The sequence below is a fragment of the Neovison vison genome, chromosome 1 (genome assembly GCF_020171115.1).
Source record: "Neovison vison isolate M4711 chromosome 1, ASM_NN_V1, whole genome shotgun sequence".
Taxonomy (NCBI): Eukaryota; Metazoa; Chordata; class Mammalia; order Carnivora; family Mustelidae; genus Neogale; species Neogale vison.
Genome location: NC_058091.1, coordinates 204,800,317 through 204,872,405, shown reverse-complemented (window position 1 = coordinate 204,872,405; position 72,089 = coordinate 204,800,317). Strand labels below are relative to the sequence as shown.

Below are 72,089 nucleotides of genomic sequence, written 5' to 3'. Positions count from 1 at the left end.
ATACTCGCTAATAGGATCCAAAAGTACATTAAAAGGATTATTTATCAAGGGGCGCCTGGGTGGCTCAGTGGGTTAAGCTGCTGCCTTCGGCTCAGGTCATGATCTCAGGGTCCTGGGATCGAGTCCCATATCGGGCTCTCTGCCCGGCAGGGAGCCTGCTTCCTCCTCTCTCTCTCTGCCTGCCTCTCTGCCTACTTGTAATCTTTCAAAAAAAAAAAAAAGGATTATTTATCAAGATGAGATGGGATTTATTCCTGGGCTGCAAGGGTAGTTCCGTGTCTGTATATCAATCAATGTGATACTCTGCATTAATAAAAAAAGGATAAGAGCCATGTGATCCTCCCAATAGCTGCAGAAATAGCATTTGGCAAAATGCAGCATCCTTTCTTGATAAAAACATTCTTCGGTGTAGGATAAAGGGAACATACTTCAGTATCACAGAAGCCATTTATGAAACAGCCAGAGTTAATATCATCCTCAATGGAGAGAAACTGAGACCTTTTCCCCTAAGGTCAGGAACATGGCAGGGATGTCTACTCTCACCACTGTTGTTCAACATAATCCTGGAAGTCCAAGCCTCAGAAATCAGAAAATAAAAAGAAATAAAAGGGATCCAGTGGTGCCTGGATGGCTCAGTCAGTTAAGTGTCTGCCTTCAGCTCAGGTCATGCTGCTGGGGTCCTAGGATGGAGCCCGAGTTGGGCTCCTCGCTCAGCAGGGAGTCTGCTTGGCCCTCTCCCTCTGCCTCTACCCCACACGTTCATGCCCTTGCTCACTCTCTCTCAAATAAATAAATAAAATCTCTAAAATAAAAAATAAATAAAAGGAATCCAAACTGGGAAACAAGAAGCCAAACTTTCACTCTTTACTATTGATGTGATACTCTATGTTAACAATCCAAAAGACCTCACCCCAAAATTCCTGATAGAGGAATTCAGCAAGATTGGAGGAGATAAAATCAATGGTCAGGGACAGTTCTATACACTGAAAAATGAGGCAGAAGAAAGAGAAATCAAGGAAACAATCCCATTTGCCATTGCACCAAAACCAAAAGATACTTAGGAATAAACCTAAACAAAGAGGTAAAGCACCTGCTCTGAAAACTACAGAACACTCAGGAAAGAGGAGCGCGTGGGGGCTCAGTTGGTTAAGCATCTGTCTTCGGCTCAAGTCATGATGCCAGTGTCCTAGGATAGAGCCCCACATCAGGATCCCTCCTCAGCTGGGGAGTCTGCTTCACCCTCTATCTCCCTCCATGCTCCCTGTTCATATGCTCTCTCTCTCACTTTCTCCCTCACTTTCTCTCTCAAATAAATAAAATCTTAAAAAAATAAACTCATAAAAGAAATCAAAGAAGACACAAAGGACTGGAAAAATATTCCATGCTTATGGCTTAGAACAAATATTGTTAAAATGTGTTTTGTACCCAAAGCAATCTATTTGTGCAATGCAATCCCTATTAAAGTACTATCAACATTTTTCACAGAGCTGGAACATTCCTAAAATTGGTATGGAACCAGAAAAGATCCCAAATAGCCAGAGTAATGTTGAAAAAGAAAACCAAAGCTGGAGGCATCACAACTCCAGACCTCAAGATGATTACACAGCGGTAATCATCAAGGCAGTGTCGTACTGCCACAAAAACAAATACATAGATCAATGGAACAGAATAGAGACCCCAGAAGGGAGCCTGTGTGGCTCAATTGTTAAGCATCTGCCTTCATTCGGCTCAGGTCACGAACCTGAGTTCCTGGTATTGAGATCCACATCGTGCTCCCTGCTCAGCGGGGAGACTGCTTTCGTTCTCCCTCTGCCTCTCTCTCTGTCAAATAAATAAATAAAATCTTAAAAAAAAAAAAAAAAAGGATAGAGATCCCAGAAATGGACTCTTAATTCTATGGTCAACTAATCTTTGACAAAGCAGGAAAGAATATCCAGTGGGTAAAAGATGTTCTCTTCACAAGATAGGATTGGGAGGGAGACAAACCGTAAGAGACTCTTAATCTCAATGAAACAAACTGAGGGTTGCTGGGGATGGGGGGGGTTGTTAGGGATAGGGTGGCTGGGTTATGGACACTGGGGAGGGTATGTGCTATAGTGAGTTCGGTAAAATGTGTAAGCCTGATGATTCATAGACCTGTACCCTAGGGCCAATAATACATTATATGTTAATAATAAAAGAAAAACAGTATCATTGAATAAACATCAGAGTATTTCCTCTTGGGGAAAAAAACAAAAGACATTCTCTTCAATAAATGGTGCTGGGAATATTGGACAGCCACATGCAGAAGAATGAAACCAGGCCATTTTCTTACACCATACACAAAGATAAAGTCAAAATGGATGAAAGACCTAAATGTGAGAGAGGAATCCATCAAAATCCCAAGGCAGAACATAGGCAGCAACCTCTTCCACCTTGGCGGCAGCAACTTTTTGCTATACATGTTTCTACAGACAAGGGAAACAAAAGCAAAAATGAACTATTGAGACTTCATCAAAATAAAATGCTTTTGCACAACAAAGGAAAGAGTCAATAAAACTAAAAGGCAGCCTACCCAAGAGGAGAAGATATTTGCAAATACCTTACTAGATAAAGGGCTAGTATCCAAAAATCTATAAATAATCCAATCAAGAGATGGGCAGAAGACATGGCTTCCAAAGAAGCCATACAGGTGGCCAACAGATACATGAAAAGATCCTCAACATCACTTACCAGGGAAATGAAAATCAAAACCACAACAAGATATCTCCTTACACCTGTCAGAATGACTAAAATCAAAAACCTAAGAAAAAACAGGTGTTGGTGACAATGTGGAGAAAATAAACTCTCATGCACTGTGGGTAGGAATGCAAACTGGTTCAACCACTGGGGAAGACAGTAGGGAGGTTCCTCAAAAATTAAAAATAGAACTACTTTATGATCCAGTATTTTCACTACAGTTATTTACTTAAAGAACACAAAAACACGAATTTAAAAGATATATGCACTCCTCTGCTTATTACAGTGTTATTTACAATAGTCAAATTATGGAAGGAGCCCAAATGTCCATTGATAGATGAATGGAGATATATATATGAATGAATATGTATGTGTGTATACATATATATATGTATACACACACACATGTATATGGCGGGATATTACTCAGCCATAAAAAAGAATGAAATCTTGCCATTTGCAACAATATGGATGGAACTAGAGAGTATTATGCTAAGCAAAATATGTCAGAAGACAAATAGCATGTGATTTCACTCATGTAGAATTTAAGAAAGAAAACAACTGAACAAAGAAAGGGAAGACAAACCAAAAAGCAGACTTAATTATAGAGAACAAACAGATGGCTACCAGAGGGAAGGTGCGTTGGGGGATGAGTGAATTAGATGAAGGGGATTAAGAGTACATTTACTGTGATGAGCACTGACTAATGTGGAGAATTATTGAGACACTATATTACCCCTGAAACTAATTAAACACTACATGAATTATACTGGCATTTAAAAAAAATTTTTTTAAGTGAAAACATAATGCTTGAAGGGGGAGAATATCTTCAGCACATACAACAGTCAAAGAGCCTGTATCTCAAACATGTAAAAACTTTTTCAAGCCATTAAGAAAAAGATAGATAATCCAACAGAAAAATAAGAAATATATTTGAGCAGGAGCTTTGTAATATAGGATATGTAAGTGACAAATAACACATGAAAAATACTCAATATCATCACAAAGAAAAATGCAAGTTAAAACTACACCTCATACCACCAAAATGGCTAGGCTTAAGGAAAAAGACTGATGTTACTAAATACTGGTGAGTCACTAAGTAAATGGAGCAACAGAAACTCTCACCCAGCTGGAAGAGTGCAAACTGCTTTAAACACATTGGGTTATCATTTAGATTTACCCCTGAAGTTGAATCTACAATATAGTCTTGCAATTTCACTCTTGGGTATATGAAAATGCATGCACATTTGCACCCCCCCCCCAAAAAAAGGTGCACATCAATGTTACTGACAACATTCTTCTTAATTCCTAAGAATTGGAAACAATCCAGACAGCGCAGTAAGGTAGACTGCACAAATAAGTTGTGGGCATCTATAGAACTGACCACCAAAAAGGCAACGAAAGTTAAGGAATTATATCTGTATTCACCCATAAGCAAATTTCACAAACATAATGTGGGATAAAAGAAACCAGAAATAAAATATATTCTAAGATTTTATCTGTATAAAACTTCCAAAAATATGCAATATTAAACAGTGTTTGGAGACAGGTGTCATAATTTTAAAGGGGCATGAAGATAGTCCTGAATGCTGACCGTCTCCTCTCACTGGATCTAGCTCAGTATTCTAAACTGCATGTTCACTTTGTGTTATTTCACTGAGAAGTACACATATACTTTCTGTATGTGTTAGATAGTACTACAGAATACTTTTTCAATATACACGTTACTTTTCTTTCTAAATCAGGAACTTTCAACACTGGAAATCGTCTTGTATGTTCCTACCAGGGAGATACACCAGGACTAACTGCTGGTGAACTTTGAGAACAAATGATCTTTAGAAGGACAGTATTATTTATCCCTTGGTTTAACTTCCTCTAAATAGAGGGGCTTTTGGCTTTTTCCCCATAAAAGTAGGCTACAATGTCAAGACATGCAATATATTTTGAATCTATGCAAAACCTTTCTTCCTGCTGTGCTTAATTTCTGAATCCAATGCTGTCACAAAAACAGATGCAGTGTGATGCTGCAAGTAAAGAAGGAAGGTTTTCATCAGCACTACATGGCCCCTCCTGTAAATTGGTCTCACATATTCTGCTCAGGCAGATGGACTACATGATTTTAAAGGGTTTTATTTTAAAGATAGGATAAGAAAAAACAAAGTTCCCTTTAAAATCAAGAGAAGAGGGGCACCTGGGTGGCTCAGTAGGTTAAGCCTCTGCCTTCGGCTCAGGTCATGGTCTCAGGGTCCTGGGATCTAGCCCTCCATCAGGCTCTCTGCTCAGCAGGGAGCCTGCATCCCCCCACCTCCTCTCTGCCTGCCTCTCTGCCTATTTGTGATCTCTGTCTGTCAAATAAATAAATAAAATCTTTTAAAAAATGAAATAAAATAAAATCAAGAGAAGGATATTTCCCCCACAAAAACAAAGAGTGGGTTTCTTGTTTGTTTCCATTATTTATCTATTATGTCTATTTATTCCCATTATTTAACAGAAAGAATATTTATGGAATTATTGGAAACTATTTACTAACTTTGGCCATGTTACAAGATCATCCTATGTCTGTTAACCTATTTTTAGTCTGATTTGAAACTAACTTGACAACTGGATCCGTGATTTAATGGAAAATACCAAATTAAATAAAAAAATTTCTAGTAATTATAAATGAATGAAAACGAGTACCCCTTGTACATCTCAAAATGCTAATTTAAGTACAGACAAGATAAATATCCTTCCCCTTTTCATTGATCATGCAATCATCTCAACTCTTAATTCAGACCCATCTTTACAACAAGCAAACATCACGGAAGGAATTATTAAGTAGACAGGATTAGTCAAGCGGTCATTTTTAAACATGGGGATTCAATTGGCCTTTGCCTTATAAAACCTGCTGTTAAAGTACCAAGTGATTGTTTAGGCCGTGAGATTACCAGACAAAAGTTTCATATTCCTGGGTTGCCTGGGTAGCACAGTCAGTGAAGCCCGATCCTTGGTTTCAGCTCAGGTCAGGATCTCAGGGTTGTGAGATCCAGCGCCCCACCCCCTCAGGACTTGCACTCAGCGCGGAGACTGCTCAAGACTCTCCCTCCTTCTCTTTTTGTCCCTCAGAAGTGCCCTCACTCTCTCTAAAATAAGTAAATAAATCTTTATAAAATATATTTTTAAAAAGCTTCCTATTCCTATATATACTCACATTTCATGTTATTGAAGGAAAAAATAATATTTTTCATTTACATTATGACTTGGGGGATATACCTGTGCTAAACATAAAGAAGACTTCTCCATTTCACCAGTTTTAGGATTAGAAAATAAACTCTTGTCAGGGGATTATTCAAATTAAATGTTTCAAACGCCATTTGGCATTTCCAAGCTTATTCTTTTCTATCATAGTTCCCTCTCTACTGCCATTTTGACCAATATCATCCACTACCTTATTCCTGTTACAAATGGCTTTGCAAAGAGGAGATGTGAACTCAGATTTCTTCCCTGGCGACTGGTGATCCCCCTCATGGTATCTTTTTCTCATGAAGAATCAGTGTGAAGACACTTGTGATGGTGCCAATTCTTACCCACTGTGTGACTGGTTAAGGGAGAGAGGGGGGCACCTGGGTGGCTCAGTGGGTTAAGCCTCTGCCTTCCGCTCAGGTCATGATCCCAGGGTCCTGGGATGGAGCCTCACATTGGGCTCCCTGCTCAGCGGGGAGCCTGCTCCCCCCCCCACCCCCCGCCCCTCTCTCTGCCTGCCTCTCTGCCTACTTGTGATCTCTGTCAAATAAATAAATAAAATATTAAGAAAAAAAAAAAAACAGGGAGAGAGAAAGGGCAGGGCAGGAGACCCCCTCTCTTCAGCGCTAACCTCTGACTCCTACTAAAATGTCTTGTAGTTAAGCAGAATCACCTCCCAAACATGCAAACCCAGCAGCCTACAACAGGCTGCGGATGTCTGCGGAGTTCCTGGAGCCAAGTTACTTAACACTAGGACTTCCTCTATCAATTGCAGAACCTACTGAGACTCCAGCTGGCACCTGTTGAAGACCTAAAGGAACAATATTCCTAGCTCAACCCGCATTTACATCTATCAACTAGCCCTAAAGAGTCTATTTCAGGCACACATTTTTTAAGACCATCCCTTCCTCCTCTCATCCTCTACATCTTTTCCTCTCAGCCCAAGATCCTCATTGTGTTTTCCTTCTCTTTACAAAAGCCTACTCAATTTTCAGTTCCTATGATGAATAACACCCTTTTCAGAGGGGGGAAATGGCAACATTCTATTCTTTTTGATGACTGGGTAATACAGCATGTGCTGTGCGTTCTTTATCCATTCATGGCTCCATGGACGTTTGGGCTTTTTCCATAACTTAGCTGTTGTTGACAATGTTGCTGTAAACACTGATGCAAGTGTCCCTTTGAATCAGTATTTTTGTATCCTTTGGGTAAATACCTAGTAGTTCAATTGCTGAGCGGCAGGGCGGTTCTATTTTTAACTTGTGTGATAAGGGGTCTTACTGGAGCTAGGAGGATCTGATCCTTGGAAAGATACCATATGTTAATCAGTGTGTTCTTTGAAGTCTGCTAAACATAACCTAGGGGACAATGCACGCAGCGCTTAGATCACAGGGCACCTGTTTGGGCTAAGAAGGAAGGCAACTCCCCATGGCATGCCTAGGGCAGAGTGGTTCTGCCGGCCTGGGCATTCCAAAGACCTACGCCCTTCTCTGAAGCCTTCCCTGAGGGTTGTTGGTCTACACCCTGCTCTGACAACCTCTTCTCACCAGCAGCAGCCTCTGTGTTACATTTTAGCAAGCAAGGTATTCGTGATTTCATGCTCTACATCAACCCCAACACAGTGTAATATTAGTTTCAGAGGTACAGTACAGTGATTCCACACTTTCACAAAACACTCAGTGCTCATCACAAGTGCCCTCCTTAATCCCCCCACCCACTGCCCCCCTGTTACCTATCCGTTTGTTCCCTGTAATTAAGAGTCTGTTTAGGGCGCCTGGGTGGCTTAGTTGTTCAGCCTCTGCCTTTGGCTCAGGTCATGCTCCCAGGGTCCTGGGATCGAGCCCCACATCAGGCTCTCTTCTCTGCTCAGTGGGAAGCCTGCATCTCCCTCTCCCACTCCCCCTGCTTGTGTTCCCTCTCTCACTGTATCTCTTTGTCAAATAATTGACTAAAATCTTTTAAAAATTTAAGAAGTGTTTCTTGGGTTGCCTCCCTCTTTTTTTCCCCCTTGCTCATTTTGTTTCCTAAATTTCCTATATGAGTGAAATTATATGTTTCTGTTTCTCTGACTGACTTATTTCATCTAGCATACTTTCTAGCTCTATCCATGTCATTGCAAATAGCAAGAGTTCATTCTTTTTTTGTGGCTGAGTATGATGCATGTGCATGCGTGTGCACACGCGTGTGTGTGTGTACGGTGTACATCTTTCTCATGCATTCACCAGGCAATGAGCACTTGGGCTGCTTTCATAACTTGGCTATTATAGGTAATGCTGCTGTCAACATCAAGGTGCACGTATCCCTTGGAATTAGAATTTTTGTATTCTTTGGTTAATAACGAGTAGCATTTGATATTTACAAATTGCTCAGTCATAGGATAGTTCTATTTTTAATTTTTGAGGAACCTCCATACGCTGCACCAGTCTGCATTCCCCCCAACAGTGCACAAAGGTTCCTATCCACACATCCTCACCAGCATCTGTTGTTTCTTATACTGGCTGATTTTAGCCATTCAGACAGGTGGGAGGTGGTATCTCATTGTAATTTTGATTTCTTTTTCCCTGATGATCGGTTATGTTGAGCATCTTCTCATGTGTCTGCTGGCCATCTGGGTGTATGTCTTCTTTAGAAAAATGTCTATTTATGTCTCTTGCCCATTTTTCAATTGTATTATTTGGGGATTTGGGGGTGTTGAGCCATACTACCCTAAACACACCTGATCTCATCTCTTGACTTTAAATCACCCCCTTCGATCCATTCTCTAGGCAGAGTGGTCCTCGATCCCATCCTTGTTAAAACTTCCCATTTATCCTAGCATACATCCAAAATAACTCAATGTGGCCTGCAGCCCCTGCATGATCTGAGCTAGTGTCTGCTTCCATTTCTAGTCTCACCTCTGATTGGTCTTTTTCCTAAAATCTATAACCAGCCATATTCACTTTATCCAGAATACCCCCCTGTTCCATGGTCCTGGGCCTTCTCACACGTCAGTCCTCTGATAGAAACTCTCTGTTCTTATCACACTCTCTTTGAATGGCTCTTTCATTCAAATTTTTCAGTCTGACCTAAGGTATCACCTCCTGGGCGAAGTTCTCTTATCTCCTCTCCTTGTTTAGATCCTTCCCACATCCTTCTGGGCTAGGGCCTTCTTGAATCCTTCTTCAGAACCTTCAGTGTTCCCTATCATAAGAATAACATACTGTACTGTATAGATTTACCTGTCACTATTCTCAATTAGTTGATACACTGCAAAATAATGTTTATTTTCCAGCCAACAGTCTGAAATGGTACCATCTCTCATTACATCTCATCCTAAGCCCCTTTTGAGTCTCAAGATTAAATTTCTTTTTTAAAAAGATTTTATTTATTTATTTGACACAGAGAGAGGTCACAAGTAGGCAGAGAGGCAGGCAGAGAGAGAGAGGGGGAAGCAGGATCCTTACTGAGCAGAGAGCCCGATGCAGCGCTCGATCCCAGGACCCTGAGGTCATGGCCTGAGCCAAAGGCTTCTCAGCTTAACCCACTGAGCCACCCCAGCGCCCTTCAGGATTTAATTTCTTGATCCTAGGGCTTACACTCTTATTTTATCATCTTTGGTTCCAACAGCTTCCCAAGAAAGAATGTGTGATAAACATTTTTATTTATTCTTTGCCCCTGAATTGTCTTTATTCACCACCCACAATTGTGTTGCTGTACCTAAAAATCTAGTTTAAAAACCATTTTATTTCAGAATTTTGAAGGTATTACTCCATTTTTTAAACACAAAATTTATTTAAACACATTACCGTTATAACTAAAGCAAATTCAGTCTTCTATGTTGGGGGAAAACAGAGTTTTAGGTAACTGTAATTGTTAGATTTTATGCAAAAATCTTAACAGTTCATAACGTGAGAGTGACATTAAACAGCAACAACCAAAATACAATTCTCACATTACCTAGAAATAAAATACTTACTCATAAAATTTACTTTAGTTCTAACAAGACTTTTATTTCAACGGTAACTGTGTTTTTCAGTTTTTCAGCTTGTAAATAATCTCCAAGTTTTTAGGTAATTTAAAATCTTGGGTTAATGGTAAAATAATCACCTATGGTTAAATTCCCTGTATGTGTGCATGTGTCCATGTGTCTCATCGTTCTAAAAATCTCCCTCATGTTATTTCTATGTGGCCAAACCCTCCACAACTCCTAAAACCTGGCAACTACTGATCTGTTCTCTACCCCTATATGCTCAGTTTTCCCAGAAGGTCATATAAAGGGAGTTATACAATACATATATAACTGAATGTCTTTCACTTAGCATAATGCCTTTCAGATTCATCCATGCTCTGTGCCTACCAAGAGTTCGTTCCTTTTTTTCCAGGAGTATTCATTTGTAGAGCTTTACCAGTAGTCATTTACCCATTCACCCATTGGTAGACATTTGAGCTGGTTCTAGAGTTAGGCAATAATGGGTAGACCTGCTATAAAGTATGTGTGTGTGTGTGTGTGTGTCTGTGTGTGTGTGTGTGTACATGTACATCAGTTTTTATTTCTCTAGAGTAAATCCTCAAAGTACGGGTATGCAACTTGTGACAAGCAGACGTTTAACTTTGTAAGAAACTTCTAAATTCTTCTTAAGAGTATTTAAAAAAAAAAAAAAAAAAAAAGAGTAGCTATACAATCCTGAACTCTCACAGCAATTTGGGAAGGCTCCACTGGATCTACATCCTTGTCAACACTTGGTATTGTTAGTTTTTTATCTTAACCATTTAAATTTGTGTCATATGGTATCTCTACATGATTTTAATTTGCATTTCCCTATAGGACAGCAAATCTGAAGCATCTTTTCTTGTGATAATCTGTCATCCAGAGATAGTCTTTTGTGAAATATATGTTCAAATATTTTGTCCTTTTTATTGGGTTTAAGAATGGAGTTTTAAGAAGTCTTTGGATACAAGTTCTTTATAATGCTTTCAAACGTTTTTTCAGTTTCCAGTTTTTCTTTCTATTCTCTTAAAGTCTTTCACAAAACAAAGGTTTTTTTAATGAAAAAGTTCAATTTATCTTTTCTTTCTTTTATGAATTGGGCTTTTAAGGTCAGATCTGAGATTTCTTTCCTAATGCTAGATCATTAGGATTTTATTCCACATTCTAATGTTTTGGAGCTTATATCTCTCATTTAGATCACTGATCTATTAAGTTTACTTTGTACAAGATGACAAGTTTAGGATAAGATTTTATGTTATTTTTTTTGGCCAATGGATGTCTAATTGTTCACACCATTTGAAGACACTATCTTTTATCCATTGAATTACCTTTGCACATTTATCAAAAATCACCTTGGTCATATTGGTATGGGTTTATTTCTAGATTAAGCTGCTTCATTGATTCATGCATCTACCCTCTTTACCAAAACCAGTGTCTTAATTACAATGGAGTCATATTAAGTCTTAAAATTAAGATCTCTGACTTTAAAAAAAAGGGGGGGGGTTTATTTATTTATTTGACAGAGATCACAAGTAGGCACAGAGGTAGGCAGAGAGAGAGAGGGAAGCAGTCTCCCTGCTGAGCAGAGAGCCGGATACGGAACTAATCCCAGGACACTGGGATCACGACCTGAGCCGAAGGCAGAGGCTTTAACCCACTGAGCCACCCAGGCACCCCTCTCTGACTCTTTCAAATTTATTTTTCAAAATTGTTTCAGTTATCCCAACTCCCTTTCTTTTTCATTTTTATTTTAGAAATAGCTTATCTATATCTACAATAACGTCTACTCAGTTTCCCCTTAAAACTGAATTATATCCATAGATGAATTTGGGAAGAATTTACATCTTCACTACATTATGCCTTTCAATTTATGAACTTTTTAAAAAGGATTTCTTACAGTTTTTCATCAGCATTTAAACTTTTTCAACATACAGATTCTCTCCTGGTTTTGTCAGATTTATACTCGTTTGTTTTCTATTGCTGCTCCAAGAAATTATTATAAACTTAGTGGCATAAAACAAAACAAATTTATTACCTTATAATTCTGTAGATTAGAAATCTAACAGGTCTTACTGAGTTAAAAATCAAGCAGTTTACAAGGCTACATTCTTTTCTGGAGGCACTAAAGGAGAACCTGTTTCTTTGCCTTTTCCACTCAATGAAAACTGCTTACATTTCTTGACTTTTGGTACTGTTGTTATCCATCTCTCTGAATCTCTTCTGCCTTCCTCTTCCATTTTGATTACATTAGGCCTGAACAAACCATCTAGGGTAATTTCTCTTTTTAAAACTAGGATCCACACCCAGTGCAGAGCCCGGCATGAGGCCCAAACTCACAACCCTAAGATTAAGACCCAAGCCAAGATCAAGAGTCAGATACCCAACCAAGTGAGACACCCAGGTGCCCCCAGAATAATCTATTTTAAGATCAGTTCATTACAACCTTAATTCCCCTTTGCATTGTAACATAATATATTCAGTTTCTGGGGATTACAATGTGGTAGACATCTTTTGGTGGCCATTATTTTGCCTACCACACTGAGTATTTCTTTCTTTCTTTCTTTTAAATTGAAATGGAATTGATTTTTTAAGTTTCCAATATTCATTGTTAACATGTAGAAACAGGATTAGTTTTTTTCCATGTTGGCTCGTGATCCAGTTATCTTGCTAAACTCTTTTATTTTCTAGCTTTTTCTGGTAGATTCCTTAAGATTTTCAAAACAGGCATTCATGTCAGTGATGAGGAACAGTTATTTCTTCTTTTCCAATATGTATACCTTTTATTTTTTTCTTATTGCCGTTGATAATACTTGTTATTAAATGCCGAAGTCTGAGGACATGGATATCATTGTTTTGGTCCTAATCTCAGGAGGATATGTTCAGTCTTTTACCACTAAGTATGATATTCGCTGTTAATTTATTTGTAGAGTCTCTTGTCAGACTAGGGAATTTACCTTCTGTTCCTGGGTTTCTGTGTCTTAAGAATAGATGTTGAATTTTTATCAAATGCATTATGCATCAGTTGAATGTGATCATGTAATTTTTGTTCTTAGTCTGTTAGTCTGATAGACAATCAACTTTTAAATATCAAACCAACTTTGCATTACCAGGATAAATCTTATGTAGTCATGCTGTATCTTTTTGCATATTATTGAATTCCATTTACAAATATTTTGAGAAATTTTGTGTCTCTATTTGTGAGGATTATTAGTCTGTAGTTAGGCTGTCTTGTACTATTTTTGTCTGGTTTTGGCATCAGAGTAGTGCTGACTTCTCCAAATAAGTTGGGAAATTCTCATACTTCTTTTATTTTTGGAAAGTAATTATATAGAATTTGTGTTATTTTGTGTTCTTTTTCTTCTTTAAGTACAACTGGGGATGGGAGAGATTTTTCTCCCCCTGAAATTTCTCTAAATAAGACAATTCTGGCAATTTATTTCTTTATGCACAAGTGTTTATTGTTGGTTGTTTTTGAGGGACTGGTTCATGTCATTTAAGTTGTCAAATTTGTGTGCACAGAGGTATTCATAATATTCCCCTAAAATTCTTTCAATGTTTTTATAGTATGTATTGATATCCCTCTTTCTTTCCTGATTTCAGTAATTTGTGTTCTCTCTGCCTTTATTAGTCTAGGTAGAGGCTTATCAATTTTATTAATCTTCTCAAAGAATCAGTTCTTGTTTTTATTAAGTTTTTTTCTCAATTTCACTAATTTCTGCTTGAATCCATATGATTTCCTTCTTTTAGATATTCTTTTTAGTTTACTTATTTTTTTAGTTTCTTAAAATGAGAGCTTAGACTGTAATTTGAGTCCTTTTTCTAAAATAAAACATATAAGGCTATAAATTTCATCTCATCACTGATTTAGTTGCATTCCACTAACTTTAATGTATTGTACCTTCATATTTTTATAAGTTTAGTAGGTTTTCTAGTTTTTCTGAAGACTTCTTTGACCTTTGAAATAAATAAAAATGTGTTTAAGTTATAAGTACTTTCTTTTTCCCCCCATTTTATTTCCTTGCAGTGTTCCAAAATTCATTGTTTATGCATCATACCCAGTGCTCAGTTTTTTTTAATTCTTTGTCCTTGCAACAAGTTCTCTAAAGTTTTTGAGGAGTTTTGTGTTTTTGTTTTTAAATCTCAGAAGGTATTCACTTGACTTTCATTCCTGAATGGTATATTCACTGGGTATAGAATTCAGAGTTTGTAGTTCTCTTTTGGCCCTTTAAAATATTACTCTTTCTGGTGTCCATGGTTATGATTGAAAATATGTAATCTTAGTAATAGGTCATTTTTATATGGCTGCTTTCAAGATTATTGGTCCTTAGTTTTCATTAGTTTGTTTATAATGTATATTCAACACATCTCTTTGGCAGTATCATCTTTGGTATTTGCTGATCATTTTGAAACCCTAAGTTTACATTTTTCACCAAATTTGGGAAGTTTTCACTGATTATGTTTTTGTTGTTACATAAATTAACCCATTTATTATAGACTAGCAATGTTTCAAATGATGACCCTTCAACTGCTCTTTCATTTCCTTCAGTCTTCTTTCCTTCACTTTTCTGCCATGATAAAAGTGGTGTTGTATGTCCAGGTACCACCTGCTACCATTTTCATGCAGGAACCACAACTCCAGATCCCCACAGCTCATCTGTTCATCTTGGTTTTGACACAGAAGGAGCAAGCATACTTAGTGTGCTGGTTTACTTCAATCTTCTTCACCCTTTTCCTGAAGAAAGCACAATAGGTCCTATATTTACCAATGATTCTGACCTTCTTTGGACTGCAAACTAGGTCTGAATCCAGAGAGGATCAGCCATCATGTTTAAATATTTTCTACACACTCTTTCTCTACATCTGGAAATACAATATTACAAGTTTTTAAAATATTGCACCAGTGAGTCCTTTATTTTTCAATCTTTTTCTCTTTCATTCTTTTATTTTTCAATCTTTTTCTCTTTCATTCAGATGGGATCATTTCTATTGATCTATATTCAAGTTCACTGATGTACTGATGTTTCTTCTCCTTTCTTCATTGTGCTATTGAGCCCATCCAAGGAAATCATCTTGGCTATGTTATTTTCAGTCCTATAATTTCCATTTTTTATTTACTCTTTCTGTTAACACTATTTCTCCATAGGTTGCACAAGTATTTACACTTACTTTCAGGAACATGGCTTTAATAGCTGCTTTAATGTTTTTTATTCCAATATCAGGGTCATCTTGGTTTACTCGAGTATCTTTTTTTCTTATAATATTGAAATGTTTCTGGTATTTTGTATATGAAATAATTTTATAGGATATCCCAGCTCTTCTGAATATCTTATAAGACCCTGGGTCTTGTTTAAATTGTATAGAAAATGATGTTTGTTTCAGCAATTTGCCCAATTAGGTTTCATCTGCAAGTTTCTTCCCACATTTTTATATTGTGTCTTCATCATCAGTTTTCAAAACCTCTGCAGTGTCATTCCCTATGTGTCCACTGCCCAGTAGCCAGTCTAGGACTGGGAGCCTGTCTCAACTACTGTCTATTCTCAAAGCTTTTCCTAGGTTATTAAGGGTAATGTCCATGCATATGCAGCTCAGGAGTGAACCCAGGGATTCATACACAGTTTTGTGTGATTGTTTCCCTCACCTTCCTCCTCTCTACAATCTCTCCCATACTTTGCAGTTCCTAGAAGCCCTCTCTTTCTATTTGGTTGTAAAGCTGGGGTTCTGGTTTCATGGCTCTGTTATGTACTTCCCATTACTGTACATGCCTAGGTGCAGGACAAAGTGGTAAACAGAATGGGGAGAAGAGGAAAGCAGTAGGAAGGACTCTCTCTATGCTCTTGCAACCACTGGAACACTGATTGGAGATGTAGTCTGTCCCCTCAAGTTTTACACACCTACTCAGCTACCACTGATGTTTCCACTACTGCTACTGTAGGGCTGACTAGGAGCTAGAACAGAAGAGAACAGTGGGTAGGGGGGGAATTAAACTTAAAATTTTCCCTACTCTTGAGACATGGGGGGGTTCACTTTCCCAGTCCTCATAATAGAAGTAGGAAAACTGTCTTGAAGCTCTTTCTGTATCTGATGTGCTATACTGGGTTTCAGGTTACAAATAAACTCAGGCCAGAAAATACGAAAAGGGAAATATCATTTATTTTTCAGTCCTCAGCCACCTCATGCCTTCTGCCCAGAAATTTTAATTGTGTTCATTTCGTAAAACAGGATAGAGTATCCTAACTCTATCTTGACCAGAACAGCATTGCCCCACACTTTTTTTTTTTTTTTAAGAGAGGGAGAGAGAGAGAGTAGGGAAGAGGGACAGAAGAAGAGAGGGAGAAAGAATCTATAGTAACCTCCATGCCCAGTGTGGGGGTCAATCTTGCAACCCTGAGATCATGACCTGAGCTGAAATCAACGAGAGTCAGGTGTTTAACGGACTAAGCCACCCAGGCAACCCCCCAGCATTTCTGTTTTTTAAAAATTAAAAAAATTTTAATTGTGGTTTTAAAAAAAACCACAAGTTACCATCTTAACCATTTTTAAGGGTACCGTTTGGGAGTGTTAAGTCTATTCACTTTGTTAATAGATCTCCACCTCTTTTTCATCTTGCAAAACAGAGTCTATGCCCAATGAATAACAACTCATTTCCCCCCTCCCTCCAGCCACCATTCTATTTTTGTTTCTCCATTTGACTACTTTAGATACTTCATCTAAGTGGAACCACAGAGTGTAGTAGGTCTTTTTATGACTGATTTACTTCACGGAATATATTCTCTTCAAAGTTTACCTGTGTTGTAGCACATGACAGAAATTCCTTCTTTAAAGGCTGAATAGTATTCCAATCTATGTTGTACATCACATTTTAGTTCAGTTCATCCACTGATAGAAGTTGCATTGTTTCCACCTCTTAGCTACTGTAAACTATGCTATTAAGAATGTTATGAACATGGGTATGCTAATAAGTGTTTGAGATGCTACTTTCAATTTTTTTTGGTTACACATACCCACAAGTAGGATAACTGTATCCTATAGTAATTCTTATTTTTTTGAAAAACCTCAATGCTATTATCCATACCAGCTATACTATTTAATGGTGTTGCATGTCTTTTCATATGTTTATTGGTCATTTATATGCCATCTTCAAAGAAATGTATCTTCTGCCCAATTTTTTAACTATGGTTATTTATTTTTGTTGAGTTGTAGGAGTTCTTTATTCTGCTTACCAGTTTCTTCTAAGATATTTAAGTTGAAGTTTTTTCTCCCATTCCATATGCGGACCTCCATTTTCTTTTAGCTTCTAGTATCACCATTGAGAAGTCCGTGCTTTTTTTTTTTTTTAAGATTTTATTTATTTTTGTAAAAGAGCATGCACATGAGTGGAGGTGGTGAGGTGGGCGGAGGGAGAAGCAGACTCCCCCCTGAGCAGGAAGCCCAATAAGAGACTCGATCCCAGGACTCCAGGGTCCCAGGATCCTAACCTGAGCCAAAGGCAGATGTTTAGCCAAGTGAACCACCCAGGTACCCTGGTCTGCGTTCTTCTTGATCCTTTGTATGAAAGCTTTATTCCCTCTACCTCTGAAAACTCTTATGATGCTCTGCTTTCCCCCCATCACTTCAAAATTTCAGGATAATGCAAATTGGCATGTGTGTATTTTGCTCCATTTGTAGGAGCCCTTTTCTTTTGAAAAGTTCTCTCCTTCAGTTCTGAGAAAAATACTGCTCTTTTAACTTATTTTTAGTTGTACAACTACTATATTCTGTATTTGCTTCTCTTGTCTGTTCTATGTAGATCACGGAGTTATTAGAATTTTCTCATTCTCTCGTTCTTGTTATTCCTCTGGAGTTTGTACAGTTCTGTAGCCTTCATGGTGATTTAGCCTTATAGCCTATTTTCTACATCCCTGTGGAGGTTGAAGCCCCAGACCTATCCTCTTTAACCTATTTTCATCACCTAACACTCTGTGGGCTACCTAACACTTACTGCTATCTTTTGTATTTGGTCCATTTGTGGCCAAAAGGACATTTGTGATGGGTCTGTTTATTTATATTTAATCCAACATTTCTGTTTCTAACAGGTAGGGTTACCCTGCAGAGTGTCACACTGCTTCCCAGAGCAGTCGTCCCTTAGCAACTGTCAAATATAAGCCTATGTAGAAGCACATATATGTAGGTAGGTGAATGCATTGGGTGAAGTCAAATAGGCACATGATTTCATAGACTCCACGTAATACAGTTTTGTTAGTCTTAATCTTATGAAGAGAGCTAGGTTATTTTATATAAACCAAAAAAATCCTTGACAACTGACACCTTTCAAAGCCTTTGTAGTTTTAGAGAAGTTGCCCCATAACCATCTCAGCTGAGTTTGATAATGACTATCACAGACAGCAGTGCACTGTGATCCCAAGCAAGAAAAACCTGTAGTTATTGCAAGGAGCGAAATTTGGAAGTATTCATCAGACCTTCTAAACTTTGAACAAAGTTAGAAAGCCTGGCAGCATTTTCTCCCCCTGAACAATGTGTTGGTTGACTCAGAAAACAACTTTTCTATTTGAACCATGGCTTGTATCCCTCTGTGTTAGCCAGAGCAAATGTTCATCATTATTTTAAAAGCTATAGAGAGTAGGAGGGGGAGTAAAATATCTGCCTTGAGCAATTTTTTTCCTCCAAAAATAAAAATAAAAAGAGAAGGGAGGGAAGACGCTTAAAACAATATTACGCTGCATTCTCCACTTTGTCGTTCAATGCTTTACAATTGCCTAATTGTTCATCAGCGTCACAAAAGAAATGCCTTTTATTTTCTCCAGGCACTTAGAGATGACTAAGTGTCACTTAGTCAATTGGCAGAACAAAGAAGTCAATTTATGGATCACATTTTCTCTGTTTCCTTGTTCTTGAAAATAATTCACTTTATTGGTTTAGTGTTCTGGAAAGGTGAGCGATTGACAGGCCTGAAGTACAGAAATATTCTCCCTAAGATACCGGTTGCACACACACATTTTTGTTCAAAACTAGAGGTGAAAAGGTAACAGTTTCTCAGTCTCTTCGTGTAGCAAACCACTCTAAAAATTCAACAATACTAACAACTCCTGACTTCCTCTATGCATTTTTCACCTGAAAGTCGTCACCTGCTGGCATTATTCTTCCCACACCAAGCCTATTGATTAATTAAGCTGGCCCTCATCTCTTTGATACATAATAGAAAGTAATTATTTAGCATTACAACATAAAAAGCTTAATGTATCATTTTTATAGTTTTGTCTACTTTAAAGTAACATTTTAACTGCCAAGGTTCGGAAAATACGCACAATGTAAGGAAGAAAAAAAAGAATTACCAATAATATCCTACCGGAGAAACCCACCATTAACATTTTTATATAACCTTGACATAATTTTTCTGGCATTCATATTAACAAATCATTATTATGTGAATTTACTTTAACTTAGTTTGATATTTTGTGAGCATTTATAAGAGATCAAATATTCTCCCAGAAAGATTGCTAAACTGTCTATATATGAACATATACACTTTATTAAACCATTCCCTTTCTATTGGACAGCCAAATTATGTACACTTGGAGGGATCATAAATAACACTGAAGTAAGTTATCATTGAACCTGTCTTTGTATAGATCTCTATTTTCTTTTTTTTTTTTTAAAGATTTTATTTATTTGACAGAGAGAAATCACAAGTAGGCAGAGAGGCAGGCAGAGAGAGAGAGGGGAGAAAGCAGGTTCCCTGCGTAGCAGAGAGCCCGACACGGGGCTCAATCCCAGAACCCTGGGATCATGACCTGAGCCGAAGGCAGAGGCTTTAACCCACTGAGCCACCCAAGCGCCCTGAGATCTCTGTTTTCTTAGATTAACTTGTTTCTAATAGATTTACTACACTAAATGATACTGAAATTTTTTTAAGGCTTATACAATATGTGAGCAAATCACCTTCCCCAAGATTACTAATTTACTACCCTTCAAGTGTATAAAGTTTTACTTTATATTCATAATACATTTGGGAAGGGTGAAAATAATGTCTTAAAAATCAACAGCCCATGGACTGCCTTGACTCAGAGTTGAGCTACTGGATTTTTCTATTAGCTTGTATAGAAAATTAAGTTTACTATGGAAGAATGTGTGCTCCTTTATTATTACACTTGTATTTTTCCCAGTATCATCTCAGAAAGAAAACAATCTTAATTTTATACTTATAATTATCCTTTAATCTCATCTACTGGTAAGCCTGTGAAATAACTCATTGCTAGTTCAATAACTCTAAATTCATTCTTCAGAAATATGAAACATATTCACGTAGCAACATGTTTCCTTATCTTTTAAGAAAGGTGTCTAATTACAGAATGTCATTATGCACTTTAAGAGAATGTACTACTCCTTTTTAAATTAAACTAAAAACTTTTCAGTCTGGTTAGAGAAAAATTTAGAGAAAAAAAGTTGGAAGAAAGATGCACAGATGTTTGCTATTCCCTTTTAATCACTTTCCCCCAGAAATTGTTCGTTTCACTGGAATTCACTAAATATGGGAATAAAACTGCTGCCGAGTACAATCTATATCCACAAATGAAATTATCTAGTTATATTCAATCTATTCTGTATTTTTGAACAGCAAGTGCATTTTCTATATGCATAGTGAGCATTGAAATGCACTACAGCCACAAATTGTGATTAGAAAACTGCTTGTTTAGCAGTTTCAAAGGAAACCAACATGACAATCAAACATGGAAAGCAGATGGAAGATTTATTTTAGGACATGTAGCAATAATAGAGAAATTAGGGAGCAATTAAAACATGAAAAAAATCAGTTTAGCTGAGAAAGTGAATCCAAAGTTATTTCAGTTCAGTTCTCAATTATGCTTGTTCTTAAATGAAGATTTGAATTAGGAAGAATGAAATCTGAATGTTCTTTCAGCAAATAAGGTACAACTTAGAATGGCATGTAGTGATTGTTTAAAACAATCTTAGCAACCAGAGCAATTACTCAATACGAGCACTTATTTTTAGATGGTAAATTCCCATATTTAGACTGTTGGCTAGATATCAGCAGTATCAGAAATTCATTGTATTCAGCCTTGTACACTCTTAATTGTTTTTAAAAATTACATTTTCCATTGTAAGTAGATCAAATAATCGTAAGGACCCATGTGCGAGTTTCTTATACCTCTTGTGCCGAATACATCAAGAGAAATCAATGTGACCCTTGAAAATAAAGCCTTCTATAAATCACTATTACTGGACTTGTTGGGAACACGCCAAGGCACAAGGATACCTTTGTAGGAATACGTAATGAATTATAGTCTCAGGTAGAAGTAATTCCAGACACTCACCCAGAATGCTTGTATGGCACGTGCTGGAGACGGACACAGAAGGCAGCAGGCACATCCTGAGGAGAAGGGATTGGTGGAAAAGGAATGGGTTTACTGGTGTTATTTATAGGCTGGATTCACAGGAAGCAGATCCTAGCCCAGAGACTTGTGTGCAAGTGGTTTAATAAGAAAGTGCTTCCAGGAGAAACCAATAGAGGAGTGGAGACCCCAAGACAAGGAAGAGGTTGGAGCTAATTAGGCGCTGTTTTAAGCAGAGGCCCTGGAGGGTGGTTTCAGCCTGATCCGAAGAGAATTTCGAAGTGTTAGTTATGCCTTAGTTTTATCCCAACACATAAATGTACTTCTGAGAAGACAAGAAGACTTGATTAAATTAAGTTGCCGGTAGATGACTGGTCTCTTCCAGAGCAAATAATATCAGAGTCTACTTCTGACACATTAGATATTCAACATCCTTGAGAAGCCTGCATTATTGGTCCCTGCATAGTTGCCAACCTAACACCACAGTGACTCAGTTTGTGGGCCTAAAGGAGAAAAGATGGTAGTTGTTATAAAACGTGATTTACGTTTGTTGAAAAAATTATACAGGTATATAAGGTACTGATGAATATCTTTTATTTCCCCACCTCCACCACAGGTATAATCACTATTAATTATTCAGTACATGCCTCTTTCAGGCCTTTCCTCAAAGTTTTCTCTGTAACAGTTTATTGAAAAACCCTGTGGGGAAAAATCATTCCTGAGCCTATGATCACTTTAAAAAAGTACATGAATAAAGGGCAAATCTCCCCTTCTGTCCTCCTTCCTCTCTTGAGAAACAACTACTAGAAATCATCAGTATTATATTTGCTATTTATTCTTCCCTATTTTCCAAGTTTATACAGATATAACTGTTAATATGTATTTATATAGATGTGGTTTTAGAAAAATATAACGTGCTATGCTTATAACTCAGTGCATTGCTCTTTCCAGTTAAGAATATAATATGTACAGATTTCCAAATTAATATATATGTAAATTATCACATTCTGTTTAATTCTTGTATAATATTCACCTTATAGGACACATTATAATTTATCATAAATTATACGTTATAATTATAATTTATACATTATAAGTTACACATTATAATTTACCCATTCTGCTTCATGGGACATTAGATTGTTTCTAGGTTGTTGCTTCAGAAATAATACTGAAGTAAATACCTTCTTACTGATATTACATTATTGCTTTTTAGGGACAGATGCCCTGAAAAGAGATTTGTGTCAAATGTGTTTATCTTTTCATTTAATATATATCATAGTTACAGCAGTTTTTAAAAATAATGAAAAGTCTCCAAAATATAGGTTTTTAAAAAAAATCAATTCTACTGCTGCAGATATGTAACTTAGTGGGAGGGAATATTATGTGTTTTATAAAACAATTTAGAACAGTGTATCTTAAGGATGAAAGAAATCTTTGGATTGTCTTAGCAATTTTTAATTTTTCAATTTTTTAAAAGATTTTATTTATTTATTCGACAGTGAGATAGAGATCACAAGTAGGCAGAGAGGCAGGCAGAGAGAGAGGAAGGGAAGCAGGCTCCCTGCTGAGCAGAGAGCCCAGATGCAGGGCTTGATCCCAGGACCCTGATCCCAGGTGCCCCAGTTTTAGGAATGTTTTCAAGTGGATTTTATTTATTCATTTGAGACAGAAAAATACAGAGAGAAAGCTTGAGCAGGAGGAGAGGCAGAGGGAGAAGCAGACTTCCTGCTGAGCCAGGAATCCAACACAGGGCTCCCTCCCAGGACCTGGAGAGCATGATGATCCTACCCAGAGACAGACATTTAACCATCTGAGCCACCCAGGCACCCCTGTTTTGGCGATTTTTCACAAAATCCCCTAACTGTTTGCTTATATAATATGATAAAGTCAAGTCATGACATGCATGGCCCAGTCTCAGATAAAAGAAAAGAAATCCTCAGCCAAAGGAACTTTTAAAATTATTTCTTTGTCTATTGTTGTACCTCATGCAGGAATACATGTTCACAATGGCACTAATTTAAATTCTTTTTCTCCCTTTTTTTTTCTTCACACATTCAAGATGCTTCCGTGTTTCATCCTTAATGACTATCAAAAACTTCTACCTTAGTTTTAATCTGCATTCCACCTGTTTCCCTTCCCCATTCTTTTCAAGTTTTCATTTCAAACAAAAACATAGGCAAAGTATAAAACCCTCTAAAAACAAAGAGAAGAAACTAAGTCGGAAAGCTAGAATTCTCTTTAAAAGGGAGGCAATAGAAAGCAGGTAGACCTTCCTAACTTTTTGTTTACTAGCCAGCAATTTCATAAAGGACTTGAGGTTATTTTTTAAAATACATGGAATACAGGGGCACCTGGGTGGCTCAGTGGTTTAAGCCTCTGCCTTCAGCTCAGGTCATGATCTCAGGGTCCTGGGACCAAGCCCCACATCGGGCTCTCTCTTCAGTGGGGAGCCTGCTTCCCCCTCTCTCTCTGCCTGCCTTCTGCCTACTTGTGATCTCTCTCTATCAAATAAATAAATAAATAAAAATCTTTAAAATACATGCAATACAGTAAAAAATAGATAAAAATGAGGCCAAACATAAAAGTGAAACCTATATTGCATAACAGAGATTTCTACAGGATGATTATACTATAGCCTAGAACCTGACTGTGACCTGGGAGGTAGTCAGAACAGAAGAGTGTACTTTGGGCTCTGTTGAGGATATAGAAAGCTGGAAAGCACATCACTCCCATGCACACAACAATAAAAACATTCAGATACTCTGCAAAATCATAACTACTTTTGAACCCAATGGGAAGTTAAGGTTTCAGAGTAACTAACTGGAAATCTAAAGACAGGAACCTCCAAGGAGAGACAAGATAAGAGCACTTACTAGCTTAACACCACACAATATGGTAAGAAAAATTCAGGAACATTTTAACCAATTGGTAGAGGCCAAATGTGGGCTAAATGTGAGAATATAGAATGTCTGGAAGACAAAGACATAGGGAGGATTCATACCCACTCACCAGGTGTTCTTCACGAATCTCATCAGGTATGTATAACAACTGGGGCAAACTTTTTAGAATTAATAATTAGTGTTTCATGAAAGCTGTTTCTAAGGATAGGAAAAAAACCCATTTTATTAAATGAATACAGCTTAATATGAAAACAGAATTGTAACAGTCAAAGAGAAGAAAATATATGCAAATGCCACTTGAAAAAAGATGTAAAACCCCAAATTAAAATGTTATCTAACCTAATTCTACAGCACATTTTTAAAACAAGACAATCATAATTGATTAAGATTTATCTCAGAATAGGTAGGTGGGGTTTGTTAGGGTGAATGATGGGGTCAAAAAGTAAAACAAAGGAAGTGAAATAAAATCAGGGACATAAATGGACTGGATGATAGTAAGCTTCACAGTTATTCTACGTACCTGAGTTTTAATTAAAAAGAAAGTAGACTGGAGCAAGAAGCTGTGGTAAATAACATGAAATGTTCGTTTTTTGGAGTTGGTCAGATATCACCCTGGGCGAGCCAATATATTTTTCTCCCTGTTAATCTGCATCCTTTCCCCCACCCCACCAACAGTGGGAAGTGTCATCTGGTTGGTCTTGTCTCTGTGAACAAAAATTTATAAGGCATTTTATAATGTCAATACCTTGCAAGAATCTTGTGACCTTGAGATTATGTACACTCTGAGAAAGCAAGACTCACGTGGTCAAAAACCAAAAATGTATCCATGGTCAGAATTTTGCAAAATACAGGAGAATGAAAATTAGAAAGTAAAAAATATATATATTACCTATAAATAGAAGAAATATTAGGCAAATACCATTAAAGACATCTCTCTAGCCACATTTCTAGATACAGGACAGAAGAGTGTAGATAACAGAAGTTAATAGATATATTTTCATAAATAAAAACATACTTTGCATGTTATTTTAAAATAAATTATTAAATCAGTTTTATTGAAATGTAACAAAAGAACAAGGAAATGAAGTGAAACAAATAACTGCTAACTTCACGTAAATATTTCTTCACCACAAGATATGTTAGTTTCTAAAATATACCTATAATCTTGAGGATGAGAAAGGCTACAAATTCTTTAGGCATTAAAATAAAATCTTAACTACATTAGAAATTTCTAGGAGGTATCAATTAACTCCCTGATAGTAAATAAAAGTAATTAATAATTTGGCACTTATTTCCACCAGAAGTTTTTAAATCTCTCCACAAACACTTGGACATTCCTTTTGACAAGATATAAAACTAACTCAACTTGTTCTCCCTTTGAGAACAGGAAAAAGTAACCTCTGAGATGAGGACATGACGGGCAATGTGGTTTTTACTTTTTTCTCTTCCTTGGACCACTCCATTCTGGGGGAAGCCACATACTATGTCATGAGGACATTCAAGCAGCCCTAGAGAAACATCCACTTCAAGAGGAACAGGGGCTCTCTGGGAACAATAGCAAAGGTGTAAGTCCTTTGCCAACAGACATCAGTGATTCCCTCAGCTGTCCCTACAGCCTCCGTCAAGCCTTCTCATGACTCAGACCCAGCCAAAAGCCTGACTCATGAGGAACAATGAGTCAGAACCACTCAGCTACACCACCCCCAAATTCCTAACCCACAGAAATTGTGACTTAATGCAAGTTTTGGGGTGATTTTTTTATGCAGCAGTAGATACCTAATACAGCTTTTTATTCTTAAATTTAAAAATTTTGATTCACTTTTAAACACTGGATTTTGGTTTTTCATTTTTCTTTTCCAGAAGAGTTAAGGGTTTGTTTTGACCTTTAAATCAAATGATAATTTAGCTGAGCATAAAATTCTTGGATCATATGTCCTTTCCTTTATAAATTTGTGGAGACACAGGGAGGACTTGATAGCCCATTTTCTGGTACTGACTGGTTAACTAGTCCCTTTACCACAGTTTTCCCATTTATCCACAGAATAATTTGGTTCTCAAGTACTTAAAAAAAAAGTTTAAAAAAAAATTTTAGATTTATAGAAAATCTTCAAATATCATAGACAATTCCCATATACCCTACATTCATTTTCCTCTGTTATCAATATCTCACATTACACTGAGTTGGAGGACTTAAATGTTTCCGAAACGAGAAGAGCAATTCTGACTAGAGATTAAATGTGGGTTTATCGCAAAAGATAATTTTGGAAGTTCTCACCATGGATGAGACAGCCTAGGCAGTGAGTTTACAAAGAGAGTCTAGGGCAAAACCTTAAGGAAACCCAGTGTTTATTCAAACAAACAAACAAAAACAAAACAAAACAAAAACAACGTTTAATGGCTAGATAGAGGAGAATGAGGCTAAGAAGTAACTATAGAAAGAATAAAGGCCAAAAATATAGGGAAAATCATGAAAGTGCAATGTTACAGAAGCCAGTGTAAGAGTGTTTTTAAAAGGAGTGGGGGGGGGCTGGGTGGCCCAGTGGGTTAAGCCGCTGCCTTCGGCTCAGGTCATGATCTCAGGGTCCTGGGATCGAGTCCCACATCGGGCTCTCTGCTCAGCAGGGAGCCTGCTTCCTCCTCTCTCTCTCTGCCTGCCTCTCTGCCTACTTGTGATCTCTCTCTGTCAAATAAATAAATAAAATCTTAAAAAAAAAAAAAGGAGTAGTAGGTTTATCAAATGCTATAGAAAGATCAAGAAAAATAAGTGTCCCTTACATATATGATATAGAGGTCCCTCTTTCAATAGGAAAACAGAAAACTCTCGAACAATGTCCATATTACAGCTTTTTGAAAGAAGGGTGACATGCTGGGGAATTCTAATAAAGGTAGTGAAATATCTTTTAAAATTTCTAATTATAATTTTCAGTGAAATGTAAGGCAAAATTGCATCCATGGAAAGGAGTCAATACCCAAAGCTGTGACTTCGGGTTCTGCACTCACTTGTAGTATATATGCCTTAATCTATGTTTTGGGGATATTTCAAAATGCACACTTCTCCTCGTCATAGTTGATTAGACCAAGGGTTGATTCTTGATATTACATGGCCCAGTCAGAGTCCTTTCCCAAGCCCAAAATAGAATTGGAAGTAAGATACAAAGACTCAACTTCTCTATGAGACTCTAATCGTTAACAGAAAGACTTGAAGACCATTTTGTCCCCAGTAAGGTTTGTATAGCCTAAAAGCCATCTGCTCTACAAGAGTCAGCTTGTTCTGATCTCTCTCTTAGTTCTTTAATTCTCTCCCTGTGTATGTCTTCTTTGCCATTGTAATACCCAGGGATTTCCTGTTTTTCTTCAGCTCTAGAATTTCTAGTTTTTTTAAATAGGCTATATCATTATTCAAATTTCCAGTTCTTAACTGACATTTGAAAATTATGCTTTTAATTCTAAGAGCATTGTAAATAAATCTATTTTACAATCTGTGACCAGTAATTTCATTGACTATTGTGTCTTTCATTGTCTATTCTGCTGCTTGTCGCTTATGTTACCTTTTTTGCCTCATCTTTGGCTGTGTGCTGGATTTTTTTTTAATGTATATATATTTTTTAAGATTGTATTTATTTATTTGACAGAGAGAGATCACAAGGAGGCAGAGAGGAAGACAGAGGGAGAGGGGGAAGCAGGCTCACCCCTGAGCAGAGAGCCCAATGTGGGGCTCGATCCCAGGACCCTGAGATCATGATCTGAACTGGAGGCAGAGGCTTAACCCACTGAGCCACCCAGGCACCCCATGCTGGATGTTTTATTTGAAAAAGAATTTGTAGAAATAATTTGAAGCCTGAAATGAATTTATCTCCCTTCAGAGAGAATTTCCGTTTACTTTTGTCATGCATCTTGGGGCACAAGCAAAACAGGTGACCCTAAGTCAATTTTAAGATTCGAGGTTTTCTGTGGAAATGCAAAGGTTGCATTTCTTTGTCCTTACTCCTAAAGTGTGGGTGGTCCTTAGGGGTTGTTTAGCAGGGTGGGAAGCCTTGGACTCATCTTTTGTTACTCTAGATCAAATAAGTTGTCAAAGATACTCCTCAGCTCCACAAAGTTCTTTCTAGAACTGTAATTGTCCCCTGCACAGAAGGAGACCCAAAGATCAGCTGTATTTAGATTTCTATATTCTCCGAGATACTGACACGGTAACTTCTCACTATCATTTTGAAATCTAATACTTCTTTTGGTTGACTATAATGCTTTGTGCACTCCAAAATTTTATAAAATTTCTGGGTCCATCTTTTGGAAAATGACACAAAATTAGACACAGGGTCTTGAGAGGAAGCATGCAAGTGGAAAGCCCTGGAACCTAAGCATCATTAGCTTCTTGGTAAATCCTCCTCTGGTAGGTTTCACTTGGTGGTTTTGTCCAAATTACCTGGCCATTCATTACCAAAATTGGAAGGTACTTTAATGTATCCTTAAAGATCTGTACCCTAATCACTATGGTGTGATATATCACATGTAGAGCATGTAGAGCAGCAGAGCCGATAAAACATCTCTTTTTTCACGAGTCTCCTCTTTGAATGGGAATGGCAGTCAGAATCAACCCCATTATTTATATAGTTATTTATATCTCACTATCACACTCTTTCTCTCATATAAGTATGCATATTTGAATCTGAATCTGCAGAAGTTAAATTTGTATGAGATGCAACTCCATTATTATCTGTAATCTTTCTTTTGAGGGTTTCTTCAACACAAGAGCTATTTCAAAGTGCATATTCTAATATCAGATGAATATATATTTTAATCCATTTTTCATTGTTAATCACAAACTTTATCACATTGTTCCTAGTATTATAATTAGTATGGTTTATGCTTTTTAAATTCTCGAGATTATGTTGAGGCCAAATGGTTAACTTTTTAACATTCTGTGTATGTCTTAAAACAATGTATATTTCCTTTTAGTTGGTAGGAAATTCTCTGTAAATGAATTGGATTAAAGCAATTGAATGTGTTGTTAAAATTCTCCACAGCCAGAAAGGGGAACCCTCCTACACTCTTGGTGGGAATGCAAGCTGGTGCAACCACTTTGGAAAACAGCATGGAGGTTCCTCAAAAAGTTGACAATAGAGCTATCCTACGACCCAGCAATTGCACTATACTGGGTATTTACCCTAAAGATACCAACGTAGTGATCCAAAGGGGCACGTGCTCCTGAATGTTTATAGCAGCAATGTCCACAATAGCCAAACTATGGAAAGAACCTAGATGTCCATCAACAGATGAATGGATAAAGAAGAGGTGGTATATATATACAATGGAATACTATGCAGCCATCAAAAGAAATGAAATCTTGGGGCACCTGGTGGCTCAGTGGGTTAAGCCTCTGTCTTTGGCTTGGGTCATGATCCCAGGGTCCTGGGATTGAGCCCGCATCAGGCTCTCTGCTCAGCAGGGAGCCTCTTCCCCCCCCTCCCCCGCCTGCCTCTCTGCCTACTTGTGATCTCTGTCTGTCAAATAATATAAATAAAATCTTAAAAAAAAAAAAAGAAAAAGAAATTAAATCTTGCCATTTGCAACGACGTGGATGGAACTAGAGGGTATTATTATGCTTAGTGAAATAAGTCAATCAGAGAAAGACAACCATCATATGATCTCCCTGATATGAGGAAGTGGAGATGCAACGTAGGAAAAGAATAAATGAAACAAAATGGGATCGGGAGGGAGACAATCCATAAGAGATTCTTAATCTCACAAAACAAACTGATGGTTGCCCGGGGGAGGAGGAGAGGGAGAGGGTGGTTGGGTTATGGACATTGGGGAGGGTATGTGCTATGGTGAGTGCTGTGAAGTATGTAAACCTGGCAATTCACAGACCTGTAGCCCTGGGGCTAACAATACATTATATGTTATAAAAAATTTTTTTAATTAAAAATTTTTTTAAAAAATTCTCCACAACCTTAGTTATTTTTCTAATTTACTTGTTGGTATCTGAAAGAAATGCCTATTGGCTGTGTCATCATCAATTCTTAATTCTTAATTCCAATTCTTAATATGGTTGTGGTTTGTCAATGCTGTTAGCACAAAGAAAATGGTCTCTGGTCAACCAGAAATTCCAAGTAATCTGTGAAAAAAGGAAAGAGAATGGGGTCTAACTGGAGAATTTATCAAGTCTCAAATACAAGCAGAGGTGTACATCTCTTGCCAAGAAGTAGTAACAGGGACTGGAGTCACATTTTCATAGGAAACAACTAGAAAACTGGATTAAATATCTTTTTTAAAAACCTGTTTTTAAGACTTTGGACAACAGGCAGCTTAGGACCATTAAGGTAAACAAAATGGGTAAAGTCTATGATGGGCGGGATTTCTCCCTGGAGGCAATTGCAAGCTGTGAAACATGGAGAGCAGAATGTTGCTCTTGCTGAATCGACAAAGACTGGAGTTCAGGGAGACTGAGGCAGCCAGGAGTTGCAGGACAGAATTATGGAGAAGAGGAGGTAAGCAGAAGAGGAGCTTCACAATTCCACAGAAGAGTTTGCTTAAGTCTTTGCTGAATACTAAGAAGTGTATGCACAGGGCAAACAGGAAGCAGGGGCTTTCAGCTGAACACTTTCCAGAGCACACAGAGAGAAGATGTTCTTGAAATTCACTCAGGGAATTCAGTAGAAACCCCAGAAGAACCATGTAGGACTAAACTATCCCCAGAGTAAAGGTTATTTTCAGCTCATCCAAACCATTGTTGAAAATGCCAGGGAAGCCACAAGTAAAATCTAAAGCCAGCATGATAGCAGGATAGAAGGTCAGTGTGCAAAACTAATTTTCATGTGTATATACTAGCAAGTAAACTATTATAAATTAAAAGTTTTAAATACCATTTAAACTAGTGTTAAAAATATGGATTATTTAGGGATAAACTTAACACAATATATCCAGGTGCCAGACCGAGATACTGAGAACTACAAAGGTTGTTGTGAAAAATTAAAGGGGGGTTAAATAAATGGAGCAATATACCATGTTCATTCATCAGTATACTCAACATTAAGAGGTCAGTTCTTCCTAAATTTCTCTGTAGACTCAATGCTATTCTAATCAAATCCAAGCAAGCTTTTTTTGGTTAAAATGCAAAACACTGGGATGCTTGAGTGGCTCAGTGAATTAAGCATCTGCCTTCCACTCAGAAGACTGCTTCTCCCTCTGCCTGCTTCTCTCCCTACCTGTGTTCTCTCTCTCTCTCTCTCAACATATAAGTAAATAAAGCCTTTAAAAAAATAAATAAAACAAAAATCAAAAGACTGATAATACCACCTCAGGAATGTGGAGCAACTGGAATGCACATTGTTGGTGGAAATACAAAGTGATACACCTAACATATTATTCTTGTATTTCTGTGTAACAAATTGTCATAAGCAGCGGCTTAAAACACACACATAACTATTTTTAACTAATGGTTTCAACAGGTCAGAAGCCTGGGCATGGCTTAGAGAGGTCCTTGGCTTAAGGTTTCACAAGATTGCCATAAAGGTGTGTGTGGGGGGGGTAGGTTCTCATTTGAGGCTTAAGAATCTTTTCCAACCTCCTCAGGTTTTTGGCAGAATTTATTTTTTGGCTGTAGCATTCATGGAAGCTGGCTTTTTCAAAGACAGCAAGGTACAGAGTGACTCTAGAGTGAGTCTACCAGCCAGCAGAGATTCGTATATAAGATAACGTGTTGATGGGAATGACATACACTCACATTTGCCACTTTCTGTTGGTTAGAAGCCAGTCACAGATCTTGCCCACATTCAAGGCATGGAGTTACAAAAAAGCATGAACACGAGGAAGAAGAAATCTTCTAAGGGGCTACCTTAAAGTCTGTCTTCCACAGACAGACTGAAAAAGTCTAGAAGTTTCTTGGGGGGTAAATCTGCACCATCCCATCACTCCCCACTTCTAACCCTAAGTCTTTACCTGAGAAAAATTAGTGCATACGTCCAGATAAAAATGTGTAGGCGAATGTTCATGTAAAACTCATGTATAATCACCTCAAACTGGAAACAATTCAAATGTCTAGTTCCTGGCAGATGGAAAAACAAACTGTGGTGTATATACAATGGGACGTCTTTCAGTATTAACAGGGGATAAGCCACTGACACATACAACAACATGAATGAATCCCAAACATTTGTGCCAAGTAAATGAAGCCATACACAAAAGACTACATTTTACTTATATGAAATGGTAAAGAATTTTATGTAGAAAAAAGGAAGATACAGTATTCACAGTAACAGAAAGCAGATTTATACTTGCCTGGTGTCAGGCATGAGGGATGGAGACTGACCAGAAAGGAGCACAAAGGAACATTTTGGGTAATAATGATATCATGTATTGGTAGATTTCTGCAGGTGCATAATGTCAAATATTTATGACAAGCGCTTGGGATACCCTTTTCAACATCATATCCCACTCCGCCTGGGAGGAAGTAGAGCATATAAAGGAATGAGGTGTCCATCTCATTGTAGAGATTGAGGGTGATAATATGAGTTCAGATTGCACTCAAAAAAAGAAAAAAACCAACCTCAACATTCATATGTCTGACTGTATGGGAATGGGAGTAAAGAAAATGAATGTGGGGTTCATTTCTCGATAGGAAAGCCCTGACAGTTGAGGGGATTGTAGTACATTTATTATGGCTGCTGTTAGAATTCAGATTGGTACAAGAGCAAAATAAAAACAGAGTTATCCTAGATCCAATGAAAGTTAAAAGAAGGTTAAGTGGAAAAGAAGTAGGCAAGCTGTAGGTATAGGAGAGAGAATGCTGTAGACATACCATGGATGATGTCAGTGTTCAAAGTTTGTAGAAATGCAATTGAGATATTTAGAGTAAGGATGCTAAATGCAGAATTTTGGAAGATACATGAAGGGGAAATTGAAGCTGCCAACCTTTAAGTCAAGTAATTAAATATGTGAAAAAAGATTAAATGATAGACAAGAAAACTATGCTATGGCAATGAAGTTATGACAATGAAGATGGGGTGATCGTGATGCAAACAGCTACAGTGGACTTCAACAGACATAGCACAGGATTGACACGGGACAACAACCTGAAGACAGGAGCTGTTTAGTCTTCTGGAAATATTCTTTTTTTGTTTTGTTTTTAAGATTTTATTTATTTATTTGACAGAGAGAGAGGTCAGAAGTAGGCAGAGAGGCAGGCAGAGAGAGAGGAGGAAGCAGGCTCCATGCTGAGCAGAGAGCCCGATGCGGGACTCGATCCCAGGACCCTGAGATCATGACCTGAGCCGAAGGCAGCGGCTCAACCCACTCAGCCACCCAGGAACCCCAGTCTTCTGGAAATATTCTTATCAAAACACCAATCTGTGTTCCAAAATATCAAAGTTCAGAAATTATCTTGGGAAATGAGACTCTGGGCTGCAACAATAGTACCTACACTAGGATTGAACCAGAGGTTAAATCAAGCCATCAGTTAGAATCCCTGCTTCCTGGGGTACCTGGGTGGCTCAGTGGGTTAAAGCCTCTGCCTTCAGCTCAGGTCATGATCCCAGGGTCCTGGGATTCAAGGCCCGAATTGGCCTCTCTGCTCAGTGGGGAGTCGTCTTCCTCCTCCTCTCTCTCTGCCTGCCTCTCAGCATACTTGTGATCTCTGTCTGTCGAATAAATAGATTAAATCTTAAAAAAAAAAAAAAAAAGAATCCTCGTCTCCTCACTAAAATGAAATCTATAACATCCTTGTAAATGTTTTTGCAATGAAATTTACCAAGATTACATATTTATTTTGCTTTTTAAGTGTTTTTTTTTAAAGATTTTATTTATTTATTTATTTGGCACAGAGAAAGACAGGAAGAGAGGGAACACAGGCAGGGGGAGTGTGAGAGGGAGGAGCAGGCTTCCCGCTAAGCAGGGTGCCCCACCCAGGGCTCCATCCCACAACCCTGAGATGATGACCTGAGCTGAGCGAAGGCAGATGCTTAACGACTGAGTCACCCAGCCGCCCCACTTTTAAAGTTTAAATTAGGGGCCACTACAGCCAATATCATTTTGGCTGATTCTTATATATAAGTAGTGATTTGAAAGATTCATTCGAACCGAATTTTCTCTGTCACTGGCCCTTCTATTAAACTGTTAATCGAATTAATTTATCAAGTTAATTTCAGTGAACCAGACATCATCCAAAGCCCTTAAAATGAGGAAGCAGTAAAAGGAATTTTGAAATGTCAGGAAAAAGCAAAATCAAGAGCTGAATATATTGAGGATCTCTATAATCATGATGTTGGGTAGCAGTTGTCTACTTTTTAATTTGAGGTAGAGAAGACCTAGCTGTCTATGTGTAAGCTTCCCATCTTATATATAACAAGACCATAATTCTCAATAAGCAGTTAAGCCCCCTGAGTTGATTAAAAATAGCTTTCCTCCGTGGAGACAGAACATTTTCTAGAAAAAAACAGTCTACCAAATGATCTTACTAAAGAATGGCATTTATCTAACTTTGGTGGACTTGCTTATATGGTAGGCAATGCTTGCTAAGGAGTCAAACAGGAAGGAAATGCTGCTGTAGGTAAACTGCAACCCAAACCTAAAGGTTGTTAGTTATTGTAGGTGAGATCACAGAGCGGATAGATTGTTTCTCCATTACAAATAGAAATCTATAAGATAGTATTGATGTTTTATTTTACTTTCCTATTGTAGATGTTTTTGTTGATGTTGTTATAAAAAGGATAGCATGATAATATCTAACATAAGCTGAACTGTCAAAATGTACACACGGAAACAGCCTGGCTACGTTGTGGTAATCTACCCTTTGTGCAGATTATTTTTCTTCTGAATGAGTCTTTGGACAACAAATGTATAAACATACAACTATCAAATAAAAATATAAAAATCAGATATGTATAGATTGAAAACAGTGCTACTTCATTCAAAACTCAATTCAAATGCCTCAGGTCAAAAATTCATGCCTCAAGGGAGAGCATAAAGAAGCAGAGTATCCTGGTGAGAACTCCTGGCAGTTGGAAAACAGGGGCACCTGCTTAGAAGAAGCAAACTTACCAGCTCCGGGGTTTTGTTACCTCATGGGAATGCCAGCATAGTAAGACACACTTCCTCATTTTCTTGGAAAGTCAAACCTGATTTTCATGTAAAATCTTGTAATTTTTCATCTTGGTAACTTATTTTAATTTTAAACATTTACAGAACAAATTTTAGATGTTGTTTTTTTTTTTTTTGAGGGGAGAAGCTAGTGTTTGGCCCAATTTTATATCTGGGCCAATGGACTACCGATTGCACCAGATGGATTTACTGAATGAGGTTTAGTTGCATCTCTATGTTCATTCACTCTGTCTGGATTGATGACCTGCAGCCCAATGGGTTGGCTTCAAAAGAGAGATTCAGATTTCCAATGTAATTAGCAAATTTATGAAACTTTATAAGAATTTACAGTTTTTAGCACGTGTGATCACAGAGCAAACAACTGAATGAATTATGAGCCTGGAAATTGTGAATCCATCATTTAAACCAGTTAAGTGAGTTCCAGAAGCATAGGATTTGGTCACGGGGGATATCCTGCTTTAGTTTTCCATGGAACCTAGTTCACCGAATAAGCTACTCTTACTCAAATGCATACAAGATAAAGGTCTAAAGGGACCATGGCCTAGGGCAGTTCAGATTTGGTTTATAAATATTTTAAAATTGTCAGAAATACCCCAGAGTTGTACAAGGGCCAGAGATTAAGAGATTCAATCCAAGAAAAGGAAAGAAAAACCCCACTAATGATACAAAGAATTGGGCAAAGGGTGACATTAATGATACCCACTTATATTTTGCTCTGACAGTTCATTTGAGGGGTGTGTGTGTGTGTGTGTGTGATCTGTTTCTTTGAAACTAGAAATATCTTTCTGAAGGAAGGCTTGGTTTTTTCAACCAAAGCACAGCTAATGTAGCTTAAACAAGCAATAAATATTATTGGTAAAAATGCATTTGAATTTTAATTAGAAAGTTGGAAAATTTTGAGGTTTTAAAGAAAAATCTGAATTTACCAACATGAAAATGTTATATTATTGATATTATATTATATTATTGATTGTTTTTCTAATCTTAGCATTTCTTCCAGGGCTTTTTTTTTTTTTTTTAAGATTTTATTTATTTATTTGAGAGAGTGAGAGAGAGAGAGCATGGGAAGGAGGGAGAAGGAGAAGCAGACTCCACTCTGAGCAGGCAGCTTGACATGATCATGACTCAGGTTGAAGTGAGATTCATAACCAACTGAACCACCTGTTTTGGGGGCCTTTCAATAAATATTCTTATATTAAAAACAAAATCAAACAATAATTATTATTATCATTATCATTAGTAGCCACTGAAGTGTTTTATCTGAAACATGTTTCTATTAGGATTAAGGTACATGAGGAAATGTTTTTTAGAGAAAGATCTGAAACCACATAATTAACTATGTGCTCTGATTTTTTTTTTAAGATTTTATTTGTTTATTTGATAGAGAGAAATCACAAGTAGATGGAGAGGCAGGCAGAGAGAGAGAGGGAAGCAGGCTCCCCGCTGAGCAGAAAGCCCGATGCGGGACTCGATCCGAGGACCCCGAGATCATGACCTGAGCCAAAGGCAGCGGCTTAACCCACTGAGCCACACAGGCACCCAACTATGTGCTCTGATTTTTAAAGAATAATCTTTATATAGATAGAGAAGCTTAATAAAAGGCAACAGTTGCTGATTAACCTAAATGTTGTTTCTTAGAAGTTTTAAATTTAAGATTCTTTAATTAGAAACTAAGAAACTACCAGTTCACCTTCTGAATAATATGTTCTTAAGTCAATAGGAGAAAAAGAATTACATGATTACTAAGTAGATGTCCTATTGGCTATCCATTAGTTTTTATTCTGTATTTTGGAACAGATATAAATATAATAATCAATAAATTAAATGAAAGAAGTTGTTAATAAATAAATAATGGAAATTCATGGCTTCTAAAATTTTACCAACTTTTTTCTAGGGGTTCAATATGCCAATCACATGGTTTCGCAAGTCAATTGTGAAATTTAAGGGAACTTTAATGAGACATTAATTAGAATTAATATACACACATAATAGCCGTTATGGAAAATACATGTGGATACTGATAAATGTACATTTATGAGGATTACTCTCATCGAAAACCAATAAGCAACCATGAAAGAAAGGAAATTATTTGAAATCATGAAAGCTGAAATTAAGCAACAAGAAATTACTGCAAAGAAATCTCTTTCTTTCTAAATGCCTCCTAGAAAAACAATGTCCAGTAATTAGATCCAGTCTTCTTCCCCACTCTGGCTTTCTTGAGGTCTGACTGATATACAAAATACTACCCATATTTCGTATGTAGAATTTTATGTGTTCAGACACATACGTACACTTGTGATACCACCACCACAATCAAGGAAATAAACATTGGATCTAGTCTTTGTAGCACTTATGATAAATGTAGCCAGCTTTGTAGAAATGCTTAAGTTTGCTTTAAATTATTTTTATTTCTTAAAAGTACTGGAAAATTTATTACATTATGTGAAGGGGACCAGAGTGACCATGGAGTGAAGATGTGAGAACTATTAGGAAAATATTGGAAGTGATAAGTACTTTCTAGTCAGTGGTAACCGCAATGAGGATCATTGCCCTTAAATTTTGTAGTTTACAAAGTATGTTCCAGAAAACAAAGAGAAAAACAAAAAGCAAACAAAAATACCTATCAGATGCATTCCAGCATTTTTAGCCATCTCCATTCTTATTAAAAAAAAAAAAAGCAGAGCATATCCTTGACAATGTAAAGCATTTCATGCCAGACATGCATTGTATCATTTAAATATTATGAATCCTGTCAATGTCTGTAATCGGTTCTCATATACATACGTGAGGATTCACATCTTTTCATGATTAGGACACTAACATATTAGCACGCATTTCAGAAAACATTATTGCATTTGGGCTCCATAAGTGAAAATCCTTGGAATTTAAAACTGCATATGCCAGAATCATCTTGGCCAAAAGATTCACAATACCTATTTCTAATAAAAAATAATCTCCAGTTCAAATAAAGCAGATACATATCAGTATTAAGAAAGCAATGAGCTCTACCTAATGTTGGAGATCTTCCATTGAACTTCACTTCCTACTAAGATATTACCACCAAAGGATCCCTACATGAAAGACTTAATAAAGGGCCACATATGGCCCTGGGTTTGGTTATTAGTGTACTGAATTCTGTTTTTATTATAACTGTTTCTTCTTTACTCTTCTTTGCTTAAGGGATCTGCTCATATAAATGACTGCAGGATAAATAAAGCTGACAAACACAAGTGACTGTATCTTTTGGCATTAAGATAATTATAGATCATTACACGGTAGGAATAGTCAATAGCCCTAAAGTAATATGATTAAATAAAGCACTTTAAAACTGTAATTCACCTAGCCTTTTTAATATTTTACTATTTCTTCTTTGTTGCTCTAAAGCTATGAATTTTAAGATTTATTTGTCACTACTCTCTATATTTTCTGCTGTACACAGTATTTGTGGGCTATGGCAACCAATCCCCTTGGGCTTTCTTTTGCTTTAATTTGCATAAACACAGGCATCATATGAATATTCAGTGAGTGGCTTTGCATTAAGTAAGTGCCCTTAATCAGCTTTTCAGTTCAGTTTTATTGGTTGCACGCACAGTCAGTTATTTCATCCAGAAAATCTGAAGGCCCTACAAACTAACCAGGTAAGGATTGTAATTCCTTGATGCATTTAATGAAAGAATATTATCATTTGATTACATAGGTTCTGGAGAATGCTAAAAGCATGGTGGTTTTTTTTTTTTTTTTCCCCTGTGTTTTTTTTCTTCCCTTGGTGGTCAGGTGGGTGCATGATTCTCTAATTTGCATAAACATCAGATCTATGAATAATTCATCAGGGTTATTTTAAACACTAGGCTTCTACTTTGGATGGCACCAGGGTACCGCCATTTGATTGGCTGAATGCTGTTTTCATCACCAGCAGAATTCCTATAACATGAAAGCACCTAAAGGAGCTGAATTGAATATACAGTATTTGTTTTTTGAAGAAATGTCTGTTATCTTTTCAAAGCAAATTGGGCTGCTTTTCCCCCTCCCTAACATTAGAACTTCTAGCTTTTCATGATAAATACATTACAAGCTCAAATGTGGCTACCGTTTGTAGACTTGACCGGTGTCTATGATTTCTGCAGAATGGGGTAGCAGCTGTATTCTTCTGAACATGCATAAACATGAGCGACATCTAAATAAGAAACTGTCACATGCATATGGAGCCCCGAACAGCTCCATTGCTAGGATCCATCTATTTCTCTTTATCAGAATATTCTCTCAATAGATAACTTTGAGACTGTCTCATCTATTTTAAAATGCCATGGACAATTATGGTACTATACATGCACATAATAAGCATATATGATCTGACAAATTATTTCTTGTGCAATATGTAATTTATAGTTTCTTCTCAGCCCACCTACAGATTTTTAAATCTGGTAGTTCTTTGCAGTACAATAGCGACAAGGAAAAGTGTTCCTCAAGTATGACCAACTAATTAATTTAGATATTAGGGTGTAATTCGCTCCCACAATTTACTAAAAATAGATTATACCTTTCTTTATACTTGTGGAGATGAGGAATATGGAGGTTTACACCATCCTTTGTTAGTCACTTGAACATTAGCCATTTGCATTTCTGGTCTCAGAGTCCTCACTGACAAGATTCTCATTGTAAACATCTGTGATCTTGAAACATTACGGAAACATGGGATTGGAGAATGGTGTAAATTGAATTTAGTCTTTGGCACTTTCCATTTTTGTTTCCCTACTCCACAGAGGAGTATATCACAAATAAGATGTTGAACAATTACTGTTATGAAAGGTACTCTGAATGATATGTATAATCAGCCTGTGTAATCAACTATAAAATACTCCACGTTCAGTGTACTTGCTATACATTATCTGGATAAAAATACCAAAGGCATCTTTAACAGTGAATAAAAAGGCTGAAAATTTCTCAGTATTTCATAGGTTTTCCATACAAAATTTTTAAAGTTTACTCTATTATGCTGTAACATTTTTCAGACTTTTTGTAAAAAACATTCATATGTGAGCTTCGTATGATGCTGAAATTAAAGAAAAATAAAATCCTTTTGATTTTATTTTCTAGGTCTCTATATACCTAATGATAGTGTTGGACTAGTTTCCATTTTCCTTTCTTTGAATTATTTATAATTAGGTGAGGGTCTATTTCTATTTTTCTTTCTTTCTTTCATTTGCTGTATCTTTGGAATCTATATAGTAAAGAAATATTTTTGAAACAATATTTCTTAACTCAAGACCAACTATCATAAACACATTTGACATGTTTATTATTTTATCTGTTGACAAAACACTTTATAAAAAATATGGAAAAAGGAATTCAAAACAAAAAACTGCTTAAAATGAGATAAAATTGCAAATTTCTCTCAGAAGTCTATGGACTCATATGAGCAATTGTGTTTTACATTTAATTATAAATAGTAATATAAATCTCACATCTGCAGTATGCTATGTTTAATTAAGTCTTGCAGGATTCGGTATGGATGCTGTTTATTTAATTATCAGCCATTAAATGTTTACAGCTGTAATAAACACCAACCAATCTTTACCATACTATATAGAGATTACAGATTTGGAACTATTTAACTGAAGACTCTTATTCAGGTGATGCTCATCTTATTGAATACTTATCGTATGAAATCAGCTAAACTTACATTTCTTTAATATACAGTCCTTTCATTTGTTTCAAAATAATGCAAATTATTTTCTGAACAAAAAATAAATAGTTATAATTTCAGAAGAGATCTTGTCCTTCTTTAGATCTATGATAGCATATTTATGATTCTATTTTAGGTACACATAATTTTGAAAATGAAAAATTCTCATTTAACTCTTTTTGATGAAGCTATTGTGAAACCACTTTAATGTGATAAATGAGTTCCTTTGTGCTTTTGCCATCTGTATTATTTGCAAGAATCATTGAAGCTCTTTTAAAGAAAACATATTTTAAATGAAGTTGGAAACAACAAAGATAGTAAATGACCACAGAATTTACCTTTCATTTTAGTAAGAGATTCTTCCTAGAAGGGCAGGAGTCATCTTGTATTGCCTTGTGTAAAGAAAACAAAGCATTTGTTTAGATTTTGGAAAAAAATCATCACATAAATAGAATTAAAATTATAATGCATTACATTCCTAAGGAAGAAAAATAATTTGCATCTTGCAAATAGTTTTATTTCATGTAGTGCTTACTTTATTTTTAGGCATTTAAGAAGAAAAGCAGTTGAGCATAATATATAAGTTTATGCTGTCATTTTAAAAGATATTTTTCTTTAAAATAAAAAGATTTTTTTAAACATCTAATCACCCTGTGTTTAATGAACAAAAAACATATATTCAGAAACTATGATCTGTAATATTTGCATTCTCATTTTAATCTTCTCTTAAAATGGTCGGAAAATGGTCCAAAAATTGTTGGTGAGTGATTTAAACAATTAAAGCTGTATGTTTATCATTGCTAAATCAATTGATAGTTAAGGTAAATTGTAACCATCAAGTGCTTTGACCTATATAAAATGAAACGTGGATTGATCTATATGGGGTGAAGCCTTACACCTGAGGAACACTTGTCTATACAGAAGTTTGGGAACCGAATATCACCTTAAGGCAAGATATATTGATTACCTTATCTGGATTCCCTAGCATGATCATGCATCCTTTAAAAAGACTGAATGTTCTCAATGAAGCTAGGACATCCTTTAGAAATTCTTTATCTAAAATTGATGGTGCAAGTCCATGATATGACCCATATACAAATCTCTCCACACAGTGTTACTCATCTCTCAGGAACTCAATCATTCCAATTCGAAAATATACCTGAAATTTTCATTTTCCTGAACTAATACTGTTGAAATCTAGATAGACAAAGTCTTTTTAGTAAAACTGTGTGTGAGTTAGCCGATTAAGTTTCTTAGTATAGTGGGACAAGGAGGAGCAGAGGAGATGGAGTCTAGGCTTACTTTTAAGTTCTCTTCTTCTGATTGGAGTTCCCCTCAGCTACTCCGGTTGCTTGATTCTCTTAATTAAAATTTATACAATCGATAATTTAATGGGTGGATTTTGTAAAGTTATTGGGTAATGAATTTGTACAGTCATTCTTACATTATGATCCTTATCGTATTTAGGCTGCCGGCCAATATCAGCAAAGATTCTATAGGCTTAGGTAGTATATATTTTTATTAGATTTTAAGTTCAAAACTTGTTTGCAATTTTCTAAGGACCACCAACCCAGTAGCATTCTGAACTCAGTGATAAGGAGAGCAAAAATTATTTGTAATCAAAATTTTATTTTAGAGTTTAATTATTTTGGAGGGAATTAAAACATTTTCAGCTTTCTGCCATATGATTTATGGACGACATATATGATATACAGAGAATCTACCTGGGATGAGTACTTAAAATAGAAAGATCTTTAAGAAGAAATTTTAATAAGGGAGCCCCTTTTAGGATTACCATTGTTCTCTTTATTTGTTAGCATGGTTACATGTATAAATTTCTTATGGTGACTTGAAAAAAATCACAAATACTAGTTAGTATCATATGCAGTGTTCTTCCACTTCTAATTTTAAGTGAAAGCAGTTAGAAAATTGGGTGTTACATTTTTTGTCAAGTTTTAGCATCAAAATTATGTTAGCCTTATAAAATGTGTTGAGCAGATTTCCTCTTTTCTCTGAAACAGGTTCTATATGAATTATCTATTTCTTCGAGTTTTGTATAAATTGCCTATAAATCTATCTGGGCCACGCATCTTTTGAGGGGAATTTTTTTCTTTCTGATTCAGTTTCTGAAGTGGTAGTGATCAATTGGGTTATTTCTTATTGCATATATTTTAATCATTTATATTTTTTCTAGGAAAAGGTTCTTCTCATCTAAGTGTCAATTTCATTAACATGAACCTTTTCATTGTATTTTCTTATGATTTATAAAATGTCTACTATATGTATAATATGTCCCTTTTTTTATTTTGTGTTTTATCCATTTGTGATATTCTATCTTTTCCCTTGGTAATTCTTGCAAGAGGTTGTTCTATTATCAATACTTTCAAGAACCAGTTTTGGGTCATCTATATTGTTTCCTTGTTCTTTATTTTTATTCATTTCTGTTTTTTTTTTTTTTTAAAGCCTTGTGGTCTCAAATTCCTTAGAGATGATCTCAGAGCTTTGTCCTAGCTCTAAAACTCTGTCATTCTGTAAAAAGTTATCCTGTTTTCAGAAGCCAAATAGAATACTCCCATAAGCACGAAATGAAGTAGGATGTTAGTTATTAATTTGGTGAACTTATTTTTTATGCAGAAACCTTTTGTTCTGAGTAATCACAACCAGACCATTTCATAAGGTTATGAGTAGACTTTAGCCTTGGAGGAAATCTACTTGGAAAGATTCCTATTCTGCTATTCTGAGGATAACATGATTTTTTTAGTGACTTTTTAAAAAGTGTCTCATTTTGACAGAGCTCAAATAGTCTATGGAGTAGTACTTGAAATACGTTGTGCTCATAATTAAATACAATTGCATTAATTGCTTAGAATATGTTTGTGAAAAGTTCAGAACACAACACATGATTGCTTTAGACTCATATAGAAGGTTGCTAATCTACTTGGGATTTTTTTTTTACTTTCTCCATTTTGCAAGTGGACCGCTAATATAAAATTATCTCAAAATCAGGCAAAATTAATGAAAAAGTACATCAGTATTCTAGTCTGTCTGCTTGGATAGGATTTTCTTAGGAAAATCCGATTCATGCCTTTGGTATTTCAACATTAAGTCAAGTTAAATTCTCAAGTTAATAGATAGCCACACACAAAAATCACAGACTGAATTCTTATCTGTATGAAGAGTTGGTTCTTGTGTGCTTGTGTGATTGTTTGTAAATTCTCCTAGAATGAACTGAATATGCCTATCAGCTGTCATTCTTCCCTCTGAGCATGGTAACACGATGAATCATTTGGCCTAAACAAACACCAATTGAAGCTGCCCATTGGAAGTGTTTGAAATTCTATACAAATACAAAATCCAAAAAGAAAACAAGAACTTTTTGGAGAAAATATTTTAGCAAAATGATCAACTGTCTTGTGGAATATAGTAACCTCGATTGACAGCTGTAACATTAGAATTTCGTCGTCAGTTAGAGGCCCCTTGTACTTTTTTCATTCATAGCATAAGGATTTGACCTACTTTTGTTAATAAAGCCTCTTATTAATTTATCTGCTTTAAAAATATAAGTAAATTTGGGAAGAAAACAGTTATTTAAATGTTAGTGCTATATATAAGTGATCAAACATGTAGAAAATAATTTTCTTTTAAATACAAATCATACATTACCTAGTTACATTTTAGTCATGATTATTTTTATTCCAATGTGGTCAATTTTACATTTGCTTCTTAACATGATTTCAAGAGCAATATTCTACTTATTTCAAGGTCTGTAAATTGTTTAGTTCAATATCTAGTTCCCAGATACTTGTATCAAAATATGTCTGAGCTTGCACCTATATTTTCACATTAAATTAGACCATTAAACCTAACTTCAAATACCCCACTCAGTGATTCTTTTTCTCTGATACTATCCAAATTCCTTTGCCACCAATTTTGAAGTCTTCTGGTCACAGTGAGAAGAATTTTGCCTACCAACAGACTATTTTAATAAGTCACATAAAGTACCCTGGAGGGAATTTAATTTCACATAGAACAGAGAATAAAGTCTCAATAGTGGTTGTTTCTTGATATCTCTGAGACAATAAATGATGTTTTAAAAGTAGTAATATCAAGATTTTGAGGGGTTTTAATTCTAATTAACTTACAATACCTTTGTGCAACCTGATAGGATTTTTACCTGATGGTAAATTTGTATGACATAACAGAACAAGCTGGGAATAGATTCAAATTCTTGCAATTATATTAGGACTCTCTTGCAAAAGAGTTATCATTCTCTCACATGTATAATGGAGTATTATATTACCAGTATTTATACTTTATAAATCAAACATTGAACATCTTCTCTTCTTCTGCTCCTTCTTTGAGAAATAAATGATAACTTTCTCTAAGTGCTGAGCCTCACATAAGGCAATCTGTTAAAAGGCAGTGCAATAAAAACAACAACATTGCTTGGGAACACTTTCCTCTTTATGTCAAAAATTGTAGCCTTTTCTCTTTATATCATCAGAAACAGAGAAGAATCTCCTTCTTCTGTTATTGTCCATCCACTATGCTAGTCTTTGATTACTGTATTACAATAAAGTTCATTGAAGCTCATGGTAATATGTCAAGCAATAGATGCAAGTATGAGAAATATGAAGTCATAGCAGGCGATGATTTTTTTAAAAATCAAAATATCCTTTTCATGTAAATGCCTGGGGACGGAGAAGTAGAGAGAGAAAGAAAATTGCAGTAACTACATGCAAAGAATGAAGTGGACCCCTATCTTACAAAATGTAACTCAAACAGATTAAAAACCTACATTTAAGACCAAAACCATAAAACTCCTAGAAGAAAACAAGGGGATAAAGTTTCAGGATGTTGGATTTGGCAAAGATTTCTTGGCTGTGACACCAAAAGCACAGGTAACAAAGAAAAAATAAACAACACTACATCAAACTTAAAAACTCCTGCACATCAAAGGACACAATCAGCCGAATTGAAAAAGCAACCTATGGAATGTGAGATAATATTTGCAATCATATACCTTATAAGGATCTACAACTCAACAAATATGAAAGCTGTAGTTTGCAATATACTACATCTAGAACCCAGAGGAGGTGAATTAGACAGAAGAAATAGTCATTCTAATTAATCAGTCAGGTAATATGACACGTTGGTTTGGATGGCCAAGACTATCCACTTAAGTTTCCTTTTTCCCTTAATGATTAGAGGTCCCAAGTTGTCTCCAGTCTCTTCATTGTGTTTTGTGTGAAACCCATCACAGAACGGGAAATTTTGGGACCTCCAACAACGGCAGTCCACACCTTTCCAAGTCCTCCATGTCAAAAGCAGATACTCTCTTGGGGCTGTCTTTCTGGATGTGAAGGTTTTTACTTAGATTTGTCCTGATGATCTTTAACATAAAATCTTTTGTAGGCTACATAATGAATCGTAGCTACCTCAGCAGCAATGGAAGCTGCCACAATGTATTCAACTCGGACCGTGAAGTCAGACTCACGGCGCCATTGTTTGCAGGTATGTGCACAGGACACTAGGCACAAACAGGCTTTCAAGGAGGGCCTGAGTAAAGATGAGAGAAACATCATACGTGCCCGAACTCCAGACCACTAAGGTGCAGGGACCGAGGTGGATACTAAGCACGTGTGTGTGCTTCTGATATTTTTAATATCTAGTTATCAATCTGTCTTTATCCACACACCCATACATCCAACTCTCCATTCATTCATCTACATATATATAATTTACCTCTTTCCTTTCCTTCCTTCTACCCCACAAATCTGTGGGTGATTACCTTAGCCATATGTTACCAAATATTTTAATTCTCTAAGAATTTAAAGAATACTGGGATGCCTGGGTGGCTCAGTTGGTTAAGCAGCTGCCTTCGGCTCAGGTCATGATCCCAGCGTCCTGGGATCGAGTCCCACATCGGGCTCCTTGCTCGGCAGGGAGCCTGCTTCTCCCTCTGCCTCTGCCTGCCTCTCTGTCTGCTTGCTCTCTCTCCCTCTCTCTGACAAATAAATAAAATCTTTAAAAAAAAAAAAAAGAATACTGAAAAAAGAGTTTTGGTTTTTGTTTTTTTTTTAAGATTTTATTTATTTATTTGACAGACAGAGATCACAAGTAGGAAGAGAGGCAGGCAGAGAGAGGAGGAAACAGGCTTCCTGTTGAGCAGAGAGCCCGATGCGGGGCTCAATTCCAGGACCCTGGGATCATGACCTGAGCCAAAGGCAGAGGTTTTAACCCACTGAGCCACTCAGGCGCCCCTGAAAGAAGAGTTATTAAGAATTTTTAGGAATTTCCATAATATCGACGAGACTATGGATATACCTTGTGCTTTTATTACCTACCTATAAAATCCCCCAAATGAAAAGCAACAGAAATGTGACTCAACTTTTCTTAAATTAAATGACAAAAGGAAGCTGCACTGTGATTCACTTACTCCCTTACTATTAAAAACTATTGTGTTTGCTGTTCTTCACACTAGTTGCTGTGTCAGGACAACTGCATACTTTGCACAGTGTTCTCTAGCAAATGTTTTGAAATTTTCCCTCCAGAGACCATCTGCTATAAATGGGCTTCAGTGGAGTTAATGAATATTTGATTACTCTCTCGCCCTTTTTTTGGTTTAAAATGGGAAGCATGGGTTAAGTGTGTAGTGTCAAATTAACAATAATGTTTCATTGAACCACTCATTTTCTGAGAAAGTTTTGTTCAGTATATGTGTATATTTCATGTAATCAGTTTATCCATGTGAATATATACCAGGAAAACATAAGTGACTCAGTATGAAGTGTTGAATACTTTCTAGGCATAATTTCTGGCACTATAAACACATCACTTTTGATTGACTTGAAATAAGGCAGTCATTGACTGGTTCAATGAATCTGATAGGTCATATGTTCTCTTGAAAATCAAATGGCTTGAGAAAATTTTCTGCAGTAAGATTATTCACCTCACACCATTTTTTCTATTGTCACCGTTTGATCATCTTTTGCTTTGTAGCCATGTAAAACAGTGCTGAACTTCTCAAGTCATTCATTATTTGCCTATCAGAGAATTACTATGAGTTCTGGGTCAAATTTGGGGCGTTAGCTTTCAAAATTCCTTCTTTCTAAAACAAAGAACCATTAATTAAATAATGTTACATGACATCACATTTTTGTATTCCAGCAACTGCACATATGTTTTCTGTGGTTGTAAAAACAGATGAGCTGAAATATTATGTGAGATTTAATGACTTCATGTCACAAGATACAATTAAAAATATCTCCTGAAGATCTACTGTGTGCCTGATATAATGTTGTGATTTTCAGATGTATCGTCTCATTTTATCCCCACATTGATTTATGAGAATGGATATCATCTACACTTTATAGCTGAGGAAGTTCAAATTCAGAAAGGGCAAGCAGTTTATCCAAGGTCACCCACTTTTAAGTTGAAGTTTCTTTTAGTCTAATGCAAAAACCTAGGTTTTCTGTTTTATCATGCAAACTCCAGGCTAATATTGATAGTTCTTCATAACATGAATAGAGTTACTTTTATATTAAAATTTTTAAAAACTCACTTTGCTTTTTCAAAAGAAAAGTAAAAAGGAAGAGAAACTTAAGTGCTCTTATTATGTGGTAAACATTATGCAAGATATTGTCAAATACTTTCAACTGAATCTTTAAAATAAAAATTAGATTATTTCTATAGTAAGTATGATAGGTATGGTTGGAATTCTTAATTCTAGACTTCATTTCTAGTTAACATAATCCATGCTTTTCTTAATTAGGTGGATAATTTATTTTTTAACCTTAGATAAACATTATAGATAATGCACGTTTTGCTTTTAGGTATCAAGGATTGAGCCACTTTTTTGCTGATTTTTTTTATTCACTTACCAAATATTCACCAAGTGTATATAATAGGCCAGGTAGCCTTCTAGGTGTTCAAGTTGTAGATAAAAATATCTATTACTGTAGAACTTACATCTTACTGAATTTTATCTCTAGAACTCACTCATATACTACATGGAAAAATATTAGTTATAGACAATATACCTTTTGATAATGTTTGTCTATCATTGGTTTAATTTAAGAGGTCAGAATCATCAAAACATCAAACCTAAGTTGTATCTTAATTTGCCAGTTGGTAAAACCATTTCTTCCTTTTTTTCTAACCTCAAGAGAATGAGTACAAAAAGTGCTCACATGTTTACCTGAAAGAAACTTTCTTTCCATCAACAAATAACATCAATAGCACATTCTGAGATCAAGTAGGTAGCAATTTACTGAGCTTCTTTTATTTTTTTTCCCCCACAGTCATCTCTCTTGCAGTCCTTTGCTTTCTTATCCTGTGCCTAAGGCCTAAGACACCTACTTTATATGTCATACCTTCTTACATTCATTCTTTATTACCATTCCTAGTGACATTTCTGTTTCTCCACATTTTCTTCCATATGAAAGGCATAAAAAGTTTCAAAGTTGTTACGTGTGTGAAGAAATCTAGTTTCTGTGGTTACAACACTCTCATATAATAAGGTGATGTTGAGCATATATGTTGAGCCATTACAAATTTCATTCAGTCCTTAAAACTTATCATTATGTGTATACAACAGTTGTCTTCATTCTCTGACTACTTGAACAGTTTAAAAAGAGAGAAAGGGTGTTGAGTTTCAGAAGTTCTTTCTAGATCTTAGATATTAGCCCTTTGTCTGTAGTGTTATTTACGAATATCTTCTCCCATTCTGTGGGTTGCCTCTTTGTTTTGTTGACTGTTTCCTTTGCTATACAGAAGCTTTTTATCTTGATAAAGTCCCAAAAGATCATTTTCTCTTTTGTTTCCCTTGCCTTTGGAGATGTGTCTTGAAAGAAGTTGCTGTGGTCGATGTCGAAGAGGTTACTGCCATGTTCTCCTCTAGGATTTTGATGGATTCCTGTCTCACATTGAGGTCTTTCACCCATTTTGAGTTTATCTTTGTGTATGGTGTAAGAGAGTGGTCAAGTTTCATTCTTCTGTACATAGCTGATCAATTTTCCCAGCACCATTTATTGAAGTGACTGTCTTTTTTCCACTAGATATTTTTTCCTGCTTTGTCAAAGATTATTTGACCATAGAGTTAAGGGCTCATTAATTAATTAATGGGCTCTCTATCCTGTTCCATCGGTCTATGTGTCTGTTTTTGTGCCAGTACCATGCTGTTTTGGTGACCACGGCTTTGTAATATGGCTTGAAATGGGGCAACGTGATGCCCCAGCTTTGTTTTTCTTTTTCAACATTTCCTTCCTTGGTGATTCCAGGTCTTTTCTGTTTCCATGCAAATTTTAGGATTGTTTGTTCCAGCACTTTGAAAAATGCTGATGGTATTTTGATTGGGAGGGTGTTGAAAATATAGATTGCTCTGGGCAACATAGACATTTTAACAATGTTTATTCTTCTCATCCATGAGCATGGGAAGTTTTTCCATCTTCTTTGTGTCTTCTTCAATTTTTTTCATGAGTGTTCTGTAGTTCCTTGCATACAGATCCTTGACCTCATTGGTTAGGTTTATTCCAAGGTATCTTATGGTTGTTGGTGCTATTGTAAATGGAACTGATTCTCAAATTTCCCTTCCTACAGTTTCATTGGTTAGTGTATAAGAAAGCAACTGACTTCTGTGCATTGACTTTGTATCCTGCCACATTACTGAATTGCTATATGAGTTCTAGTAATTTGCAGGTGGAGACTTTAGAGGTTTTCACATAAAGTATCATGTCATCTGCAAATAGAGAGAGCTTGACTTCTTCTCTACCAGTCTGAATACTTTTTATTTCTTTTTGTTGATAATACAGGCAGAGGACAAGAATAGATACTTATCCAGTGAAGACACACAAATGGCTAGCAGACACATGAAAAAATATTCATCATTAGACATCAGGGAAATTCAAATCAAAACCACATTGAGATACCACCTTACACCTGTTAGAATGGCAAAAATTAACAAGGCAAGAAACAGTAAATGTTGGAGAGGATGTGGAGAAAGGGGAACCCTCTTATACTGTTGGTGGGAATGCAAGTTGGTATAGTCACTTTGGAGAACAGTGTGGAGGTTCCTCAAAAAATTAAAAATACAGCTACCCTATGACCTGGCAATTATATTACTGGGTATTTACCCCAAAGATACAGAGGTAGTAAAAAGAAGGGCCATATGTACCCCAATGTTCATACCAGCTAACATCCGCAATAGCCAAACTGTGGAAAGAGCCGAGATGCCCTTCAACAAATGAATGGATAAAGAAGATGTGGTCCATATATACAATGGAACATTACTTAGCTGTCAGAAAGGATGAATACCCAATTTTTGCATCAACATGGATGGGACTGTAGGAGATTATGCTGAATGAAATAAGTCAAGCAGAAATAGTCAATTATCATATATTTTCACTTGTGGAACATAAGAAATAACATGGAGGACATCAGGAGAAGGAAAGGAAAAGTGAAGGTGGGGGGGATCAGAGCAGGAGATGAACCACAAGGAACTGTGGACTCAGAAACAAACTGAGGGTTTTAGAGGAGAGGGGCTTGGGGGCATGGATGAGCCTGGTGGTAGGTATTAAGGAGGACATGTATTGCATGGAGCACTGGGTGTTACATGTAAACAATGAATCTTGGAACACATCAAAAACTAATGATGTATTGTATGGTGACTAACATAACACACACACACACACACACAGAGACACACACTCACAAAGATAGAAAGACACAGAAAATTAGGGGTGATTTCTCCACAAAGTACAAATACTATACCCATCCTAGTCAAAAGCAGACAGTTCAAAAACAACAACAACAAAATGATAATTTCAAAAAAAAATGATAATTTCCAAGAAAGCTATTTACACGCTCTTTCCTTAACCTAAACACAGATGAACATGAAAATAGGAAAATCACTGTTAGGTAAAAACCCAACTACATTTAACCTTTGCTGGTAATAGGTAATTGACATGGAAAGGAAACTTTGATCCCAAGACTTCTGGGCATAAAAGGTAGAGTTGTCGGGGCGCCTGGGTGGCTCAGTGGGTTAAGCCACTGCCTTCACCTCAGGTCATGATCTCAGGATCCTGGGATCGAGTCCTGCATCGGACTCTCTGCTCGGCAGGGAGCCTGCTTCCCTCTCTCTCTCTGCCTGCCTCTCTGCTTACTTGTGATCTCTCTCTGTCAAATGAATAAATAAAATCTTAAAAAAAAAAAAAAAGGTAGAGTTGTCCTCTTTTTGCCAAAGACACTGCAGCAAATAAAGACCTTTAAAAAACATCCTTAGTAGTAGACTTCCTTACAGAATTGGAAAGCTAAGTCTGAAATTGCAGCATTTGTATATCCCTTTGCATTAGAAAATAGAAATAGAAACAGCTTATTATATAGAATTATAATTGGTGAGTACTCTAAACTTTTAAAATCAAAACTTGGAACAAAATGCTGTTAGCTTATAAAATTTCACATGGGTAAGGAGTTGACGTGAATTGGACTGGATCAGCCTGAAAAGGGATACAGATGATGCTCTTGGAAGGACATGGAGCCATACGACTCAAAGGAAATGGTTACACCAGAACAACTCCAGAGACATTCTACCCAGTTACAGCTTAACTAAAGACGATTATTACACCAGAAATACCCTCTTTCCTTCATTCATTTATTCATTGGGATTGAATAACTCATTAAGATCAAGTCGGTAACAACCAGAGAAAGACAATTATCATTGATCTCTCTGGTACGAGGAGTTTGAGAGGCAGGGCGGGGGGCCGTGAGGGGTAGTGAAGAAAAAAATGAAACAAGATGGGATGGGGAGGGAGACAAACCATAAGAGACTCTCAATCTCACAGAACAAACTGAGGGTTACTGGGGTGTGGAGTGGTAGGGAGAGGGTGGCTGGGTTATGGACATTGGGGAGGATATGTGCTGTGGTGAGTGCTGTGAAGTGTGCAAGCCTGACGATTCACAGACCTGTACCCCTGGGGCTAATAATACAGTATATGTTAATTAAAAAAAAATGATACCACCTAAAAACAAAAACAGACAAACAAGAGATCTAGATACTAAGATAGGTGTTAGAGATACATCAGTGAATGAAAAACATAGAATCTCCTCCTCAGAATTCACACTTCAGCTATTTATGTATAGTTTTGGTAGTTTGGTGTTATTTGTATAGTAGTAGATACTCCTGGCTGCCGATCCCATATCCATTCACCTCTTTTCCTTTTAAAGAAATCTCTGTATTATCGAAGGTGCCACTGTATTCAGAAAAAGCAGCATTTCCCACCTTCCCTTTAAAAGGGAGATGTTGGGGGCACACACAGTGGGTGGCTCAGTGGTTTAACGCCTCTGCCTTCAGCTCGGGTCATGATCTCAGGGTCCTGGGATCAAGCCTCACATCGGGCTCTCTGCTCAGCAGGGAGCCTGCTTCCCTTCCTCTCTCTCTGCCTGCTTCTCTGACTACTTGTGATCTCTGTCAAATAAATAAATAAAAATCTTAAAAAAAAAAAAGAGAGAGAGAGAGAGAGAAATGTGGGGCGTCTGGGTGGCTCAGTGGGTTAAGCCTCTGCCTTCAGCTCAGGTCATGATCTCAGGGTCCTGGGATCAAGCCCTGCATCGGGCTCTCTGCTCAGCAGGGAGCCTGCTTCCCCCCTCTCTGCCTGCCTCTCTGCCTACTTGTGATCCCTGTCTGTCAAATAAATAAATAAAATCTTTGAAAAAATAAATAGAAAAGAGATGTCTAATCAAATGTCAGCAAAGTCAATGGATGAGGCTTCCAGCAAAGCTCTTTAACTCTGAGAGCTCTTTAACTGAGCTCTTTATCCCTGCGCACTTCTTCCTTCTTTCCTCCTGTATGGAACATGAATATGATGGCCAGAGCTGGACAGTTATTTTGAAACTATGAGACAATTTGAACATGGAAACAATATTCTAAAAATGTAGAGGAGAAGAATCAAAGGAGTCTAATTTTTAGTGAAATCTCAGAATGACCAAAGAATTTCCAGAAAGCCTGCCTCTGAATTTCTTCCACATGAAAAATAAAGTCATGTATTCATTTAAAATTATTATTTGAGTTTTTTAAAATATGCCTTTCTTTTTAATCTTGATATATACCAAATATATATATATATAATATGTTATATCTATAGAATAAATTCTAACAAAAACATGAATTTATACGCATACCAAAATGTTATTCCAAATGTGGACCTGGTTATTTTCAATTAAAACTTCCACACACCCCTACCATTCCAGCTTTATAAAGCTTTCTGTTGAAAGACGGCTTTGAGATTTTTTTAAGGAAAGAGACCTAACTCGAGAAACTGGATGGCTATTCTAAACAGTTTTTTAGTATTCAGGAGGGAGAAACTAGCCAAGAAGAGCCCCTCCTCCAGTGAAGTTCAAGATAAGCTGCTCCTATTTGGTATCTTTTACATGTGCATTGATTTCAGTTTTGTCATTTCGTAAATTTTTATAACATATCTTCTAGGTCACAGAATTCATTGTTTAATTAACCACCTTTAGTTTAGTAACCACCTTTAGTACCTTTATGAGTATCTTCTGCTCTTCTGTAAAATGACCCCTGCATATAAGAACACTACCTCTTCATGTTACTTCAGTTACCTGACTCAGATTAGGACAGGATATTCAATTATTAATGAGGTGACTGTATCACCCAGGGGTCCACATTTAGGGAATGAAACATGCTATTTTGATTTTTTTAGAACAGTTAAAATTTGCTTTTTAAAAAGATGTTTACATGAGCACTTCTTATAAGGTACATGTTTTCTAATACATAAAATGTCATCTTTTTTGCAATCTACAAGAGCACTTTTAGAAGAATGTCTTTAGAGGAGATCTCAGTGACAAATTCTGTGATTCTAGTCAACATGGGGTTCTAATGTTCTTTAATTCAGCAGATCTTTTCTTGAGGACCCTCTACCTAGCAAGTGTTAATTTAAGCTGGAGGGGAAGGGCAAGATGGGTGGGATGCAGTTAAGACAAAAACTGCACCACAAAGAACTATCCTAACTGGGAAAGTAGACTATAGACAAGAATGCAAATGTATAATATAATTATAATATAATATATCTATAATTCTAGATAATGAGAGTAAAAAGTTCTAGAATGAAATTAAAGCATAATGGAAGGAGAGAGAATGATGGGGATGAAGACTTCTTTTCCACATGGAGGTAGCAAAGCCTGCAAAACCAAGCTCTAGAAAACCAGATTCCAGAGCCTGAGGTAGATATGCACTGGGTTTACTCCAGAAAGGCTGATGTGTCTGGAAGGCTATAAGTGAGGCATAGTGCTAGGAGCAGAGCTCCCAAAGGGAGGCAGAGATTGTCCCGGATTTAGGAAGCAAAAGTAAGAGTTTGCATTGTACTCAAAAGGTAATGGGAAGTAACTAGAAAGTTTTAATTAGGGCAATGCATCATTAGATTTACATAGTAAATTGTTCCTCTGGGTACAAGGTAAAGGATAGGGTGTTTGGAGAGCCTGAGAGGAAACTGAGGGACCAGGTAAGAGATCACAAAAGTAGTTTAGGTGAGAAAGAAAGTGGAGTAGACGATGAGAGTCGTGTTGAGAACTCAAAGGGGCCACATTTAGAAAATATTCAGCAGGTAGAATTGAGAGGACTTTCTGATACAGGTGATGTGGTGGCAATCTTTTGTTTAGAGTCAACATGGAGAGCAGATGAAATCCAGAGTGACCACATTAACACACTGAGGTATTGAAAAAAATGTTCTCACTTCATCCAGAGAAAAACACAGCTTCGCTTATAAGAGCTTGCCTTTCAAAGGAATGACCTGTAGTGGATCAAGAGAGTCACAGAACACTTTATAAAGAATTCTTATTGGTGGCTAATAAATCTTAAAGTGGCTAATCAAGAGTAAAAGGGAGAAAAATAAAGAAAGTTAATTTTTATGATGATCATTATTTTGTGAACAATTTAAATCATCTGGCCTTTAAATTACACGTGTTGTAAGTTGCGGCTTTTATTTTGCCCAAAATGTTCGCCCTGTCCTCTGGCAACTGGGCAATTTTAATTAGAGTAAGAAAAATTTTTAAAAAAATGACAACTTAAAAATTTATAAAACCAGATCAGTTAAGTTGCAAGCACTCAGTAGGAAGCTCTACTTCATTTCTGAGTTATTGGGTACCATCAGAAATGTAGACATTCAGAGGAAGTAGCACATATCAGGAAATTGACAGCTTTGTGGATGGCTTAAAAGGTAGGAGTAAGATTTTTTTTTTTTAAATACCAGAGAAAAGGAGTGAAGCTTCCCAAATGTAGAGAACTCAGTGATTAAGTGTGTTTTCAATAGATTCTGACAATAGGTATGCAGCGAGACTTCGGGCATTTCTCACACTGCCACTACTGCACCAGACAGGTAAACAGATATCCACTCATTTGCTCCCTGAATTTGATGACTTTACCCCAGTTCCCATATAGTCAACACTACTAGGATTTAGTGCTATTTATTGTCGATCCCGCAGGGAATATCTGTCTGGAATATGGCTCATTTGTGACCAAGCACGATGAGAAGAGAATCTACTGGTGATAAGTAGGTAGGCAGGTGGGTAAGTTGACAAGCGCAGAAGCAATTGTGGCTGGACTGTTGTACCCACAAGAGGGTAGAAACATTTAATATGCCCTCATGTAACACTCCTGGGTTGGTTGGTTTGTTATTTTACATGATAGCTCTTACTTAGATATTCTTTGCAATTTTAGAAATTAAAAACTAAAAAGAAAGCGATGAACAGAATAACTTCACGGAGATCATTTTGGAAGCACTGAAATTTTAACATTCAGTTCTCATTAAAAGTCTCAATGTGGGAAACTTCTAAAAATGATTGATGATCCAATGATATCAGCACTAACAGTTTTTGCCAAGATAAAGCCTGACCTTTCTAACTTAAGCTAGGTTATCAGGTTCGCTGGGGAGAATAATGGCACTTGGGGTTGGAACCAATAGTTAGCAATTAGGGACTGTGCATTATAATCATTTCATTTAGCATTCAAACAACTTTAAGACGTGATTTTTATCTCCATTTCATAAGATAAGGAAACAGGTTCAAAAAGATAAGTAGTATCTAGGATTTGCAAAGAAAAGTGAAGTAACCAGTGAAACTCTGATTCAAACTCACTCTTTCATGGTATTCCCACACTCTTCTTTCAGTAAGTCTTCTCTTCAGCAGTAGGGAATCTTCATTAGATTGAAAGAAATGGTTAGAAGGCAAATTTCCGCTCATAAAAAGGAAGCGCCCTCTATCGACTAACTACTCTTGAAGCAAAACAGACTTTCTCAGGAGGTATTGAGATCTCTGCCAACTGTCACATCACAGGAGTCTATTACTATATTCTATAATCGTGATGAAATAAAATCAGGAATGGGATTTTATCATGCAAATCAATTTATTACAAAAAGGGAGGCAGTGGGTATGGATCACCTAGGAACTGCTAACAACACCCAGGGAAGCTAAAGAAAGATGGTTTATACCCCCTTCACCACTGTGCCGACCCCAGACTGACACTGCTCCGCTTTCGTTGCCTTGCAGACCAGCAGTAAGAGATGAGACCAGAGTTAGATTGTGAATATCACCCACACAGAGCTACGCATGAGTTTAGAACAACTAGCAAAGAAAATGCACCAGACAGTTTCTGATTCCACAAGGGCTACTCTTACCTTGTGCAAGTCTTGAAATGAGATATTTACTTTATATCTTCACCAAAGCACACTCTATCTTCGGATAGAAACTGAACCAAAATTACTGGTCTGCCTAGTGACACAAACTACTCTCAATTGTTTTGAGTCCAATACAAATATATTTAAGAGAAAAAAATGCTACCCTAATCTAAAGACAAATGTCCTTAACAAATAGATACTTCGCATTCAGCTGATGCACTAGAACCACCCCAGTTATTTCCTCTTTTGTGAGAAAAGGAAATTTTGAGGAGCAAGGGATATGTTCATGACCTTGGCTTTGTTGGTATTTGAATGGATGATCACTTATTTCAAAACGTATATTCTACACTTCTGATATGGGCAGTTTATTGCATGTCAATTATATCTTCATAAAGTCACACAAAAAGACTCTATATATAATAGAGTTGCTTGTTCTGGAAGAAAAATATTTATAGTTAAGCCAAGGCTCATTGTGCTACTCAAGAAGTCTTCTGAGTCTTTAGTTAATACATTCAGAAGACCACTTTTTTTAAATGATGCAAAATGCCAAACAACAGTGAACATGTGTTACTCTGAAAATATCCTCTTGTCTATCCCCAGTGCCTGTTTTTTAATTATAGAATTCACCTTATTGTTTCAAGGAGCTGATGTTAGAAACCTACAACTGGAAAAAACTCATATGCAAAATTTTTACCTCTGTTCACATTGGATATTATATTTGGTCCACAGTCGGCTTCCTTTTAGCTCCATCTCTATTAAAGAGCAAAGTGGACTTTTACAATGAAAACTAACCTCCTTTCTAACGCAACTGGAATCTGTTACTCTCTGTCATTGCTGTTTACACCGAAATGTTGCCTAAGCCCCAGTCGTGCATCATGTACTGATAATAATAGTCACTTGGGACAGTATTCACCTCCAGGAATAATGGAATTATAGTCTAGAAAACCTCTTCATTTAATGCTCCTCAGCCATGCTGTGCGTCGGAGTAAAGACACTTTTTTATTCAGTATTAATATACCCGTTTCCTGATAGGAGCCTCAGTTCTTTCCTATATCTTTCATAATGATGAAAAAAAAAACCTCTTTTATTAGTATTGCTAATGTTCTTAGCCATCTGAGTATTGCACTCTGTCATCCAAGTTCATTCTCATCTGATACAGTAAGACTTGCTGTTAGAATATGTTGTGAAGGAAGCCACAGTACATAGGCCAGTATTTAGCTGTAGTTCCCCTTTGTGTGTAAGAACCTCCTTTGTTCCCAGCATTTACTATTCTCAGATGGAAACTCAGTAGGGAGTTTCAAGTCTTCTAATACTTTGACATCCCACTGAGAAGCTGTGTGATACAGGAAGGATTAAATATCCAAAGCCTGTCTGTGAGAAAGTTTCTTTTTTCCAGGCATTAAAAAAAGGTCAACTGATAACCAGTTAAGAACTCTGGCTACCCCCAGGGACCTCCCCATTTACTAACTTATTCAGGAGAGGTGGAATGTGGCCTATCTAAAGGTACACTGAAAGCATGAACTTAAGGGCAAGGCCAGCTTCATGGGCACTGATGACCTGCACAGTCACACTGTGCTTAGAGAGGCCTATGTTTGGTTTAATATTCTTCTTTTGCTCTTGAAGGGCAATAATTTTTGAACAAGGGGCCCCACATTTTCATCTTACATTGGATTCTCACAGACTGGGTAGCCGTTCCTACTAAGAGCTCAGACGGACCATTTATAAGTTGTATGCCCTTCTAAGAACCTGTTTCCTCATCCATAAAATGAAGGTAACTATCGCACCTACCTCCCAGGATTGTTCTTCGGAGGATACGAGAAATACTTAAGCTTCATGTCTGGCACAGAATAAATACTGAATAAGTGTCGACTATTCTCTTTGTTGCTCTAAAGTCATTTGTTTCACTATGGTCTTCTGTTTGAAGTTGTGTATTACATTGTTCAGTAGGGATAGATTGGCATGTTAACTTTTAAAACATACACATATATACAATTTAAAATGGATTATGTGTCCGAATGCCTTACATGATGTTCTCTTGGATTTCCTCAGGAGAATGAGGACTAACACACAGAATTTTACTGCATCCCATGCTTCCGAACAACTGATGATAAAGAAGAGGTTAATTTTCCCCTCACCCTGGCTAAACTTGAAACAGGGTTCTTTTTGACTCTAGGCTCTTGACCTCCCTTCTCTTAAAGCATTTAGTTGAGCAAACTTGAACTTCTAAGTTCTTTCTTTGCCCCTTTGAGTTGTAATTCTCCCAGACTTTGGCCAGTTTTCCAACCCGGGGGATAGACAAGAGGATATTTTCCTTCTCAGCACCTCTCCATCCCAATCTTGGTGAGAACGTGGGAGCCTAACTTAAATAAGCAGCAATTAACAAACACAGATTACCTAATCACTTTGACCGACATTCGCCCTAACATCCCTCAGCAATTTTTTTCACTGGCTTACCCAGCACTTAAAAATCCTCTTTTTTTCAGTGGAGATAAGGTCCGTATTTCTCTCGTACTGAGATAGTCTCAAAGGAATCATCCATGCCTGTTTAAGTCTATCTAGAGTAATTTTTCTGACACTGAGGACCCTTTTAAGGGTTTATGACTACCTCAAAGTGTGTCCCAGAAAGCAAGCTGTGTGGTTTCAGATCCTAGTCACACCATTTATTATCTACAGTGTACTTGAGTATGTATCTTAACCCCTCTGAATCCTGGTTTCCTCAATTACATATTCATAATACTAACATTGTCTTACAGAGATTTGGTGTGAAATAAATGAGATGGCCATTTATAACTCTTAGCCAATTTAAGGTTGGCTAATACTATCTATAAACAAATATTTCAATAAATGCTAGCTATTAATATTAGTTATGGCATCAAAGTGACAGATATTATTTGGTCTAAGGTGATAAGCCAAGCCTTTGTCATCTTTTGTTGTGACTACTGGATGTTTCTGATTTCCTTTTTAAATCTACAGTCTTGTCCATGCCCTCACCCCTCAACACAGAAGTATCCTAAAATGCAACTTCTATTCGTTTTCCCATTTGTATTACCCCTGGATGCTTTCCCATTACTCTGAGGATAAAGTTCAGATTCCTGAGGATGGCATTCAAAGGACACCCAGATGCAGTCCTGGCCAACTCTCCAGTCTCCTGTCTTGGGACCACCCACCTGCATTTCTGTTTGCAGGCATCCCCTACCCTATGTGCTGGGAAACCTTTCCCTATCTTCCACATAAGGCACAGGTAGTCATTAAGACTCACTCAAATGCCAACTCCCCTGTGAAGTCTTCATGTTTGTTCATTTTTGTACTGATTTCATTTATATTCTAATTAAAATATAATCTAAATTTATTGTAGAATATTCACAAAATTCAAAGCCAGAATGTGGAGATCATTTCCTTAACATGTCTCCCCTTTTTCATACCCTATCTGAAATGTAACCATGGTTTAGAGTTTGGTTTTCTTCTTTTCACTGCACTTATAAACTAATACGCAAAAACATGCTCGATATAAATTTTTTTTTAAACAAAAGTATGAACATTCTGAACATACAATTCTGAAACTTGCTCATTTTTTAAAACACTATTTTATGAGTGATTTCATTTTCTTCCACAAGGACCTATGAAATAGGAGGCAATATTTTCTCCCGTTTTCCAGCAAAGAAAAGAAGTTCAGAGTTTACTCCATGGCTTAAGTTCAGGCAGAGATGGATGACTGACCCCAAGGTGAATGGGAGGTAGCCATCACAGAAAGGCCCAAATTTGACGTCTTAGCGGTGGAAGAGTTTGAAGCCCGTGTAAACTTCAACAGAAGTGTTGCTGGAGGCAACAGAGAAGGACAAGGAGCTTGGAAATCTTAAATCTCCCTTATCAGAGAAAGTGGTAGAGCCAGGAAAGGCTTTAGTCCAGTTTCCTAAACCCGACACCTATGGGACTCAGTTGTGGGACTATGTGTTTGCTTCTTGGTTTAGGAAACTGGGAAGAGTGGTAAGGAAAGTATGGCTACCACTTCTCCCTTTGTAGGTAAACATCTGTCCTGATTTGTCCTTTTCCCATGACATGGGACTTTCAGCCCTAGAAGCAGAAAGCACAAAACCCCCAGGATGAACTAGTCACCCTTCTCGAAAATAACCTTCTGGAAAAATTCCTCCCAAATTTCCACCTGCATCTCTTAGACCTATTTTAATCCCACTCAGCCTTGGAGGTCCACCTTAGATGTCACATTTTCCATGTCATTCCTATAATTTCTACTATTAATATAATTTCATTTAATAATTATGCCAATATTAATTATCTCAATACCACATATTCAATAACCCATGTTTTCCCATTGACCTAATCTCTCATACATTTAGTTTCCATATGTGCTAGGTCCTGTTTCTAGGTTCTCTCTTAGAATTCAAACGGCTTAGTAAGAAGCCATTATCCTAGTCATTTTGAGTCACCACCACCACACTCCCTCAATGCCAAACTCTACACATCCTACTTGGTAGGTGCTTAACAAATATTTACTGAACTTAATTAAAACAAGCCTATTATTGTTATAAGCCCTTTTCAACTTTTACTGCCTTAGATCAAAGGGAAGATTCATGGAAATTTTTAATGTACTAGAGCTGAAAGGACATCATTGGAGGATTTGCATTACAAAGCTTCAAAAACCTGTTCAGCATATTTCTGACTATTTACTTGGATTGGACTTCAAATATGACATCAGATTAGATTCTAAAGCAGAAAAAAAAATTTACCATTTCAATTTGAAACAGCCAAAGTATTCACTTGAAAGCTAATGTGAAGATTAGAAGTGGTTTTCAAAATTTGAAAACACGGAGACACTGTTCATGAAACAAAATATGGGGTGCCTGGGTGGCCCAGTCAGTTAAGCAGCTGCCTTCGACTCTGGTCATAATCCCAGGGAGTTGGGATTGAGTCTCGCATGGGGCTCCCTGGTCAGTGGGGAGTCTCCGTCTCCCTCCCTCTCTGCCTCTGCCCCCCCCCCGCTTGTGCTTTCTTCCTCAAATAAATAAATGAATAAAATATTTAAAATAAATAAATAAAACAAAATATGAAAATAAAACCATGGGATGGCAAGGGAATGAGATATTGTAAAAAATAGTATACAAGATTACTGTCCAGTTTCTACCTTTTGTTTTGGGTGGTGGGTTAGTAAGTGTTTATTTTACTATTTAAAATAATTAACAAATAATAATTAAAACTTAGGACATACATAGGCTCATACTGATCAAGAAGCCTGAAGCAGGACTTGATCCCAGGACCCTGGGATCATGACCTGAGCTGAAGGCAGCTGCTTAACGGACTGAGCTACACAGCCGACCCATTAATGAAAATTTTTTTAAAAATACAAGCTCAATGTAAACATATTCATTTATTTGTATCCATATATATCTTTCACTTTCACCGGCTATTTTAAGGAAAAATATACATTTAGGGAAAGGTTAACTGTTTGTGGTTTTTTTTTAAGATTTTATTTATTTATTAGACAGAGAGAGGGGGCACAGGTAGGCAGAGAGGCAGGCAGAAAGAGAGAGAGGGGGGAAGCAGGCTCCCTGCTGAGCAGAGAGCCCAATATGGGCCTCAATCCCAGGACCCTGAGAGCATGACCTGAGCATGAGGCTTAACACAATAAGCCACCCAGGCGTCCAGGAAAAGCTAACTGTTAATGATGGATGAAAATCTTCTATTCTTAACATCGTCTTACTCTATGATATTACGGCATCTTTGAATTACCTTATAATATGGCTGAAAACTCCTACCAGAAATAGGAGAAATTTCAGCTCTGTCACTTTCCTTTGATTCCCTTATGTACAAATTATAAGAATTTTTGATTCAATCAGTAATTCTGTCACCGTTGACCAAGGCATATTTTTTTTAAGATTTTATTTATTTAATTGACAGAGAGAGATCACAAGTAGGCAGAGAGAGAGAAGAGGAAGCAGGATCCCCACCAAGGAGAGAGCCCAATGCGGGGCTCGATCCCAGAACCCTGGGATCATGACCAGAGCCGAAGGCAGAGGCTTTAACCCTCTGAGCCACCCAGGTGCCCCGACCAAGGCATATTTTAATTAACACAAAATGACAGACTCTGGAAATCCATTTAATCAGTCAACTGGAGGTGAATAAAGGCAGGGGGACAATCTCAAGGCCTCCAAATGATGGAACACTCATACACATCTGGTACCAATACTTTTGCAATATTTCTGAAGCACATATTAAAAGTTCCTGACAATAACAACAATAAAATTCTCAGAAGTGTTACTTTGGAGAATTTATGTTAAGAAAACTGTCAGTGAAACAGACAAAGATTTATAAACTTAGGTGTTCCCAGAGCATTATTTCTATTATCGAAAAATCTAATGAGTTTAAAATTTTCAACTGAAGAATTTTTAAACAATTTGTACTCATCCACATGCTGGAATAATAGGTAGCCATTAACATGGTATTTCTAAAATATTTGATAACAATGAGAAATGCCTATAATAGTAAGTAAAAACAGCAGGATACAAAATAGTGTATACAATTTAAAAATATAAATGTAGGGAAAATTGCAAGGTAGCACATTTTACATTTTCCTTTGTTCTGTTCTTCAAATTGCAAATTATCCACAATAAGCAAGAATTACATTTATAATAACAAAATCTCCTTATAAACTTATTTTTAAAATTAACCCTCATAATCCTGCCACCCAGAGATAACCATTGTTAAAATTTTGGTCTCTTCCTGTATTCTTTCCAGGGATATTAGTATAGTGGATATCATACATACATATACAACTTTAATATCTTACTTTTTAAAGTTAACATTAGCAAATAAACACATAATCAGTATATACTAGTACTTAAAAGATCTTTGGGTCTGATAGATCTGAGCTTACGTCTTGATTTTTCCACTGACCAGCTGCATCAAACAGATCTTCGTCTGTACTCACCTAACAATGTAACTTGTGTGACTTAATCAAACACCATTCAGGGACTTACGTAAACATGGGCTTGTGCAGTCTTCAAGAATTTCCTCAGGTCCAGGCTTCTCCTAGCCTCCTGTCCTGCCATTCTTAGCTTGTGGTTTTCAGCCATGGTTATGAGATGACTACTACCCACACAGGCTTCACCTGCTCATTTGGGAGAAGAAAAGAGGAAAGATGAGGGTCAAAAGGCTGAAAAGTCCTGTTCTGTTGAGTCTTCCTTTAGAATAGCAATCTCTGCTTCAACGGAATTGGCCATAACTGGTCATGTGGCCAGCCTGAATTGTGTTAGGCTAGCAGCTCAGTATTTTCAGCTGAGCTCACTGCAAACTCAAACAAAGTTGGAGACCTGTTAGTAAGCAAGAAAAGAGAATGGATTTTAGATGTAAAATCCTCAGCAAAACACTTAGCCTTGTTGAGGTTCAGTTTTTCCACCTTTGAAACGAGATCAAGAAAGTATCTCACCAGGTGACTGGGAAGACTTAAAGGGGATAAAATGATTAGCAAAATGCCTAAAATCTATAAGTATTCAAGAAGTTTCAGCTATTATTTATTAGAACTCAAAAGCATAATAGTCTATGATAGGATGATGTACCTCAATTTCATTGACAATGCTAATTTATTTTGGCTATTGTAAACGTATCTGTTCTAATTGATAATAAACATATTATTGTTAAATGCTGTTATGAACAATTTGTGCATAATTTTTCTGTTAGTTTTTATTCTTGAGGAAAATACATAAAAATTGAACTAGTGGATCCAAGAGTTTGAACAATTTTCAAACACTGGATCCATCTTGGCAGTTTGCTCTCCAAAATGTTTATTTTCATAATTTGTTTCCACAACAGTTCTCACCTCCTCACTCTAAACTTGACCTCACTGGCTATAGTCATCAAAAATCAAGTTACTAACTTGATTTAGCAAAGACTACTACCTACTCATCAAAGCCCACATTTTCCTCTTCTTCCTGTCTGCACAGCTTTTCTAGCTGTTATATTTTGTTACTTAATGTTTTAATAAAGAAGCACCTTTATTATTATTCACATGCTCCTGTAATATTTTATTGTTATATTTCAATTTAATTGGCTTATTTTGAAATCTTTTAAATTCTATGTTATGTATTTAAAAACATTTTCTGATGGAGTGCCTGGATAGCTCAGTTGCTCGGATAGCGTCTACCTTCAGTTCAGGTCATGTTGTCTAGGTCCTGGGATGAAGCCCCGCTTTGGGCTCCCTGCTCAGGGGGGAGTCTGCTTCACACTCTCCTTTTACCCCTCCCCCCACTCATGCGCTCTCTCTCTCTCTCTCTCTCTCTTTCAAGTAAATAAATAAAATTTTAAAAAGTTATTCAGAAAAGAGGTGCTAAGCTTCACCAGACTGCTAAGATAGCCCCCGGTACAAAAAAAAAAAAAAAAAAAACTTAAGAATGTTTGCTTATGTTATGTTTGAGCCATTTTACATTGTTGAGTCTTTTTGTTATATATTTTAGCACTGTCCTAACTTATATAAGTAATGAATAGTGTCTGTAGGGTTTGGGAATTGTAAAGTTAAATTTAATGTCATTACATACATATGTGTATTTCATACATCAGTCTTATGAGATTATTGTATTTGTGGCAAATGTTCTTACCAGTTCTTGTTTGTCTTTTAATTTTATGGTATTTGATGTATGCATTCAAATTTATTTATGTGATCAAATCAATCATTCACTTCTTATGTGATTTTTATATATCTTTTTATTTAATTTATTTATTTGACAGAGACACAGCAAGAGAAGGAACACAAGCAGAGGGAGTGGGAAAGGGAGAAGCAGGCTTCCCGCCAAGCAGGGAGCCTGATGTGGGGCTCGATTCCAGGACCCTGGGATCATGACCTGAGCCAAAGGCAGCTGCTTAACAACTGAGCCACTCAGGGGCCCTTATATATATCTTTCTTTTTAAAAAAATTCTTCCCCAATCAAAAGCCAGTCATGGGTACTAACATTGCTCACCCAAGAGGGTGGACCAGTCCATGTGAATATAACTCCTGGGTTGTGTAGCCTCCAACATGGGCAACTGTAGTCAGCAACATCAAATTGTTAAATTCTTACCTATATATTTTAAGTATTTAATCCATCTGGAATGTATTTCTTCTCTGTTGTGAGGTGGATAAAGAAGATGGATAATTTTTACAATACCAATTTTCTAATAATTTGACTTTTTCAAGGCTATTTCCTTCGGAATATATTAAATTTTAAAAATATACATTGGTCTATTTTTGAATGGTTCCATGCTAATCTTGTGCCAGTACTGTATCTTAAAAATTATTGTTAATTTTATTTCATCGTCTCATAGCTGACTGGGTTAGTTTACCTTTGTTACTCATAATTTTTAAGTTTTTGATACTCTGAAAAAATGTCCCAGAAAAAATTGCAGAATGTACTCTCAGAAGAATGAAATTTGACAGTTGCAGGAAAAATCTATATTGCCAAGCAAAGAATCACTTCAAAATTCCTTGGTATATTTTGTCCCAAAGAAAATATTGTACTTATATTTTATCCACAAATTTATGAGTGACCTCACTTCAACTTTTTCACATAGACTTAATGGTGAGAAGAGTTCTGGAATAAGAGTCAGAAAACCTCAACTTGAAACCATCTTTAATTCTTTCCAGGTGTCTAAATTGAGACAAGTGGCTTATTGTCTTAGAGTCTTAGTTTCCTCATGGGTAAAATGTGAGTATAACTTCAATTCTACCTATTATGCAGGACTGCCATGAAGAATGAGATCATATATTTGAAATCTTTTGAAAAACTGTAAAGTATTATAGGCAACAAATTAATATTTAATTAAAGTTACTGTTTTACTGGACCTGGAGATGTATTTACTGTGGTCCACATTTGTATTACCGCATTCTCTAGAGCAGAATTTGATATAAGAAAGATATGTCTTGGATATTATCCAAGAAGATTTAGTTTTGCTGGAGAAGCCAAAAAAGATCTCATTATAAGTTAGTCCCATGACATGGACTCTTAGGATGCTATTAGACACAGGTTACAATTTATGTGCCTTCTAGTGTTTGAATGGGATAATTGAGGGGAAAAATTAACAATGTCTTGACTTGACACAAAGGTAAAATATGGGGATAGAAGCTGAAAATAATTTATTCCCCCTCCCCCAAAATGATGAGAGGCTGGTTTTAGTTGTACAAAAGAAAAATATTTTTGAATAGGGGTCAAGATTCTAGATGGTTCAGAGTTGTCAAATGTATACCTGTCAAAGCCAAGTTTTTCAAGGAGTTTGAGTTCAAGGTAGAACACAGTGGTGCTACATTCAGTAACATTTATTGTGGAGCAGCATTTAATTTCCTTGCAGAACAAACACATTCCTTGGAGACACTGTATAGCACACTATGTCTTCCAAAATTATATGTACAAATAGTGATTGATATGTTTCCACTCTAAAATTACCATTATGTGTGTACAGTCCACACTGTTGCTGTAGAGAATTACCATAAGCATCAACAGGAGGAGTGCATTTCCCTATGAAATGATGCCCAATACTGTAAAACTGTTTAAAAAAAGGAAGTACATTCTTTAAACAGACTCCACGTGCCGTCCTCTATTGCTCTTTTTAAAATAAGAAATGTTTTTACCAATTATGAGGGGAAATTGTGAGGGAACTAGCATTTTATGGACTCCTACTATGTGTCACCCACATACAAGCAGTACGTTATAATCATAGCATTAAATGTTTCCATGCATAACAGCTTTGCAAGTTGATTTCTAAGTTTGTTAATATTTACTTTAGAAAGCAGAGGCAGTTTTCCATAGTATGTAGACTCTAGGGTCAGCAAAACTGGGTTTGGAAACCAATTCTGGCTCTTCTTCAACTATAAAAATTACTTGACCTCCCTAAATTTAAGCTTGATTTTTCATTTCTACTAATAATAACCGATACTACTACTAATAGGAATGGTGATATTAATACACCATAATAATATTAGGAAATAATAGTAGTTGTGTGACTAAGATAATAAACATAAAGAGTTTATTCAATATCTAAACTTAGTAAGTAATAAATAATTGTTCATAAGTATTATGAACACTCCAAAAGTTTTACTGGTAAAAAGAAAAGTTTCATATTACATTGTGTTTTCCAAGATATTTTTTCTTTATCTCTTTTCTGGAATTTATGTAGTTCCTGCTGTAACTTAGAAATTTTTCACTGAGCCAGATTACTAATTGAATCTCTTTAACGTGCATAGCATCTCAACTAGATAGCACTCTGGCCCTGCTTCATTTTACGTTTCGGAATAGTTAGCGAACTGCTGTGGGCTCAGTAAAATTGGCTAATTCAACTTCCTGCTTCCAGAAACAAAAATAATTATTTGTAGCCTGACAGATTTAACATAAAGGGATCTATTTTAAAATTTACACATCATACTACATAAAGTGAGCGGCTAGGAGGTTTTAATCTACTTATAAAATGATTGAAATATAGTTCCTTAATATCTCCAATTAAAAAATCCTCAGAGCATTATAATTGTTAAAGAGAAGACTGAAATTCCCTCAGATTCTATTCCAGTAGCTTCCTGCTCCTTGAAAAAAGACTGACGTCCTTGGAATGGCCAACAAAGTCCTAAACAATCTGCCTCCCCCAAATTCTTCACCCCAACATTCACACCTTTCCCTCTAAGACCGTGATTCCTCCTCCAAGCTCTAAGTTCTAGCCACACTGATTCTACCACCAAACATCAGGCTCCCAGGTGCATCTTCTTTTTCCTGTGCCTGAAACACTCTCCCTAGATATCCTGATGGCTCTCTGACTCACCTCATTTGGAAATTTACTCAGATGTGTTCTTTGTGGCAAGACCTACCCAAACTCTCCTTAGAACCAAACCCACTTCGTCTGGTGACCACCGTCTCCCCTCCCTGCTTAATTTTTCTCTCTAACCTCTATCAATGATCTTTAATACTTCTTATTTTACTTTCCTTTCTTTATTTTTCATCTTCTTATTTGACTTTCCTTTCTTTATTTTTCATCTTCTTTGCAACAAAACGTAAGTGGTATGATAGCAGAGATTCCAATTTGGTTCACAGGTCTATCTCCAGTGCCTATTATATACATCATTCCAGGCATATAATAGACACTTACCAAATTTTGATTAAATGAACACTTTCTTCCTTCAAAAGTAAAAGTTTTAATTGGTGACATCCAACATGAAAAAAAAATGCACATGTACTCCTATGAGACACTAATGGCTAAATATTTAATGTCTACTTTCAATCCAAGAACAAGGAACAACTCCAGGAACACAATTTATTTAAGAGGACATCCCTACATTATTCTATACAACCAGAAGGAATGAAAATTCTGAGGAAGTAAATGCTGGATAGGGGAGAAAGAACCTCGGGCACTGGAGGATATCTTCAAATGCAATGGGACAGCTCCCTAATTCATCCTATGAGAAATTACTGAAAGAAGTACATAACTGAGGACTTCATACCAAAATGAAATAATGTTAAACTAAAAGACAGGACATATTCTAAACCACAAATAAAACATATACTGATGCTATGTTCCTCTTGGTTGTTAAACTGAATTACTCAGAATGAATTTCCAAATGAAATTTTATGGCTCTAGACTATTATTTCAATGCTTCTAATTGTATATCCAACAAAACTGCCACTATTACAGTTTTGCAATTCAACTAGCAATATTTTTATTTGTCTTCCATCTGCCCAACTTTTCTAAACTCTACTCCAAGGTCATACGGCACCCTTTAATTGTGACCAGATTGACAAGGTCAAGCCCTTTTTTACTTTGAGAATGACATCCAGACATCATTTTTCAACCCTGATAATTGATGCAGACAGCACTGTGGGTAGAGGAAAGGTGGAATGGAATTCACTCCATTTGTTATTAGGGATGTTGTTAGGGATGCCACATGTCTTACGAATGCAATAAAAGCCTAATGACAAAACAGACTCTGTTCCCTTAGTTGGGCTATAATAAGCACTTGAAAACTTCTTCCATGAAACAAGGGAGATGGCTTACCTTTAGTAATCAATGAAGACATTTGGAAAGGATCATGTTAAAATTATTGATAAATTCTTCATCTTTCCTCTATTAATTTCTGGGATTATGGAGCCATTTCATGTGAAAAGCAAGCAAGGAGTTCTCTGGAGCAAGGGCAGGGCAGCGCTTCTGATATCTCTAAGAAAGCAAAGCTTTTTCCTCCCAACACAGGACTATGAACACAGAGACACAGTCTGTTGCTTTTGTTACTGTTTTCATGTTGATTATTGTTTTTTTTTCATAGAGGTGATCACTAAAAGTATCTAGCTGCTCATCTAAATTTCCTTACTTAGGTTCTTATGAAATTCCAAGTGTTTTTCCGAAATGTTTAAGCCATTAATTACAACAAACACTGTCTTTGTAGCCATATCTAAGAACTACAACTTCAGTATTTCCAAATGTTGTTTTTAATAACATGGATTGTCTGAAGGTCACCAAGTCTGAACAGTTGTCTCCCGTTCACATGTCTCATCTACCTCATTCCACAACAGCAGAAGAGGAATTCATTTCCTTTATTTGAAATTCCTCCTTCTTCCAAGCCAGTGCTTCTATTAACTTATCCTCATAATGCGAGACTCATAGTTTTTTTGTTGAAGTTCAAAACACATGACTTTAGCTGTTTAAAAGTTAGCATATATCACAATTTTTGCTGCATTTAAAGAAAATACACACACATAATACCTCATGGATATTTTGACCAAGCTGCTTCAAGTCTTTTATCTTCCCTTCCCTTTTATGCATAGGACTGGAAACAAGTAGTTGAAATCAAGAGAAAAAACAAACAAGAGCCAATGGGCTCTCCCTAAGTACATCTGTCCTCTGAACAAGCTGATCAGGAAACCGCTGTCTCATTTTTCTCAGGTAGCCTCAAATACCCTTGCTTGTAAAGTTATTCTAGAATACATGTATAATCGTATGTGAAAGTTTCTACTTTTCAGTCAGTCTCCAGAAATCCATTTACATTACATATTTACTGTCATTTTTTTAGAGGTTTATAGTGTTCAGAATTTACCATATAGAAAAGCTCCTTGCTTCCTAGTTTAACACTTTGTGACAATACATTACCTCTAGCTTCTCAAAAATGCTCTTCAACTTTTCAAAATGCTTTCACAAAACAGTGAAAAAAAACTGTTTCCCTGGGAGTGTAACGTCACCATTTGTATCCAGTTTAGGCACTAAGGAAGTTAAAGTAGAAATAATTTTCAAGTGTTCAAAACCTATTTAACAGTTTAAGGTAAACATGACATAATTATTGGATCAATCTTTTCAGTCTTTAATATATGCAGCGTGTTCACTTAGTACTTTACAATTTGCTGTCTAGTCTACTTGAAATCTTCCAAAGACTTGATTCTCTGGGTTAGTGAGGACCTACAGTAGAACAATTGGCTTCCCTTTATCCATCACTCTCAACAACCCTACTCAGGTGCTTTGAGTAATATA

At 36.6% G+C, this 72,089-nt stretch overlaps 1 long non-coding RNA gene across 1 annotated transcript; it reads right to left on the bottom strand.

Annotated features, from left to right (window-relative positions):
• Positions 1-24,809: 24,809 nt before the first annotated feature.
• On the bottom strand, positions 24,810-64,645 carry LOC122901035. The gene is made up of 3 exons (XR_006383351.1): positions 64,607-64,645; positions 41,274-41,327; positions 24,810-24,862 (listed from the first exon to the last, which is right to left on the bottom strand). It is a non-coding gene; the product is annotated as an uncharacterized LOC122901035 (long non-coding RNA).
• Positions 64,646-72,089: the final 7,444 nt, after the last annotated feature.